This window comes from Rhinatrema bivittatum, chromosome 17, assembly GCF_901001135.1.
Source record: "Rhinatrema bivittatum chromosome 17, aRhiBiv1.1, whole genome shotgun sequence".
In the NCBI taxonomy this organism is placed as follows: domain Eukaryota; kingdom Metazoa; phylum Chordata; class Amphibia; order Gymnophiona; family Rhinatrematidae; genus Rhinatrema; species Rhinatrema bivittatum.
In genome coordinates, this window is record NC_042631.1 from 15,905,973 (window position 1) to 15,964,379 (window position 58,407).

The window sequence follows — 58,407 nt, forward strand, 5'->3', positions numbered from 1 at the left end:
ATATATTTTGTTACTGCTTACATTAAAAGGAATAACCGGTTGCACTTTCTGTAGAACCATAGGGCTAATGTGCTGTATTGGAACATAAGAGACAAGGAAACCTCCTAAGTATTGCCCTGTGCTAACAGCTTGCATGTTTCAGTATTGATTTTAATTAATTTTACAATATTAACGTAAATAATCCAAGTCATTCTAGCACAAAATGTTAAATACTTTGCCCAAATGCACACGATATAGCAGAACTAGAAAAAGTATAGAAAAGGGCAACGTAAATGATAAAGCAGCGGATCGGAGCCCTTATGAAGAAAGGCTAAACAGGTTAGGGCTCTTCAGCTTGGAGAAGAGATGACCTGGAGGGGATTTGATAGAGGTTTATAAAATCAGGAGTGGGGTGTGAATAGGGAATGGTTATTTACCTTCTCAAATGGTACTTGGACTAGGGGACACTCCATGAAGCTAACCTGTAGCAGATTTAAAACAAATTTAAGAAAATACTTTTTCAGTCAAAGCACAATTAAGCAATAGAATTTAGTGCCAGAGAGCAAGGTCAAGGTTAGGTCTGGACAACTTTGTGGAGGATAGGTCCATTAACAATTACTACCAAGATAGACCTGGGTGTCTGTTTCTCTTATTTTGGGGAATGAGTGAAATGGAATGGACCTTCCTAACAGGATCAGCCTGGTTCATCTCATTGATCCAGACTGGCCACAATTGGATGCTGGGCTCGATGGACCTTTGGTTTGACCCAGTACAGCATATTCTTATGTACAGGATGCTGGGCTTGATGGGCCATTGGTCTGACCCAACATGGCACTTATATTCTTAAATACAGGATGGTTCAATGGATCAATGGTTCAATGAATCAATGGTCTGACTCAGTTGGCATGTCTTATGTTCTTATGAGCTCGATAGACCTTTGATTTGGTCTGCCTCAGCAAGGCAATTCTTATGTACAGGATGCTGGTCTTGATGGACCATTGGTCTGTCACAGTGTGGCACTTCTTATGTTCCTATATACAGGATGCTGGATTTGATGGACCATTGCTATGATCTAGTATGGCACTTCTTATATTCTTATGTACGATATGCTGAACTCAATGTACCTTTGGTTTGATCTAACTCAACAAGACACTTCTTATGTTCTTATATATGGGATGCTGGGCTTGATGGACCACTGGTCTGACCCAGTATGGCACTTCCTATTTCTTATATACAGGATGCTGAATTTGATGGACCATTGGTCTGACATAGCATGGTACTTCTTATATTCTTATGTACGGGATTCTGTACTCGATCCTTTGGGTTGGTCTGACCTAGCATGGTCCTTCTTATGTTCTTATAGAGAAGAGCATTTTTCAGCACTGGTTTTGTGAATTGAACACTGTATAATATCTGCTGTTTTATGTGTATTGTCAGAATACAAAGTAGACTCCTGTAGTGTGATATGCCAACATCACCATGACAATTATGATTATTACTATTGTTTACAAGAGAAGGGAGGATTTGTAAGTCTGAGTTTGTATGTGAAATTTTGATATAACTTTGCAGAATTCTCTAGAAGATAAAGGCCTTGATTTAATAAATATGTTTTCCATACAAAACAGAGTAGGAACATAGTGATACTGAGATGTGGCATGAGTAGTTTCTGGAAATATACTTTATTTTTGAAGAGTAAGGAAAAAAGAAATATTGTCACATCTCAAAAAAGTATATTTTCAATTACATTCAAATCAAACATGAGATTTGTAACCTAAATGAGCATGCCAGTAACTCAAGTACTCTGGTGGCACACCGATCAATTAAACAGCTACTTCCCACATGGGACTCCCCTTGGGAAAAGCTGCTTGTGAGGTTGGATGAGGAAGGGAAAATCAGTGAGCCCTGCATGCCAGGAGCTAATTGCACTATAGAAAAAGCCATATACTTCAAGTGTATACAGTAACCAGAGCACAGTCAGTTACCATCCTGTAACCAGAGCACAGTCAGGAACCATCCTGCAACCAGCGCATAATCAGTTACCATCCTGCAACCAGCAAGGGGAGCACAGTCAGGGATCATCCTGCAACCAGAGCACAGACAGTTACCATCCTGAAACCAGCGCATAATCAGGGACCATCCTGCAACCAGAGCACAGTCAGTTACCATCCTGCAACCAGCGCATAATCAGGGACCAACCAACAACTAGAGCACAGTCAGGAACCATCCTGCAACCAGCGCATAATCAGGGACCATCCTGCAACCAGCACATAATCAGGGACCAACCAACAACCAGAGCACAGTCAGGGACCATCCTGCAACCAGCGCATAATCAGGGACCATCCTGCAACCAGCACATAATCAGGGACCAACCAACAACCAGAGCACAGTCAGGGACCATCCTGCAACCAGCGCATAATCAGGGACCAACCAACAACCAGAGCACAGTCAGGAACCATCCTGCAACCAGCGCATAATCAGGGACCATCCTGCAACCAGCACATAATCAGGGACCAACCAACAACCAGAGCACAGTCAGGGACCATCCTGCAACCAGAGCACAGTCAGTTAGCATCCTGAAACCAGCGCATAATCAGGGACCATCCTGCAACCAGAGCACAGTCAGGAACCATCCTGCAACCAGCGCATAATCAGGGACCATCCTGCAACCAGCACATAATCAGGGACCAACCAACAACCAGAGCACAGTCAGGGACCATCCTGCAACCAGCACATAATCAGGGACCAACCAACAACTAGAGCACAGTCAGTTACCATCCTGCAACCAGAGCACAGACAGTTACCATCCTGCAACCAGCAAGCAGAGCACAGTCAGGGATCATCCTGCAACCAGCGCATAATCAGGGACCAACCAACAACTAGAGCACAGTCAGTTACCATCCTGCAACCAGCGCATAATCAGGGACCATCCTGCAACCAGAGCACAGTCAGTTACCATCCTGCAACCAGCGCATAATCAGGGACCAACCAACAACTAGAGCACAGTCAGGAACCATCCTGCAACCAGCGCATAATCAGGGACCATCCTGCAACCAGCACATAATCAGGGACCAACCAACAACCAGAGCACAGTCAGGGATCATCCTGCAACCAGCGCACATTCAGGAACCATCCTGCAACCAGAGCACAGTCAGTTAAGCATCCTGCAACCAGAGCACAGTCAGTTACCATCCTGCAACCAGAGCACAGTCAGTTACCATCCTGCAACCAGAGCACAGTCAGTTACCATCCTGCAACCAGCAAGCGGAGCACAGTCAGGGATCATCCTGCAACCAGCTCACATTCAGGAACTATCCTGCAACCAGCTCACATTCAGGAACCATCCTGCAACCAGAGCACAGTCAGTTACTATCCTGCAACCAGCAAGCAGAGCACAGTCAGGGATCATCCTGCAACCAGCTCACATTCAGGAACCATCCTGCAACCAGCACATAATCAGGGACCAACCAACAACCAGAGCACAGTCAGGGACCATCCTGCAACCAGAGCACAGTCAGTTACCATCCTGCAACCAGAGCACAGTCAGTTACCATCCTGCAACCAGCAAGCAGAGCACAGTCAGGGATCATCCTGCAACCAGAGCACAGTCAGTTACCATCCTGCAACCAGCAAGCAGAGCACAGTCAGGGATCATCCTGCAACCAGCTCACATTCAGGAACCATCCTGCAACCAGCGCATAATCAGGGACCATCCTGCAACCAGCAAGCAGAGCACAGTCAGGGATCATCCTGCAACCAGCGCATAATCAGGGACCAACCAACAACTAGAGCACAGTCAGTTACCATCCTGCAACCAGCGCATAATCAGGGACCATCCTGCAACCAGAGCACAGTCAGTTACCATCCTGCAACCAGCGCATAATCAGGGACCAACCAACAACTAGAGCACAGTCAGGAACCATCCTGCAACCAGCGCATAATCAGGGACCATCCTGCAACCAGCACATAATCAGGGACCAACCAACAACCAGAGCACAGTCAGGGATCATCCTGCAACCAGCGCACATTCAGGAACCATCCTGCAACCAGAGCACAGTCAGTTAAGCATCCTGCAACCAGAGCACAGTCAGTTACCATCCTGCAACCAGAGCACAGTCAGTTACCATCCTGCAACCAGAGCACAGTCAGTTACCATCCTGCAACCAGCAAGCAGAGCACAGTCAGGGATCATCCTGCAACCAGCGCATAATCAGGGACCAACCAACAACTAGAGCACAGTCAGTTACCATCCTGCAACCAGCGCATAATCAGGGACCATCCTGCAACCAGAGCACAGTCAGTTACCATCCTGCAACCAGCGCATAATCAGGGACCAACCAACAACTAGAGCACAGTCAGGAACCATCCTGCAACCAGCGCATAATCAGGGACCATCCTGCAACCAGCACATAATCAGGGACCAACCAACAACCAGAGCACAGTCAGGGATCATCCTGCAACCAGCGCACATTCAGGAACCATCCTGCAACCAGAGCACAGTCAGTTAAGCATCCTGCAACCAGAGCACAGTCAGTTACCATCCTGCAACCAGAGCACAGTCAGTTACCATCCTGCAACCAGAGCACAGTCAGTTACCATCCTGCAACCAGCAAGCGGAGCACAGTCAGGGATCATCCTGCAACCAGCTCACATTCAGGAACTATCCTGCAACCAGCTCACATTCAGGAACCATCCTGCAACCAGAGCACAGTCAGTTACTATCCTGCAACCAGCAAGCAGAGCACAGTCAGGGATCATCCTGCAACCAGCTCACATTCAGGAACCATCCTGCAACCAGCACATAATCAGGGACCAACCAACAACCAGAGCACAGTCAGGGACCATCCTGCAACCAGAGCACAGTCAGTTACCATCCTGCAACCAGAGCACAGTCAGTTACCATCCTGCAACCAGCAAGCAGAGCACAGTCAGGGATCATCCTGCAACCAGAGCACAGTCAGTTACCATCCTGCAACCAGCAAGCAGAGCACAGTCAGGGATCATCCTGCAACCAGCTCACATTCAGGAACCATCCTGCAACCAGCGCATAATCAGGGACCATCCTGCAACCAGCACATAATCAGGGACCAACCAACAACCAGAGCACAGTCAGGGATCATCCTGCAACCAGCACATAATCAGGGACCAACCAACAACCAGAGCACAGTCAGGGATCATCCTGCAACCAGCGCACATTCAGGAACCATCCTGCAACCAGAGCACAGTCAGTTACCATCCTGCAACCAGCAAGCGGAGCACAGTCAGGGATCATCCTGCAACCAGCTCACATTCAGGAACCATCCTGCAACCAGAGCACAGTCAGTTACTATCCTGCAACCAGCAAGCAGAGCACAGTCAGGGATCATCCTGCAACCAGCTCACATTCAGGAACCATCCTGCAACCAGCTCACATTCAGGAACCATCCTGCAACCAGAGCACAGTCAGTTACTATCCTGCAACCAGAGCACAGTCAGGGATCATCCTGCAACCAGCTCACATTCAGGAACCATCCTGCAACCAGAGCACAGTCAGTTACTATCCTGCAACCAGCAAGCAGAGCACAGTCAGGAACCATCCTGCAACCACGCATAGTTAGGAAGCATCCTGGGATTCTATTAAACAGACCTCAACCGCACAAAGAATATATGGCTTTTCCTAACCAAGAATTTACATTTTTCAAATGACTTATCAATGAAACTCACTTCAAGTTTCTATGACAAATTACCAGCCCTAATTACAAAAAGACTATATAACATTATCAATAATTAAGGCTTGAAGCAAAAGTTTAATTTGAAATATCAATTGAAAGAAAAATAGATTTTAGGAAATCAAGGAAATAGCCACAATTGTTTCCAAAGAGAACAGATCATTAGTCATATCTTGTTAGCAGCATTTAACCAGCTAACCCTCTATCGATATAAAGACCTCCAGTAAAAGGCCCAGGAGTTTGCAGAGTCCCAGTAAATCCAGTTTCCAGCTGCATCTTATGGCGATGGTGATGTAACATTTTTCATTGGAACCCATTCTGGAAAAGTATTGAGGTTGAACATTGGGATACCCCAGGTATACAGTCCAAAGAAGAGGCTTACAATGCTAATTAGATTAACTCCAAGTCCAGTCTTTATCTAAGAAAGAAAGAAATGGACACTTTCAGTGGTAATCCTCGTTTGAGCACATTTCTTCACCAGAACGTCAACATAAATTGTAAATGGTCATTATTCAAATTCAGTCAGCAATGGCTGTTCATGTAAAAACTGTCTTTGGTTGATGCCTTCACTTGGATTAACTGTAAATATGTATATTTTAATGTTTTGGTTTTATGTGTAATGATTATGAATATTTCTTATGTACATTGCCTAGGAATCACTTGAGATGATTTACAAATCCAATAAATAAAATGTATGCAAGTTTGTGTGTGTCACATTCTGTTCACTAGAATGGAGATCCTAACTTGTGTTGTAACTTGAAGCGCTAGCACACACTATTAAATGTAAGCCAGTGAGACGCGTATCTCTGCTGACCCTTCTGCTATCCATGCAGTTCACTGCACACAGAAGATTTCCTAGCGGCCATAAGTTAGGGTTTGCACCATGAGTGGACATTTTAAAGAGAAAACTGGAGAATTTCATGATTATAAGGGTTATGTAATGCCTGACCACTGGATAAACAGCCAGCAGACTGACCCCAACAAATAAGCCTTTATACGGTCTGTGTAATATCAGTGACCCTTTCCATTGTAAAGTACCAACCTGTATATTGGAAGAGTTAAAAGAGATCATACCTACTCCCAGATGTCTCAAGAGGTTTCTGATGCCACTAGAGAGTTTTTAGCGGATGGGCATCCTGTCAAGCAAATCTGATAAATATCTTTGACTGTGTGACAAAAGAATTAGATCAAGAATGGATGTGGTATACTTAGATTTCAGTATTTTTTTTCCACACTGTCCCACATAAGAATATAAAAGCCATGCTGGGTCAGACCAAGGTCCATCGAGCCCAGCATCCTTTCTCTGACTGACCAGTCCAGGTCACAAGTACTCATCACTTTTCTAGGCGTAGTGATGGCTTTCCCTAGTCTACCTGGCTAATAATGTATTATGGATTTTTCCTTCAGGACCTCATTAAAACCTCTTTTTAAACCCTGCTGTGTTAGTCATCTTGACACTTTCTCTGGCAACAGATTCCACAGTTTGATTGTGCATTGAGCGGAAAGGTACTTTCTATGATCTGTTTTAAATCGTTGGTTGTTAGTCTTATGGGGTGTTGCCTTGTTTAAGAATTATTTGAAAGGGTAAATACCCATCCTTTATTTACCCGTTCGACCTCACTCATGATTTTATAAACTTCTGTCATGACCCCTCTCAGATGTCTTCTGTTCCAAGCTGAAGAGCCCTAGCCTGCGTAGCCTCCCATCATAGGAGAGCCGTTCAATCTCAAAAACAGGCACGGCTTCATGAAACAAGGGAGAGAACCTTCTCCATTGCTGCTCCTCAGTTCTGGAATTCCTTACCTGCAGAGCTTAGGTTAGAGTCAAACACAAAAACCAATCATTTCTAACATTCTATTTGCTGTTTTGACTGCTGCCACACATGGAATTGAGGATTTCAATGTATTGTCCACAATGACGCCAAAGTCCTTTGGCTGATCAAGCCTAGCAGGTTCCAATGATGTCCACTGTGTGCAAGGAATATGTCTACCACAGACCCCCCCCCCCCCCACCTGCCCCATAATAGGTCTATTCTGTGTTTAGGGGCATTGCATGATGTCCAGGCATGTTGCAAATGTACGACCAAGACCCCGAAAGGACGCCAGTCCCGAATAGAACTCATGGAAAAGCAGTCTGGGCATTGGAAGACTGATACATTGGCATTGGAGACATTGAACTTGAAGGGCCTTGGAGAAGAGAGCAGAATCAGCATCAGGGGGAAGTTGGTTCCTTCGCTGCTGCTGGCCGGTAGGGAACCTGGAGACAGGCCTTTGTCTCACTCTTCCCGAGCAAAGGTGTTGGACTCCACCTCTTTGACACCGGCATCAATTAGATCCCACGCCGAGCATTGAGGGAAGCTGAGGAAGCATCGGCATCAATGGTGCCCCATGCCAGGGGTGGGGATGGTTTGGTGCCTGCCGAGAACCCACTAGGTGGATCTGTGGTGAGGAGAACTTATCCTCAAAACAGGCCATTAGTGCAGATTATTACCTCACAGTCCATCTTGTACCACGCTTTTGAATTTTTGCACCCCAAAGGCAAAACACTATATTAGTTTGCAATAAATCTTAATTTTTTTTTTTTAAAGTTTAGCGTCATTTTATCTTTAAAAAAAATCTCTGCACAGAATAAAAAACATTTGGTTTCTAATTCCTCTATATATATATATTTTTTTTTATCTAAGAGCTTAATGCTGGAAAGACGACCTTCAATAAGATGAATTTTTATAAACATACAAGATCAATCCCTTTGTTTTCTGTGAGCACCCTGTTCATTCAATGGGGACATTATCCATCAGTCGGTGACAAAGTTGAAGGCACTGAGATGAGCAAGCTCTCACCACCTATTACTTCTCTGACTATTTTCCTCCTCAAAGAAAATATTCTAAAAGGAATTTGGTGAGAAAATGTAATCCTTTTGGTCATAAAAGCACAAGCTTCCCTGCAAAATGAGGCAAGCTTTCCTGAGACATGGGAATGAAATTCAGGAACTCTAAATAAAGGGCAACATTCTCGGCATTTTGGTGCATGGGGGAGGGGAGAGGTAGTGCCATGGTAACGGATACAAAAGTAAGAATCTGGGACTTATTCCTGTGGTGCTGCACATCCGTTGCCATAGCACTGCATTTTTTTTCTTTCTAATATTGGGTTCACCTTTTCTAGAAAACGCCGATGAAGGATTTGCACATAAACTTGAATCAGCACTACCTACCATGTCCTGCATCGTGAGGTGCCCATACGTAAAGACGATTGCATTTGGAGGGTTTGCAACCGGTAAGAGATAGGCACACGAGGCACTTATTGTTGCTGGAATGATGATCAGAAGGGGATTTATTCCAATCACTTCTGCCTGTAAGGAAAAGCAAATAAAAGGATCCATTAAACTCCAAATTACAGAATACCTTTACACCCATAGTCCCCATTAAAATGACATTTGCGTTGTATAAACACATTGCTTATTTACCCAGTCTTAGGCATGACTTCATTTTCGATGCGGGAGTTCGACACGACATGAGGGAATGAGCTTCTTTGGCAAACTTTTAAGTACATAAAACTGATTTCAAGAGGATGGTCATAATCAACAAGAAATGTCTAGTTCATTTCAGCCCTTTGCCGCATTGCTACTGATGTTTGCTCACCAACGCTTTACTTACAAGGGAGGAGAGGATTGGCTGAAATATGGTGATGGTTGCTGGATTGCTTGCTACTTCTGTTACAGTAGTTACCATTAGACAGACAAGCAACACAATTATCCACACGGGCAAGCTGCTTAGAACTTCCATCCTTTTCCCCACCCATACTGACAATCCAGAGACCTGCAAATGTCAATAGATTGAAGGTGTTTTATATTTTTCATCCATCACTTATGGTGCCTTACAAGTTTTTCAGCTCTTATTTCATTCCCCTTACTGAACAATGCTAGAAATATTTGTGTGTTTGGAAACCCTAATTGATTGCTGACCTCAGCATGGAAAAGAAACTCGCCAGATAGACAGATAAAAAATGGCGATGTTCAAAACAACGGAAGATTTTGGTTCAGGCTAGCACTCTAAAGTATATCCAGGAGGTAAAAAGCACTGAAAATATAATCATGTGCCACTTCTCAGTTCAAGCATTGTGTCCTGTGTTTGTTTATTTTTCGGTCGATAAGCAGGGCTGAATTAGCTATTACATGTCAGTGAGGTCACCCAGGGGCATTGAACGGACCCCTCTCTCATAGCTAGTAGAGCTATGAGATTTAAATGAAAACGATTCTCACCTGTTGTCAACAAAGTTCCTTGAATCAATTCACATGCAAATCCACAGATTTACTGACCTATTTACTTCCTCTTTCAGCTTCAGAACTTAGCACCTCTTCAGTAAGAGTTCATCTCAGTGCCATAGTGGTTTTCCATGCTTAAGTTGAGGGTAAGCCAATCTCCATTCAAAGTTATGAAAGGTTTATGGTATACTAAACCATCAATTGTGAAACCACCTGTTCCATGGGGTCTAAATGTAGTTCTAGCACAACTGATGAAGCCACTATTTGAACAAGTGGAGCCACTTTTCTCAAGTTTCTAACATGGAAAGTAATATTTCATGTAGCAGAAATAGCAGCCAGAAAAGTCAGCAAGCTTCAGGCTTTAGTTCATTATCCACCTTAAATGCAGTTCTTACACAATAGGGTGGTGTTCTGCACCCACCTGAAGTTTCTACTTAAAGTAGTATCAGCTTTCCATATTAATCAAGACATCATGTTACTTATGTTCTTCCCAAAACCACATTCACATGAAGGTAGGAAACCTTTCACACTTTAGACTGTAAAAGAAGCCTTGGCTTACTACAAAAGAAGAACTCAGCCACATTGTCTGGCTCCATAACTATTCATCTCTTACAATCCTAACAGACTGGGCTTAGCAGTGGCCAAACACACATTGTCCATCTAGCTAGCAGACTGCATCACACAATGCTATACACTAGCAGGCCTACAAATTTCAGACACCATCAAGGCTCATCAATTTAGATCCATGCATACATCAGCGGCTCATCTGCAAGCAGTACCTCTTGAAGACCTCTGCAAAGCTGCAACTTGGTGGTCAATACACTCCTTTGTATTCTATTACTATTGGAAATCTTTCCAAGAGTGACAATAAATTCAGACAAGCAGTTTTGCATATCCTGTTTACCCAGTAGTCTACTCTCCATAGTGGGGGTAGCTTATTCAGTAAATGCTCTGCTGAAACCCTCAGTTTGGGACTCCCTACATATGACTAATTCAGCCCTGCTTATCATAGTTACATAGCATTGATGGCAGAAAAGGACCAGATGATCATCCAGTCTGCCCAGCAAGCTTCTTATCATATTATCTGCCACTCCATGCAGGATACATCCCATGTTTCTCTCAAGGTTAGTAACTGCCGCTCCTTGCAGTTATCCCCAAGCCTTACGATAAGAGTAGTAATATTTACAATCAATCAAAACCAAGCAACCATCAAACCCATAAATTACTGCTAGCAACATTTTTATTGGATGAGGAGCCTTCTTGATAATTCAGACAATGCTGCTTGACATTCTTTGTTTATCAATAGAAAAAGCAAGTTTGCTTACCGTAAATGGTGTTTTCCATAGAAAGCAAGATGAATTAGCCCTACTAAATATCCATCCACCACCTTGGAGAATCAACTACCTAGCTAGAATTTGTTCTCAAATCAACTGAGGTGGCTCACAAGGCAATGCCCAAGTGAGAATTCCCACACATGCTCAGTAAAGCAAAAGCTCTATTATCTAAGAAAGAGATGATATCGATGTGTAATGGCTAATTCATTCTGCTATCTACGGAAAACACTGTTTACAGTATACCCTCCCATCTACTCCGCCAGCCATCCTTTCAAGAAAAAAAATCAAGATTCAGTAAGATGCAATGTTTACCTCACATCCTTTGGCTAAAGCAAACCCACCACCAACCAGGATGACAATGTTCCATGGCATGCATTGCTCAAACTCCTTCCAGATGATCATTGGGCCACATTTTGGCACTGCAGAGATTTCCTCAGATTTATCTTTACATTGATTAATAAAAGACATTGCAGCAAGTCAGCAGATTTCTACCTCCAAGGTAAAAGGAAGTGATATTTAAAGTGTTATATTCAATAATACTTATTTCACGGTGAATACTCTCATAATGTTTTCATCAACATACTATACATATATCATGTATCAAATATGATGAGAGCAATTTTCAAAGCCATATGTGCAAGTGAAGTCATAGTTACTTATTTGTAATGGGTGTTCCCTGAGAAAAACAAGATATTCTGTCCACACATACAGGTGACATCATCAACAGAGTCCAGCACCATAGCTTTCTACATGTTGACTGAGCATGTTCAAGTTGTCCCTGACTTACTAAAGATCTAGAAGACTTAGTTATGTTCTGGACAAGGCCTTGAAACTCTCAGTTGGAGAATATGCTTACTGTAGCTCCAGTTAAAGACGTGAGAGAGAGAGACTATCATTCATAATCAACCCTTGAAATTTGGTGAAGTCCATGGGTAAGAAGTTCATGTGGATTTAGTACTGTAGCGGGCAGTTTGAAACTTGTTCTCATACTGTTGAAATGTCATGTTATAAGCTTAAGAAGATATTTATTATTTTACTCTCCTTTGACTACACTGTGATTGCAGCTGGCAAACTGAAACCAGCTGATTTTCAAAGGGTTTAGGCTCCTAACATTTGGAGTTAGGCTCCTAAACTGTCCCTTTTTTAAATTTACTAAAGCTGAGGAACCAATATTCCTAATCCCTTAAAATGGCCAATTTATCCGGATAAAGTTAGCCAGATAAGTTATCATGGATATTCAGTAGGACAAACATCCCACTGAATATCCCTGAATAAAGTTATCTGGCTACCTTTTGAATCTTCTGAATATCGCAGGATAGTTTTAAAGTTACATGGCTATATTAAACAAAAATAAAATAAAGAAGCATTGCTGTTCTGTCAGCAGTGCTGGTGGCTTACATGACCAGGGTTGCTGTAAACAGCATTGATGGAAGCCGCCAGGATCGTGCTAGGAGCAGCACAATTCCAGCAAAAGAGGGGGATTGGAAGGTTTGGGTGGGTGAGAGGAAGGAGAGGAGGAGCCATTAACTTTAATATTGGCTGAACCAGGGAGGGAGTGGGAGTAGGTCACCCGGCAAAACCATACACAATTACTTATTTAAGTGCTTATGGAGGAGTTTTGGAGGGGATGAGGGGTGTTCGGCCAGGCAGGTCCCATTGGCAGGGGATGGGGGAATCGGGCCATAGGCATGCACTTCACTTTTTTTTTTTTTTAAACATTGTGCCACTTAACCAGCTAAATTATATCTATCTCTCTATCTCTATATCTATCTATCTATCTATATAGATAGATAGATATATAGATATATATAGATAGATAGAGAGAGAGAGATAAGTCTAAAGTTATCCAGCCATCTTAGCTAGATATAGCTGAAAATCACTAAGTTAGCCATATAACTTAGCTCTGCCCCGGAATGCTCCCAAAATACCCCGACATTATCCAGTTGAATTTCAGCCGGATATGAGTTACCTGGCTAAAGTTTAGTCAGATAAGTGCCCCAAAATTCAAAAGTCGGCATTTAGCCAGATAACCCACAAATTATCCATCTAAATGCCTTTGAATACTGAACCCTGAGTTCCAACATTTAGGCATCTAGTTTCACTAGGCCCCTAATTTTAGGAATATGATGGGAAATAAAGATCAGAAGGCCCTTGTTACTTCACTCTGTAGTTGCTATTTGGCTTCTCCTGTGGTAATTAAGCCCCCTGTGTTCCATGCATCTTTTCTTGAAGAAACATGTTCTAATCTTACTTCTGAGTGTATCTGGGAATAATATCCCCCATGGGCAGCTCGCAGCTCCTCATCTGCATATGCCTTCATTGAGGATGCAATTTTCAAATGTCCCTATCACACCGCATCAATGTATTTTAACGTGGGTAGATACTTCCAGAGTGGAGGAGCAGCCTGGTGTGTAGAGCAGTGGGCTGAGAACCAGGGAAGCCCAGGTTCAAATCCCACTACCACTCCTAGTGACCTTGGGCAACTCACTTCACCCTCCATGGCCTCAGCTATAAACTTAGGGCCTGATCTACTCAGCACTTTTCCCCCACAGACACAAAATGGGAGAAAGCCTTTAGTAAATGACCCCCTTAGATTGTACGCCCTCTGTGAACAGGGTAATGCCTACAGTACTTGAATGTAATCTGCTTTGAAGCGAGTCACCGGTCACGAAAGGCAGAATGTAAATTAAATTGCATTTTGAAAATTGCTCCCCCCACCCTGTCATTGAGCTGTAATTTTTTGTATCACTCCCAGATCTTTAAAACCTGAGAAACTGGTAAAATCTACTGAGGAAGCATGTTCATCTAGGGGGAGGGGGAGGTCCATTTGAAAATTCTCCCACTGACTTCCAACATCCCAAAGTTAAAAAAAAAAAAAAAAAATTAGCGGAGGACCCTCCATTGCCTCGAATACAAACTTAGGGGCCGATTCACTGATTCTTCCCCCAGACACAGACTGGAGGAACATCAGCTGAACGTAACTCAGCTTGAGCTACCAAAGAAAAGGCATGAGCTAAACCTAAATAAATACAGCTGGATAGTTTCTAAATATATAGTAGTCACTCTTTTTTTTTTTTTTTCCTTTATCCTGAAAAAATTCCAAATTGGCAACCCAAATCATGAGCTGTATTTTTTTTTTCTAGATTAAATTTGATTGACAAATAAGGCTGGGGATTGCAATGTAACAAGCAGAGCCTGTCAGAAAATGCAGAGATGGACCCTGCCCTCTTTGCCTCTCATCCTTAATATTTGGGTTTATGTCTTCCCGTCGTCTCCCTGATTCACTGGAAGTACATCTCGCCCCGTTGCCACTGTGGGTTGCAGCTGCACAGCTAAGGCACAGGGGGTTGCAATTCTTGGCAGAGAAACAAACCGAAAACAAACACAAGAGTAAATCCTGAGCAGGCTGGTCATTCTGGGAAGGTTTTCATTCTCTGGATTAGTTTCTTAGATTTAAATTGAACGAATTCCATTTCATGTTGCAAGAAACACTAAAGCAAGCCGGTCTGATCTGGTTTCCGTGCACATCAGAGAGGAGAATGCATCAGACCTTGGATTCTGGTAAGCGTATCGTACAAGAAGCAGCCATACCTGAAGATCGGAAAGAGAAGGCTTTGGGTTTCTTCCCAGGAATAATAAATAGCAAAAATCCAAACAGGACTGCAGAGGTAGCATCGGATTTGTAACCTTTCCTGCCAAGAAACAACACACAAATAGATGTTTTGCAACAGTGGCATCAAGGTGGCTCCTTGCTTCAGCATAGCATGAAAAAATAAAAAGCATCTCCTAAAAAATATATTTCTTGCAGTTCGACAGATTTCATCCTAGCAAATGTCAACGATGTATTGTCCTAGACAGCAGGCCTGCACAGGGTGGCGAATTTCCTGTCCCCAGCACCTTTGCAATCCTGCTCCACACCTGGAAAGGTGCCCCCTCGCTGCCTCTTCCTCAAAGCGCAGTGAGCACGGGTGCCAAGCCTGCATTCCCAGGCCCCTCCCAGGCCCCAAGCTCCAACAACAAAATACAACCAAACTGGAAAAAGCAGTGATCAGATCAGATTTACAATATAGAGAAACAATAAAACTTGATAACTAAACAGCACTAAAGAGAAAAGGACTCAATTCTCTTCTTAAATTTAAGAAAACTCTTTACTACTCTAAGATTAGGTAGCAAAACATTCCAGAATAAAGGGGGTCGAACAAGTGAATGCTGAGCACTGCGAGGATTCCTAATTTGATCTTGGAAGGAGGAGGGACGATAAGCAGCTCCAACTGGGACCCTGCAGGATGTTTTTTTTTTGCTTTGCTGGGTTGCATGCTGGTTAAGGCGGAGTCCATCCTGTCAGAAGAGGCTCCCACTTTCCCAAAATGTTCCCAGTTCCTAAGGAATCTAAAGCCCTCCTCCCTGCGCCATCACGTCAGCCACTCATTGAGGCTGGAGCTCAGCCTGCCTCTGGGTTCCTGAGTATGGAACTAGGAGCATTTAGGAGAATGCTGCCCTGCTGGCTCTGGATTTTAAACTCCTATCTAGAACCTCCCAGCTGCACCTTTCTGTGTCATGGGTAGCCACTTGTACCATGACAGCAAGCTCTATCCCAGCCCTCTCTAAATTCCTATCTAGGTGATTTGCGAGATCCACTAACTTCACACCAAGCGGGCAAGTTCCCAGGTGATCCTCCCAGCTACCAGCCCCTGCTACCTCCATTCCCAGTGATGAAATTGCCAATAACAAGCAGTGGTCCCATCCCCGGGGCAGACACCTCTGCAGAGGCATCCTAGCCATGGGATCACTTTCTGTCAGGCCAAGTTGACTCTCTCCTTTCAAGTGGCCTTGTTTCTTCAAAGCAGCACGGGGTAACGTGGGACTGCTCTACAATGTCCCCAAAGATCTCCTCCCTGCCTCTGCTCCATTCAGGTCTGCCACGCTAGCCTCCAGAGACCGTAATTGCTCTCTGAGAGTTAGTAGCTCTTTACACTGGGTGCACGTGTGCAACATCTCCCCAAGAGGAAGATAACTCTCCATGTTGCACCCGGTGCAAAAGGCTGGACAGTCCTCCACCCTGTGCTCGAACTGCAGTCTGCATATTTTCTCACCATATAGTTATTAAAGGGAGTAAAGAATAATTGTAATAAAGTTTACATTTCTTAAAATGCTAAAACTATGTAGCCTTAGAGGTTAGGTATTTATTAATAAGGGTTTCATACATCTAGCGACTCCAGGGTTCAATAATGTTTGAGTTTATTAAGTGGAGGTCCATATTCAAAAGCCATTTAGATAGACAATTCAAAAAGTTCTGTCTAAATAGCAAATGTGATATATTCCACTACTTATCTTGCTAAATTAAGGCTGGATAAGTAGTTATCCGGCTATAACTTAGCCAAATAAAAAAGGGGCATTCCAGGGAGGGGTTGAGTTTTCTGGCCGACTTTGCTGAATATCACACATATCTGGCCATGTGCAACTGGATAACTAGCTACTTAATCAGATATCTTTAAATGATATCCAGCTAAGCAGCACCGTCATAACAACGAAAAGCTATCGAATAAAGGAGCCTCCGGGGCAATCCCCTCCACCCCCCCCCCCCCCCACACACACAATGTCTTATGAAGGCTTCTTCATAAGACATTGTGGGGGGGGGGGGGGTGAGAAGACATCTTCTCACCCCCCTGCCCTGCATTTATTTATTTATTTATTTATTTTAACATTTTCAGGAGCCAGTCTGCCTCCTTCCCTTCTCTCCCACCCTCCCTCAAAGAAGAGAAATGGCGTGGATCCTCCCTTCCCCACAACCCTTCTCATCCCCCCCCCCCCCCAGTACCTTCTTTTTTTTACTGCTGGGAGTAAGAGACCCTCTGCCCTGCTCCCTGGCACCTCCAGCGTTGCTCTAAGATCGGCAGCACTGGAAGCTTAAGCTTGCATTAGGCTTACGCTTCCAGCGCAACCTTTAGTCACAAGAGAAGGAGGTATGTAGCTGAATAACTTTAAGCTAGTATATTCAGCGGGATGTTTATCCTGCTGAATGTATGGGACAAGTTATCCGGCCAACCTTAGCTGGATAACTTATCCACTAACCACCCTACTAAATATGGACCTCCTAGTGCCTTGAGCCTCTTCCCCCTGTAGCCCAGCTCTCAGCAGCTCACACGGGACCTGACGTGATCAGATGTGCTGAACATCAAGTGAACAACTCGGACGCTAAAAACACAGAGTTTTCTCCTGATGCAGTAAGCTAAAGGTATACTAATGCATGGGGAGTTAAAAAAACACGTTAAGCCAAAAATATCTGCACAAAAACATCCTTAGTATGCATAAAGCAGGGGCTATTCGCCTAAAGCATGTTCTGCGAATAAATCACATTTGTGCAAAAATCGTGTCTTGGGAACACAAAACATGTTTTATGTTCAGATGTGCAGAAAGAGAAAAACGAAGCGCTCTTTTGCTTCAGTTTAAAAGCCAGGATTCAGAGCCAGAGGTGACAGATTGCTGGCTTGGCTGAACCTGTCTGGGCTTGTGTGGGGCTGATTAGTTACACAATATACCTCACCTCACCTTTTCAGCTCCTAATTCATGTTTTATGCTCCTAACAGTTAGGAGAAAAGCTTTCTGCTCCTAAACATGTTCCGTGCTCCGCAAGATTTGTGGGTAAAGCTTTTAGAAGCACAGTTTTTCTGTGTACAAATCCTGCTTCATGCTCATGAATACCAAGTATAGGTCCCCTGCACCATGAACTCCAGGGCTCAGTCCCGTACACTAAAACTGGCCCCTGAAACTTTACTCTACCTCTGACCAGCGATAAGAACCCATGAATTAAGCCTACGCACCTTTCTGCATTGAGGAGTAATAACGAATGCCTTGACTAACAGGGGATGTGCATGGAGCAGCGCTGATTTGTGGGCAGAATTTGACTCATGTTTGTGCATACATTTTTTTTGTGGCATAAACTCCTTGTTCCGTCTGAAGTAAAGCTGTACACACAGAAATGTGCACAGAACCGCATGCTGCTGTGTGCATCCCGGAGCGCGCCCGGTTTCATCAGGGCTGATTTCTGGCTTCACTGGGGGCTCTCTCCGCTTGAGTAGGGGAGCCCTTGCAGAGAGATTGCAAGGTATAGAACCACTTTCAACCCATTATTTAACGGAATTAAGGAGCCCCTGAAACCTCCGAGGCATACTGTCTGTCTAATCAGCCCCATACAAGCCCAGGCAAGTTCAGGAAGCTAGAAAGAATTAAAATGAAGAGGTGAAACCTAACTTTTAAATCCAAGCAAAAGAGCTCTCTCCTTTTTTCCTTTCAAAAACATAAAATGGTCAAATGATTACATATAGTAAAAGGGAAATTTGCACAACTTTACCTCTCCGCAGAGCAGCCCAAATCAGCACTGAACTCATCCAGGATCTTACTACACTGGAGGCACTCTCAATCTCAATTGCACAAGCTTGGAAATGCTATAGAAAGAGGATTGACTTCATCCTGTATTTTTGTGATGGTAGCCTCCCCAAATAAGCATCCTGTTTTTAATATGCGTCTCCCATAGTCTCTGTCACCCCCCCCCCCCCTGTAAACCTGTTTCTCCAGTGATATTTAAATATCCTAAGGAGTGTACCCAGAAAGCCGAGCCTTCTCAGATTTAAACATGGTTTGATATCGCAAATAGGATACAGAGAGGTCACACGAAGACCCGAGATTTGAATTTAAAAAATATGTACTTTGTCGAAATGGAGACGTAGCTGGAGGTAGAACTAGAAGACTGGGAGAAAATGGGTGAGGTGGAACAACAGTGGGCCAAACTAAAAGAAGCAATTACAAAGGCAACAAGTCTATGTGTTGTAAAAGAAATAAGAAATTGATCTGGTTCTCAAAGGACATGGCTGATAAAATAAAGGCAAAAAAAAAAAACAGTGTTCAAAAAATATAAATGATCCCAAAAAGAAAAACAGAGGGAAGAATATCTGGTGAAATTGAGAGAGACGAAGAAAGAAATCAAGAAAGCAAAAAGTCAGGTGGCAGAAAAGATCGCCAAAGAGGTAAAGTGAGGTGACAAAACATTTTTCAGATACATCAGAGAAAGGTCCAAAGTGGTATAGTGAAATAGAAAGGTGAAAAGGATCAATTTGTGGAGAGAGATGAAGAAATGGCTGAAACATTAAACAAATACTTCAGTTCGGTATTCACTAAAGAAGACCCTGGAGAAGGACCATCGCTAGTTGACAAGACTGTGGATGGGCATGGAGTAGACAAAACTCTGTTTTCAGAAGAGAATGTATGGGAAAAGCGAGAAAAACTGAAAGTGGACAAAGTCATGAGGCCTGATGAGGTTCATCCCAGGAGCTGTCATGGCGGATCTGCTGAAGGACCTGTTCAATAGATCCCTGGAAACAGGAGTGGAGCCGAGTGACTGGAGAAGAGCAGTGGTGGTCCCACTTCACAAGAGTGGGAGCGAGAGGAGGCTGGAAACTACAGGTCGGTTAGCCTCACCTCGGTGGTGGGAAAATTAATGAAGAATCTGCTGAAGGAGCAGATAGTGAACTGTCTACAATTCAGTGGGTTGCTCGACCCGAGGCATCATAGGATCAGGGGAAGGACCTGTCAGACAAATCTAATTGATTTTTTGATTGGGTGACTAGAGAATTGGATCAGGGAAGAATGCTGGATGTGATTTACTTGGATTATAATAAAACATTTGATACAGTCCCACATAGGAGACTCATGAACAAAATGAGAAGCTTGGGACTGGGTGCCAAGGTAGTCGCATGGAATACAAACTGATTGACTGACAGGAGACAGAGTGTAATGGTAAATGAAACCTATTCTGAAGAAAGAACGTGTAAAGTGGAGTGCCACAGGGATTGGTTTTGGGATCAGTTCTGTTCAATATCTTTGTGAGCGACCTGGCAGAAGGGATAGAAGGTAAAGTTTGTCTATTTGCAGATGATACTAAGATCTGCAACAGAGTGGACATGTCTGAAGGAACAGAAAGAATGAAGAGTGGTGGAAGATTTGGAAGCTGGGATTCAATGCCAAGAAATGCAGAGTCCTGCATCTGGGGTGCAGCAATCCAAAAGAGCTTTATGTGATGGGTGGTGAAAAACTAATATACATGGACTGGGAGAGGGATCTTGGGGTGATAGTGTGTGATTATCTGAAGATGGCAAAGCAATGTGACAAGGCGATAGCTAAAGCCAGAAGAATGCTGGAGAGAGAAATAACTAGTAAGAAAAAAAGAGGTGATAATGCCCTTGTACAAGTCTTTGATGAGGTCACTTGGAGTACTGCGTTCAGTACTAGTGCCCAAAAAGGATAAAGACAGGATGGAAGCAGTTCAAAGAAGAGCGCCAAAATGGTGAGGGATCAGCATTGGAAGACTTATGAAGAGAGGCTGAAGGATCTGAAGATGTATATCCTGGAGGAGAGGAGGTACAGAGGAGATATGATTCAGACTTTCAGATACCTGAAAGGTTTTAATGATGCACAATTGCCAAACCTTTTCTGTTGGAAAGACATCAATAGAACTAGAGGACATGAAATGAAACTCTAAGGAGGATGACTCAGAACCAACGTCAGGAAATATTTCTTCATGGAGAGGGTGGTGGATGCCTGGAATGCCCTTCCATAGGAGGTGGTGAAGATGAAAACAGTGAAGAATTCAAAGGGGCATGGGATAAACACTGTGGATCCCTAAAGGCTAGAGGATGGAAATGAAGAAAAAAAAGAGTGCATGGGGGTAACTAGGGGTAACTTGCTGGTGTGGTAGTTGCTACCCTTAACAAATAAGCCTTGGTACCGTTGTTAATGCAGCTCCATCAATGCTCTCTGCTTCAACATCAGTGGGAAAAGGGGAATTGGATTCAGACAGCAACCACTGAGGGTCCTAACTTTTATGGTTTGGGGAAACAATTAAACATGGGGGTAACTTGCTAATGTGGTTCTTACTACCCTTAAATCACTAGGCCTGATACTTTTAATACAGCTCCATCATTACTCTCTGCTTTCACATCAACGGTTAATGGAAATTGGAGTCAAACAGCATCGGAGGGCCCTGACTTTTATGGTCTGGGAAACTGATAAGCAGGAGGGTGACCTGCTCAGTGCAGCAGATACTGGCATAAGCTTGCTGGGCAGACTGGGTGCATCATTTGGTCCTTTTCTACTATCATTCCTATGTTTCTATGTTAAGATGTACTCTCGCATTTGATGAACTTTTTGTATGAACGTAATAGCACCCTGAATGCTTATGAAAGACATGCAAATGGACAGTAGCAAAAACTGAAGCCTGGAAGACTGGCGCTGCTGCTCACAAGTTTCAGACATCTATTAATGCAAACTCTTTCTGTATTTGGTCAAAGCTAAGGCATTCTGCACATTTAACCAATGCATTATGCTTGTGAACCCTTGGGAAATATCTGCATGTTGTCCATGTTATGGATTAAGGAAGCAATGTGAACAGTCTTCACTTACGGTCCAAAGAGTGAATCCCAGCCTGGGATAAATCCAGGATCCCGAGTAAACCATGACAGTGCCATTAGGAGAAAAACAACAAGTGTTACTACTTCTGGATAGCTGGAATAAAAAAAGGATGAATTACATGCTGTCCCAGAAACCCTGAACAAATCTCAAAGATCTGTCAGGAATGTCCATCTAAAAGTCATCTGGCATTCATTTGCAAGTACTAAAAACACTACATTTGTTTTAAAACTATTTTCCTTCTGTTCACATTCATTTTAGGGTTGTAGTTTTTACTGGTTATTCATACTGTGCATATCATATGCAAAGAAGCTAGTTGCTCCTGTGTTTGGAGGTATCATGAAATATCATAGCTTGGGCTGGCTGTAGTGCTGCATAACATTCAGGTTTAAATTTGTTGTCCCTTGGAGTTAGGCTTGCTGATGGCAAGACATTCACTCCCAGGGAGGAAAGGTAGCTGTTGCTACTGGGCCAACCCTGCCAACCAGCCACAAAGAACGGAACCGAAGGATTGTCTAGGATGCCATGCAAGCTATCCAGGATGGAACAATCAGAAGGAAACAGGGGAAAAAAATAACTACTACATTTACCTTAATGGTCCGAGTTTGGAATATTCTTGTTTAAGAATTTTCCGGGAATCTGTCTCACTCTTTGAGCCTTTTTTATAGCAGCACATATCTTTAAAACTGGAATGAGAAAAGAATTATATTTTATGTAATAGTGAAGCTTCGCAGATCAGGACAGTGATTTTTGTAACACTGCACACACCTCTTTCATACAGATTTTTATCACTAAATTTTCCAAGTGATTTTATGCGCCTAGAACAGCTTGGAAAATGCCGGGGTAATATCCCTGAGAACATGTGCAGTTCAGAACTTCTCTGTGTATGTCCTATCCCAAATTTGGGCCGGCTAACTTAAGATGATTTTCAGCCAGATCTAACCAGCTGAAAGCTAGCCGCCTAGAATTTGAGCACTCTGCTGAAAGTGAGCTGACAAGCACTGAAAATCAGTGCTAACAGGCAGGAGAGAGGAAGGATTGTGAGTTCCACAAGCAGAGACAGCACAGCCAGATATAAGCCTGCTCTCCCTGTGCTAGCATTGAAGATAAGCACTAGACCCCTTACTTGCTCTCTTCTCCCCTTCCCAACCCAACCCTGCCAGCTAAATTTAGTCACTCAGCCCTGGTGAATTTTCAAAACCTCTGATCTAGCTGGCTAAGTCCTTACTTAACCGGCTAGATCTTTTCAAAGATTTACCTAACAGCCTTAATTCCCATCATAGTCTCTGTTTCTATATTGTCCTCAGTAGTTATTTCACATGAAATATGGCAATGAAGGGAATGGGTCGCTCTCTTTCTGTTCCAGCATACTTACCTAAAGCCAAGAAAAAGCCAATTTATCCACATCCAAGACAGAAGAAGAATTATTAAAGCAATAGGAAATGAGAATGCAATCCAGGTCCCAAAGTTAATAATCTGACAATCAGGATAGCGCCTACAAAATTATAATAAAACATAATGCAAAGAAATTAAACATTACACAGGTATAGCAGATCCAATTTTGTCGATTTAACATGGAATCAGAAGTTGAAAGATTGGACTAGTCCAATGACTCGGCAGCAACTTGTAAACCCAAGTTCATTTAAAGATAAAAATCCTATTTCTTAGCACTGACAGCACTCATGTCGCTAAGGAATGAGGAAGGTTTGGCCTTCCCCAATAGCAGCACAGCTATTAATATGCCAAGGGTATCCAACCATCTCTCAACAGCAGTGTCCATCAACACATCCAACAGCACTCTGACCATCCTTTAATCTGTCAGCCGGCTCAAGGTCATTCATGCCCTAGATTCCAAGGGGAGCTATAGACAAGTCCCTTGTAAAGAATTTTCACCACTGTGCCGCCAGGCTAAGGCAAGGTAGATGAAGGCACTGGAAGAAATCCCAACTGCCTCCACTACTGGCTTATGGTGATTCAGCTTCAGACTCCTGTTGCTGAGTGTCAATAGGTTCAGCCCAGGAGTCAGAGAAGATAAGCCAGTCAAATGCTTAAAATGTCTAGGTCCAAATGTAGTCTATGTTTGTAGGTGAAAGAAATGAGGCAGAATTATTTAAAAAAAAAATAGGAGCACTCTTAAAATGCTATGTGAAATGGAGAGAAATGCCCCCCCCACCAAATTAAATCAACAACCTAATAACCAAACTATATTAAATTAGATTCTAAAAGAGTGAAAATAGCACATTCATACAAAAACTACAATCATACTACCAGTGGCAGGTTTACAAAATTTTAATCATAATGTCCTATTAAAAAAATAACTCCAAAGGAAATTTTTCAAGGATTTTTGTCACAATATATTGAATCTTCACCTAGATGTGTGTGGTCCAATTAAATTAGGGGCCAGTCACAGTGCCCAGTTTTCATTGTTATTAAGATGACTCTACTATTGAAAATTCTCCAGAAAATTCTCCAGGATATTCTCACTATATTAGAGGTTCAACTAAGTCCCGACATCAAAATAATTCAACCGAATTCCCCAACAAAGGACCTTTGTTTAGCCAGAATTCAACTTACTCAAGCGGGTCTAAGAAGAAAGAACCAAGCAGGAGACAACCTATTGTTAAAATATTTTCTAAATAAATGTCGGCACTTATCTATAAATAAATGTCCATTAAACATAGCTCCATTAAAAAAGAACATTTTAGCCACTTAGACAAGTTGCATTTTCGTTGAGTATTTCTTGCCAGTTTTGGTTGCCATAGCATCACATTTCAAATCCTAATCAAGTCTCCGCATCTGCCAATCGATATTTTTAGGAAAAAACTACCGGTAAATCATTGAACCCAAGAAAAAGTGCGAAATCAGGGATGGTGCCCTGAGCTCAGCAGCCACCCATCAGCTCAAGCTCTGTGCATCACATCCTTGGTGTGGGCCTAAGAGTGACTGACTGCGTTAGAAAGTGGTTAAGTGGGAAGTGACAATGTTTGTGGTAAATGGAGTTCACGCGGGGGGAGGGCATTATTAGTGGGGTGGCCTCAGGGATAGGTCCTTGGACTGATTCTTTTCAACATTTTCATGAGTAACATTTCATAAGGATTGTCAGAAAAGATTTGTCTTTTTCCCAGATGATACCACAATCTGACAGCCAGGAAGGTGTGGAAAATATGAGGAGGGATCTAGCAAAGCTTGAGGAGTGGTATAGGGTAGCTAAGATTTAATGCTAAAAAATGCAGAGGTATGCATTTTAGGGATGTGAATCGTGTCCTCGATCGTCTTAACGATCGATTTCGGCTGGGAGGGGGAGGGAATCGTATTGTTGCCGTTTGGGGGGGTAAAATATCGTGAAAAATCGTTAAAAATCGTGAAAAATCGAAAAATCGAAAAACCGGCACATTAAAACCCCCTAAAACCCACCCCCGACCCTTTAAATTAAATCCCCCACCCTCCCGAACCCCCCCCCCAAATAACTTAAATAACCTGCGGGTCCAGCGGCGGTCCGGAACGGCAGCGGTCCGGAACGGGCTCCTGCTCTGAATCTTGTCGTCTTCAGCCGGCGCCATTTTCCAAAATGGCGCCGAAAAATGGCGGCGGCCATAGACGAAAAAGATTGGACGGCAGGAGGTCCTTCCGGACCCCCGCTGGACTTTTGGCAAGTCTCGTGGGGGTCAGGAGGCCCCCCACAAGCTGGCCAAAAGTTCCTGGAGGTCCAGCGGGGGTCAGGGAGCGATTTCCCGCCGCGAATCGTTTTCGTACGGAAAATGGCGCCGGCCATACGCGTATGGCCGGCGCCATTTTCCATATGGAAAATGGCGCCGGCAGGAGATCGACTGCAGGAGGTCGTTCAGCGAGGCGCCGGAACCCTCGCTGAACGACCTCCTGCAGTCGATCTCCTGCCGGCGCCATTTTCCATATGGAAAATGGCGCCGGCCGTACGCGTATGGCCGGCGCCATTTTCCGTACGAAAACGATTCGCGGCGGGAAATCGCTCCCTGACCCCCGCTGGACCTCCAGGAACTTTTGGCCAGCTTGTGGGGGGCCTCCTGACCCCCACGAGACTTGCCAAAAGTCCAGCGGGGGTCCGGAAGGACCTCCTGCCGTCCAATCTTTTTCGTCTATGGCCACCGCCATTTTTCGGCGCCATTTTGGAAAATGGCGCCGGCTGAAGACGACAAGATTCAGAGCAGGAGCCCGTTCCGGACCGCTGCCGTTCCGGACCGCCGCTGGACCCGCAGGTTATTTAAGTTATTTGGGGGGGGGTTCGGGAGGGTGGGGGATTTAATTTAAAGGGTCGGGGGTGGGTTTTAGGGGGTTTTAGTGTGCCGGCTCACGATTCTAACGATTTATAACGATAAATCGTTAGAATCTGTATTGTATTGTGTTCCATAACGGTTTAAGACGATATTAAAATTATCGGACGATAATTTTAATCGTCCTAAAACGATTCACATCCCTAATGCATTTAGGATGCAAAATCCCGAACAAGAGGTACAGTATTGGGAATGAAATTCTTCTATGCACATCAGAAGAGCGGAATCTGGGGGAGGTTGATCTGATGATATTAAGGTGAGCATAGAGGTAGATAAAGTGATGACAAAACCCAATAAGATTCTTGGCTGCTTAGGGAAAGGAATGGTCAGCAGTAAAAGGGAGGTAATATTGCCCCTATATAGGTCCCTGGTAGTCTTCATCCTAAAGCATATAGGGACAGATTTGAAGATCCAAACATGTATACCCTAGAGGAAAGGCAAGATAAGGAAGATATGAAATGGACATTTAAATACCTCCAAGGTTTCCATGCACAGGAGGGGAGTCTCTTTCATGAAAAGGAAGTTCTAGTACGAGGAATCATGGGGGTGAGAATGAAAGGAGGTCGACTCAGGAATAATCTTAGGAAATATTTCTTTACAGAGAAGGTGATAGGTGCATGTGGAGATGTTGGAGGTAAAACAGTATCTGATTTCAAGAAAGCATGGGCTAAACTTAAGGGATTTGTGAGGGAGTGATGGGAACTGTAAAGCTGAATTATTTTGGATGGACGAGCAAACTAGATAGGTCATATGGTTTTTTTTTCTGCCATCCTATTTCTCTGTTTCTAATTACAAAACACATTTTAAATGTTAAATATTTTACTATGATTTAAAACAGTCAGGGGATGAGGGCTTATCACCAAACTACCAATGCACCCTGCTGTGTTGTTTTCAAATGAAGTTACAAAACACCAAAACACCTCATCACCCAGTTATATTTTTTTTATATATATTTTTAAGTAGGCATCAGCAAATTTTTATCAAAAGGTTTCTTTGTGGGACCCTCTAGAGTACAGTTTATATCACCCACAAACTGCATTCCCACACAGGTCCAACTTTACTGTATTAACTTATTTTATATTTAATCTTTATAAAGACCCAAGTGCAATCTCTCTGAATGACTATTTCTTTGTAAAATGAGGAAAAATGTCAAAACCAACAACTTAGCTTGCCACTGCACTCAGATTCTCGCCCCGACCTGGATCCACGTTTCGATGTTAAATCTGCTTCAGGGGGCATCCACATGTGTTGCCCAGCCTTTAATGTTTTTGTAGTCAATAGTGCTCCTTGGAAAATGCTTTCCAGCCTTCACAAACCATTTTTACCCTTCTTCAAAAACATGGCACAAAACCGGATCTATTTATATTCGTTAGAGGAAGTGAAGTCTACTTTTTATGTCAAAGAATACCAATTAATCACCTCATTAAGACCCTCGGGTTTAACTGATCGTAGTGCAAAAATCCAGAATTGCTCCCGTCTATTTAAGAGTGATTGAATGTTTCCCCACCTCACCGGGTAGAAGAATCAGTTAAACCCGAGGGTCTTAATGAGGTTACAAGATCCATAAAGCAGGTGTAACTTTATAGGAGTGACGTTTGTGTGCGTAGCAAGGTACTTAGTCAGGAATCTGGAGTAAAGTGGCTCAAAGGGTTTCTCTCGCCCCACACAATTATAAAATAGCCTCTCAAGCCATCTCTTTCTCTGTCAAGGGCTGCCACCTATATTCTACACCCTCTTGGGTCATTTGGACGTCAGCATACAAGTGCAACAAAACCTCTTCCTGCTCACAGATACATACGTTTCAAATTGTTCCAAAAATATGAGGTTTGTGGATGTGCCGGTGAGCGTGGTCATGCCTCCAACTGTTGAGGAATACGCAATGCCCAGAGAAAAGGCTTTGCAGGTCATGTGATCCTGCTCGGTCCTGTACAGTCTTTTGCCCTGCATATAAAATGAAATATAAAGAGTGCATATTTTAGTGGCTGGGTATTCAATAGCCCATATTCTCAAATAATTAGATGAGGCAGCTCTCCAAGTACAGTAGTGTCCAGAGGCCTCCTTGGCTGAGGATCAGAGCTTCTTTTATTGGATCTGTCCAAATCAAGTCACATTTTTATTTATAACCACATCCAAACATTGAAGCAAGCCCAATCCAAATACTGTTTGAATTAAAATGCCTTATGTGTTTAGAGCAATACACACAGAAGAGCAAAACATAAAAAGGATCCTTAACCTGTTTTGAAGGTCTTTGGGTTTGAAAAGTCTGTTCCTCCTGCAAAGAAAAAATCTTCTCAGGAGGGCATTCTTTTAACGTCCAACTGAAAGCCGATGAGCAGACCTGCAGAAATATGAAAGTAAAAAATGTAATCAGAAAAACTGTGTTTACTTCTGTCCACACAGTTTCTGACTTATCCAGCTAGGAAAGACATTCTTTGTTATCTTCTTCCAAGGTTTATTTTCAATACTCTGAACTCAATCTTTCTCCATTTCTAATATTCTGCTTCCAGCTATTTACACATGGAGCTTAGATACTAGAACCACTGTCCGGACTGAGAAAGTCAGCAAACACAATATAACCACTGATTCTCTAAAGACTTAAAAGAATTGCCCACAAGCACTCAAAGATCCTTTTCCTGGTTGGTTACTCTTAATATGGAACCCAGCACTGTGTACCTGTAGTTGGGACTATTTTCCCTAAGTACATCACTTTACATTTGTCCACATGTTAACTGTCTGCAGTGCCTTCTTGCCTTGTTTTGGTGTTTTTTTGTGCAGGTACACTATACCTTAATGATGATGATTTGAGGTTTCTGAGAGCTCTTCAGCCATTTTCAACATGGCTGCCTCAGCTTGTCATTTTCCTATGGGACTGCACTGTGCCTCACAGCCCATGACTTCAAGAGCCAATGGAGAACAGAAATGGATTTGACCAATGAGAATGCTGAGAGGGCAAAGGTTCTGGGAGGGAGTTAGAGAGGGAGACATGGAGTAGGACAGCAGACCATGCTACCTGTGACTCTTTCCTGCAGAGATTTTCACATTGAATATTCCACTGGGCAGTGGAAAGTAAGCAGATGCTTGGGACGTGATCAGCTGCGACTCATTAGGAGTTAAAGGGCTGTTAATCTGCTGAGCGCTTGGAGTTGTGTTTGCTGAGAGCTGCTGTCAGATCCCTGCAAGCTGCGACAGGAAAGTTGCTTGTTGCAGCCAAGGACAGAGAAGGATAGAGACCTCTTGGAGCAGAATTCAAACACTAATGGTCCTTGGAAGTGCGAATATCCCTCTTAGACACACACAGGAGCAGAGGATTATTGAACCAGGCTCTTGTGAAAATGTGTTAGTTTACACATTTTTACTACAATAACATTCATCACCACCTAAAAAAAAAATACTTATTCATCTGCATCATATATAAACCCAAGCTCTGTATTGTCTCCTATGTTAATCTTTGACTCCCCGGTCCCATCACCGTATCCCAGTTACACTCTTTGCATGCTTCACTATTGTTTGTTGCTCTCAGAGGGGCCTGAGGGCACATTATGTGGCTGCTAACCCCTGGGGTTTAAGGGACAATAAGCATCACAGCGACAGCCCGTAGAAGGCCCAGGGGACACTTATACATGTTAATGCATGTGGATTACTGGGCCCAGTGATCAGTATAGCAATATGCTCTCTAAGGTTACATTCAGCTCACTGATAACTTAAAGTTATACCAGGCCTTGGTATCAGTAAATACAAGGTTTCATATTATTCCAGTTTATTACTCTAAGTGGTTGATTTTAAAAGTGTTGCTCGCATAAAAATGCTCTCATATGCCTGTATGTGGGCCACATGCAAGTAACGCAGATTTTAAAATGTTGGGAAGTATGTGCATATATATTTGTGCACACATCAACCCTAAGAGGGTGGAAAAGGGGAAGGGCATGGGCAGAGCATGGGCATTCCAGGGCGGGGCCAAAAGCTACACACACAACTCTGCATCTTAAAACCAGAGTCTGGGGCACGCGGTGCCTTTTTATCCGCATAACTTTACTGCTGCTCCAGATGAGAATCAAAGTCTGTAGATCTCCAGTTTTAGGGCTTACAGGACAGGGTGAGGGGTCTGAGTCAACTGGCGGGCATGCAGGATGAAGCAAAGGGGTCATGAAGACCTCGATATCAACTGGGCAAACTGGTGGAGTAATTGGAAAAACTGGGAATGTCCCTTGCGCAAGCGTGTTTTAAAATCCACCTACATACGCGCCTAAAGGCTGGCAAAGTCCTAGGAAGGGTATGCGAAGTACATTTTCTCGAGCAATCTCTTAAGATTAGGTCCATGCTTACGCGCCTGAGGTGATTTTAAAAAAACATGCGTGCATGTGCACACACGATTTTAAATTGTAGCGTACGTCCGCTCTCAAGCCGATACGCATGTGTATGGGCTCACGAGCGCTCATTTTAAAATCAGCCTGTAAGGACAGATTATTACTAAAAACTATGTGCACTCTTTACAGATGTTTTTATCTGTCTATGTTTAACCTTAATGTGCAGCTCTCTTACCTTAGTCCTGGATTCTGCAATGATAAAAGCAGTGTTGTTTTACTTTGGTGGGTTGAGTGTCCTCAGGGACAGTTCCCCTCAGAAGTCTATTCACGGAAGAGAAATCCACATTATATGGACCACGCCAATGGATGGGGCTACGTGTCATTTAGAGAAGGGCAAAGAAGACAAAGGGGAAGCAATGGCTTCCCTTCTGAAGGGAGACTTAACAGGTTAGGGCTCTTCAGCTTGGACAAGAGGCAACTGAGAGAGGATACGACAGAGGTTTATAAAATCATGCGTGGAGTGAAACAAGTTAATTGGGAGCAGTTATTTACCTTTTCAAATAGTACTAAGACCAGGGGAGCCTCCATGAAACTAACAGATAGCAGATTTAAAATAAGTTTAAGGAGGCATTTTTTTTCAGTACAGTATGCTGTGGAATATTTTCCCAGAGGATGTGATCAAGGCTAGTAGTATAGCTGGATTTACAAAGGGTTTGAACAAATTTCTGGAGAACAGGTTCATTAAAAATTCTTAGCCAGGTAAACTTGGGGATCTCGTATTATTTCTGGAATTAAGCAACATGGAATGGATCTTCCAGATACTTCCAAGTGGCCTGGACTGGCCACTGTTAGAAACAGGATGTTGGGCTCGATGGACCTTTGCTCTGACCCAATATGGAACTTCTTATATTGTTATGTATGGGATGCTAGGTTCAATGGACCATTGGTCTGACCAGCATGGCACTTCTTAGGTTCCTATGTACAAGATGCTGGGCCTGATGGACCTTTGGTCTGACCCAATATGGAACTTCTTATATTGTTATGTATGGGATGCTAGGTTCAATGGACCATTGGTCTGACCAGCATGGCATTTCTTAGGTTCCTATGTACAAGATGCTGGGCTTGATCCACCATTGGTCTGACCCAGTATGGCACTTCTCATGTTCTTATATACAGGTTGCTGGGCTCAATGGGCCAATGGTCTGACAAGCATGCCACTTCTTATGTGCTTGTGTTGACTGTTTTCAGACAGATCGGATCAATGAAAACTTGTGCATACATAAAAGCTAAAATAAGCTATAGCTTCTCTGTTAGCTGATATTTGGTTGGGTGGAGGGGGAGAACTCAAGAGGTGATTCATAAGAGCCTGGGAAATGAGCTTAAGAGTCTCCTGCTAAGGATCTCTGAAACGTCACTTCTTCTCTCTGTGATTCAGTTCTCCCGAAAACTCACTGAAATCAAGCATGGATATACCTGTGACTTTCATGGGTACTGCAGTATCCACATACTAATACAGTAACATAGTAAATGTTGGCAGAAAAAGTCCCAAGTGGTCTATCCAGTCTGTCCAGCAAGTTTTGTAAGCATACTAGTAACTGCCGCTTCGTGCAGGTTACCCCCATGCCTTCTGTTATGCAGGTTAGGTGAACATTCACATGCCACTCTCTCAACTGCAGAAAGATCAGCCCAAACCAGTAAAATTCATATTTTCATTTATGCATTTTAAATCTGTTTTCTAGGAAAGCCAAATGGTTTTTAAGTTATTTTTCAGTTGGTAAATATGCAAAGGGTAAAAGTAAAGGATTAATAAAATAATAAATGTTATGTTCATACAGAGAATATTATAAAAACATTGCTAGAAATCTAGAGCTCAGCGAGAAGAGAACATGAGTTCATTGGTAAGATCCATACCTGATTATTATCTGTACAGTAGTCCAAAATGTTACTGCAGTAACAAAATAAAATAAAAGAAGATACAACATTGTTAGAAAGCTGAATAAAGGAACATCCAGAGTCACAACTGGGCAAGCAGAGACCCTCTTCCAACATCTCCCCCTCTCGTAAAACCTTTCCCATAGACTTGACATGAATGATAAAAAAAATATATTGCAAGTTGCAGGTAGACACCAAAATGTAATTTAGCATTATAAACCTTCTGGCCTTTGCTCACCTCACCTCACATATTTTGTTTGTCTTTTTTAACTTTCTGAATTATTGAAGGGAACCTTGTAAATCTAGGATTAGGCTAGCCTGAGTGGAATAATGCTTACCTCGCTTGTTTTAAACCATGGCCATAGATAATAAAGAACCTCGAGACGCTCTCAGTACACATCCTAGTTTATATCAACTCAGCCTCTCTCAAAGATATCCAGGACCAATCAATGCAGAGTAACAGGTCCTGGATATCTTTGGGAGGAGCCGAGTTGGTATAAACCAGGCCGAGTACTGAGATCGACTCAAGGTTCTTTATTATCTGTGGCCAAGGTTCAAAACATGCGGTGTAAGTCATTCTGCTTGGGCTTTTTCATTTTGTGCTCCGCATCTTTGGAATCTCCTTCCATTGTCCGAGTTAAATTCTTTAAGGTTTCGTAAGCAGGCTAAGCCTTAGCTGTTTCCTAGAGGAGTTTGTTAGTTCTGGCTGCTTTTTCAGTTGATGGTTTTATTCCATGGGTTCTTGGTGGTATGTTGCTATGGTTTAATCTGTGTTCCATGTTTTTATGATTCTGGTTGCATATTGTACTGATTAGGCAGCATATAAAGGTGTTAAATAAAATAAAATAAATGTGATACAGAGGGATGTTGAATACTAATGTTCTGAAGCCCAGTTCTTTAGGTCTTGTGCTCCTCGTGCAATGTATCGGGATACGCAGGAGCTCCCGTTAGCAAAACCGGGGAGAACGGAATTCAGCCGTCATGACAAAGACCTCTCCAGATGAAGCAGCGTCAGATCTGCTTGGTTTCTTGCATGATCTTCATGGTGCTGGGTACAGAATATCTCAGCTCTGGCTCTCTTTCCTTTCTCCTCTCCTCTTTCCTTTTCCCCATCTTACCAGTTTGCACCCCTCAGGGGAGAAATACCAGATTTAGCACATAACTTCAGATTTCACTATGCAGCACAGATAAATTTAATTCTATGTTTTCATACAACTTCCACAAAATAGAAACTCCAGGCTCTGATTTTCAGGGTGTCCTTAAGGATCTAAAACATGAATATTTCTTAAAAGGGATACACAATTCTGGTTAATTTGCAATATTTTCCATGCATTCTAATCTTTATAATCAAACCAGCAATTTATACACACTGTCAGTCATGAATAATTTCTATGACAATGAGAGAAGAAGAATACCTTTCTGGAGAAATGGGTAAATCAATCTTTGATGCATCTATGGAGGAAACATGAAGAACATTGTTTTGCTCACGGCTGTAAAGTGTATGGCTGAGTACTCATGGCATCGCAAGTCTGACACAAAATACAGCAAAACAATATTTTTAAAAAGCACACTTCAAACCCCACTTGAAAATCAAATAAGAAAAGCCAATCTGGCTGAGAAAAATGGTCTGCTGACCCCAGCATTCTGCCTCCAATCGCAGCCAATCTGTGAATCTAGGTCGCTTGGAAATACCTCACAGATCCAAATGCAGAAATCCATTCTATGTTGCTCCAGGGCTTAATTTGTGGGGGAATGGGGTGGAACGCGGGTCTGGCAAATTTCTTTCAGGCTTAAGAGGCAGAGTAGCAGGAGTGTGGGGGGTTCCCCTCCAGGTAGCCTGCATAAAAGAGGAGAGGGGCTGAGCCTCAGACACACAGAGAAGAGAACAGCCCCTCCTCTTTCCTTCACCCCACCATCCCCACCCGCCACCAGGGAACAGAATGGGAAGGGGTGATATTGAAGCAGATGCAAAATAAGGTTTGAATTAGCACAAGTTTGAAAGTTGGGAGCAGTAGTGCCAATTCTTAAGGCTTCAACCCTGGTTTTGATGAATGAAAGCTGTGAGCAGTGGTGCCAAACTTATGCTAATTCAATCCCCTTTAGCGTCCATTACCGAGGGCTTAATTTCTGGCAGAACAACCCAGAACAGCGTTCTGCCATTGTTTTTTCTTGGAGCAGTGTATATTACTTCTGGCTCCCCAGAGGAAACAGAACAGACCCGGTAGTTGCATGGATCATTTATGGACCCTTGACCCTTGGAGGAAGCCCTGAGACAAGGGCAGCCACATGGCGTGTGTGTGCGCGGTGTGAGTCCACACCTAGCTCTGGCCCTGATTCCTGACCACCTCACCCCCTCCACAGTTCCACTTCCTTTCTGTCTACAAATTAAGCCCTTTGTTGCTCACTCCAAGAACTTGGGTGATCCCTACTTTTGCCTGGATAATAATGGTTGATGGACCTATCCTCCAGAAACTTGCCCACACTTTTTTAATCCAGCTGTACTCTTAGCCTTGACCATATCTTTTGACAATGAATTCAATAGCTTAATTGTCATTGAATAAAAAATATACCTTCTTAAATTTCTTTGAAATCTACTACCAGTTAGTTTCATGATGTGTCCCCTGTCTCAGTACTGTTTGAAAGGGTAAATAACTGTTCCCTATTTACTGGTTCCATCTCTCTCATGATTTTACAAATTTCTATCATATCCCCTCTCAGTTATCTCTTCTCCAAGCGGAAGATCTCGCACCTGTTTATTATTTTAACTTTATATTTATTCAATTATTAATATTAATTAAAAGTAATATCCTTATTTCAGAAAAAGAAGCCATGAAACACTGTAAAAATAAAGATATGCAAGAACAATAGAGAAATCTCAGGCATTCTACAAGTCGACAACTAATCTGAAGAGAGACAAGACTCAAAATATTGGAAAATTCAAGCAAGAAGTAGGAAATAACTGACAGCATGGCAACTACTAATTAGCCATGACCAAAAGATCTAGATATCAGCTATCAGTAAGATGGGCTATTCAGGTCTCTTGTTAAAAAAAAAAAAGATGGTTGAATTACAAAGAAAAAATATATATCGGACTCCTTGAAACTTAAACAAACAATTACATGGCTATCTAAGAAGAAAAAGACCACCCAACTGCAAAACAAGAGGAACTGCTTTAGGGAACATCTGAACACAGTAATTCATAAACAAAATGTTTTATCTTGAAGAACATTTTTAATAACCAACTCCTATTGAGATCTAAAGCGCACATAACCACCATGGAAGACCCAGTTCCCTCCAAAACCCCATAAGGTCCAAGCTGTTAGAATAGCTAAGCAGTTTGGCCCTGTCCCACAGCCTCACTTCTTCTGTACTGTGAAAAATAAAAGGCCCTGGAGAGAGGTGGGACTGACTCAAGTGGGATTTCTTAACATGGAAATAGCATAGTTTTTAAACATTTCCAATGTGGACACTTTAGGAAAATTCATAAAATGCAAATTGCACCTTCTTAAGGCATTTTCCAAAGTCTCCAGTTTGTTGTGAGTCACCTGAAAATCCTTAATAAAACCCTCCTGCTTATCCTGAGACTGATTAACTTTATTTCCCACTAGATCCAGATTTAATATTAACGATTTCCAAATCATGAGTTTGCCCCATGCTTTCTTGAATTCAGATACTTTCCTTGTCTCCAGCTCTAACTTTTGGCTGGTCATGAAGAGATCCCACGACTGGCAGCACTCACCTCAAAATGCCACTGGCCCGCTCCAATGCAATGCTTCGTGGCACATGCCACCACTTCTGTGCATGTCTTCACCTGGTGTTTGGCCCTGTGGGAGGAAAACCCCTCTGTGGGCCTCCTGATGACGTCAAGCTCTCTGGGCCATTTAAACCACAGAAGCCCTGGTTCCTTGCCTCGTAACAGATCCTTCTGCTCTGCAGTGTGTGTTGCTATTCCCTTTGCCTTGTATCGCTGTTCCTGAGCCTTATCCTGCTGCCCCGATCTCCTGCTGCCTTGTCTTGCCTTGCCTTTTCCATGCCCTTGCCTTGTCTCCATTGACTTGCCTTGTCTGTTCTGCCCTGCCTAATCTGTTGGTGTCTTGTCTTGTTTGCCTTGGCCTGATTGTCCGGTTCTGATCTCTGCCTTAGATTCTGATTGCTCCTGGATTTCTGCCTGCCCCGACCCTGGCCTGGTCCCAAAATGTCTGCATTTTGTCTGCCCTGATCATTGCCAGTATATGGACCTTTCTCTGACCGCTCCTTAGGGGACGCCCGCCTAAGCCCTGCCAACCCCTGGACCCCAAAGGCTCAATGGAGCTGGTACAGGTGAAGCTCGAGCTCCTGACCCCAAAGGGCATGTCTGCTAGCTGTCGGTGTGGGCCTAGTAGGTTTGCCTATGAGGCAACATAAACCATGTCACAGCGCAAAGGCTCACAACCTCAACACCAGCAACTCCACTAAGAGGCTGTTCCATTTATCCACCACCTTTTCTATAAAAATACACTTTTTTTAGATATTACTCTTCAGTCTACTTCTTTTCACTATCATCATGTGACCCTTCATTGCAGAATCTCCTATCCATTGAATGAGTCCCACCTCCTGAACATTGATACCTCTGATATAAATGTTTCTATCATATCTCCCTATTTTGCTTTTCCTGTAGGATATATATGTTTAGATCTTTAAGTCTGTCTCCGTATGCTTTACGGTGAAGGCTACTGACTATTTTAGTAGACACCCTCTGTCCCGACTCCATCCTTTTGATGGTGCAGTCTCGAGAACTGAACACGATTTTCCAAAGGCGGTCTCACCAAGGACTTATACAGGAGCAATTTCACCTTTTATTCTGCTAGCTGTTCCTCTCTCTGTGCACCCAATCATCTTTCTGGCTTTTACCGTTGCCTTATCCATCTGTTTGAACACTTTGAGATCATCAGATATGATCAACTCCAGATCTCACTCTTGATTTGTGTATAGACTATTTCATCCCTTCGACTGTACTGCTCCCTTGGGTTTTTGCAGCCCATTTGCATGACCCCTCATTTTGTAGCATTAAATCTTATCTGCCAGATTCTAGACCATTACTTCTCATGTTTTCCACACCTTCCTGGCTGTCTACCCTGTTGCAGATTTTGGTATCATCTGCAAAAAAGATAAACCTTTTGTGATAGCCCTGCAGTAATTTTACTTAAGAAAACGTTGAAAAGAACTGATCCAAGGACTGATCCCTGTGGCACACCAACGTATTATTCTAGTTGTGCTATATCTTTCTAGAGATAGGGCAACCAGAACTACACGCATAAGCACAAGTGTGAAAAGCTGGATCCTTGTGCTATCAGGACACGTGACACGACTGTCTGTTCTGCATTAGATTTCAGACTGAACTAATACCATCAGTGTACAGCACTTAGTTTTTTTGAGGGGGAGGAGCGGCACTTAGTGCTGCAGTTCCATTACTATTTTCAACATTAAAATGGGATTTTTTAAAACCATGTTGGGGGGTAAGCAACCCAAAAAAATACATTCTGAGAAAAAGCGCGCAGAATTCTCCTGTGAAAGGTGCGTGCCCCTCTCACAAGGCAGAGAAGGTCCTGCTTCACATACCAAGGTCTTTTGCAGCCAGCTCTGAGAGGGCTCTTTCTTCAGGCTTGGCACCACTAAGCTGGCAAAGCACTGCATCCACGATTGGCATCACCATGGCAGCGGTAGAGGTATTACTCAGCCACATGGAGAGCAGGGCAGTGCAGCTCATAAACCCCAGCAGCAGCCTGGAAGCAAAGCAAAAGAATGCAGAGGATGAATGCTGACAGGGAAGCAAGCCAAAAATAAAAAAAAATCTGTCCAAGCAGTAAAACACATTTTTATTATATAGCTCAACTTAGTTTCATTTGCTCTGGCACAACAGACAAACTGGAGGAGTTTATCCTATGGTTAAACTATTGTGATCCTAACCTCAAATTCTCGGTTAATCATAATAGTGAACAAATTCTGTTTCTGGACCTGTTAGTCAAGTTTGAAAGTGAGACAGTGGTCACCACCCTTTACAGGAAACCCACAGATAAGAACATGCTTCTCTATCAGTCTAGTTTCTACCCTAGAAACCTCAAACAAAATATTCCAATGGGACAGTTCCTGCATTTAAGAAGGATTTGTTATTCGGCTCAGGAATATAAATGACAAGCTCAGAAATTATATGAATGATTCTTGGAGTGGGGCTATACACATAAATGTATTCGGAGAGCTTATAAAACAGCTCTTTATGCAAACTAAGAGAATCTATTGGAAAACACTGAACAAAGCCCATTAGAGCGTATAGTATGCACTATCCCCTTTTTCAAACAGGGCCATCAGGATTAAATCTATTATTTACAAATATTGGCACATACTAGCTGGCAAGGGTCCCTTTAATGAGCCTCCCATCTTTGCTTTTAGAAAAAATAAAAATCTACACAACTTCTTAGTGTCCTGTGTTCTATCATCTGATAATGGACAATGTCCATTATCATCTGATAATGGACATTCTCAGAATGGCAGCCACTCTGCATGTGGACACTGTTCAGTTTGTGCCCACTCCTTCAATATTTCAATTTTCAAACACCCTAATCTATCAAAACCTTATATTATCCCTGAAAATGTTGACTGCCAAACAAGTTCAGGTTATTTATGCTATAATCTGCCCATGCCAACTAATTTACACTGACCACTGACCACAAAAGCTTATCTACACATCCAAATTACAGGCACCCCTAGTAGAACACTGGCAGGCATTGAGTCATTTCATCAAGGATTTACATTTTTTTGTTATCTACAAAGTGAGATCACATAGGGAAGTCAACATATCTAGAATTCTCAAACAGAGGGAACAATGTTTTATTGTCCAATGGCAAACTCTGCATCCGAGGGGACTCAATCAAGAGATAGAATGGGCTGTACTCCTATAGTGCAGTCAGAGCACTATAGGAGTGCTCTGACTGCACAGCATTTTGCTTCTAATACTGGTCGGTAGCATGATTGGCACTCAAAGTAAGAATTTTTTTTCAAGTCATTATTACAGCTATGCCAGATAATTTTTATTTAACATACTTTACTACTGGGGTTTTTGACATATTGAAACATTGAGTCTGAATTCTAAAGGAGAAATGTTTTTAATTACTTGCAGATTTTCCTTAAGGATCAAGAAATGGTTTCTCAATTTTTCCATTTAAAGAACTGGGCTCTGTGGCTGTCACTTTTCAAAAGGATTAGATATGCTCGGCGCTTTTTTGTCAATACTTGCCGGTAGAACTGCTGATTTGAGATTCTCATTGAAGTTTAATTACATCTGTATCAGGTAACCTTTTTTTTTTACATTGGTGATTGGGTTTGTGATAATGAAACATCATTTGGTAAATCTAGAGGTTTAACATTTAATGACAAACATTTTCAATCATCCACAGATTTTTCAAGGATTGAGAAACGGTTCTACCTGTGTGCTCAAAGAATTGTTTTCTGTGGCTGTCATATGATTAGAACCCTTCCGGGTAAGCTTAAAAAGATAGCGAGGAAAAGAACCTGCTCAAAAACATGTTTGCCTGCAATTCAACAGTTTAAGGCACATGGATAAGATCTTTCAGATAATAAATTGCTGGCAGCATATTTGTAAATATCTTTACCACCCTTAAGTATTGCAATTTTGGAAGTATTTTTGGTCAGATTAATCTATTATTTCTTATTATTTTTCATCATTCAGTTTTTTTGGGCTTTGTTATTCATTTTTTATTTAATTTCTATTTTTATTTTTCAGTTATAGCGGAATTCCAGTACGGCATTTCGATAAACCTCTTCTTTATCCTGAGAGACTATCTGCAAACAGCATTCATAAGAATATACAATCAGCTTCAACCCGTTGTTAAATGAACAATGTTTTGAAAGCAACATAGATGTATGTTATTGACCAACAAATTCCCCTGACAAAGCTAATTGAGAGAAGCAGTGGCTTCTGTTGGAGTACACTTCAGAAAAAGTTTGTATACATCAGTTGATACATTTCAAATCAATTTTGTACACATTGTATCTAGTTTGAGAGGGTTGTGGTTAAGAGTGATACAAACTGAGAAGCAACATGTATGATATGTTTGGGTTCTCTTCTGTAAGAGATACTATCCATAAAAAGGTTTTATTTTTGGAGTGAATGTGGTGAAGAATTTTGTAAGATTGGGTTCGATGTGTGGTACTGATTCATATTTTTAATTCCATAGGGATTCTGAGGGTTTGGGGATTATGTGTATTGTTTGATATGGAAAGTTTTTGTGCAAAATTCTAGTGACAAGTGGTTAAAAAACTAAGTTGAGATATATAATAAAAATGTGTTTTACTGCTTAGACAGGTTGATTCCCTTTGATTTTTGGTTTGTTTCACAACTGTTAGGGAACTGTTTTCCTTCATTCTTCTATTGCCTTTGCTGATAGGGAAGAACATTTGTGCAGCCTGGGACACAGTAAGGTGAAGCTGCTGCTCGGGCAGAGCGCCCCCCATAAACAGTATAATACCAGCACGGAAAAGGTTATTGCCCCTATTATTTAACCAAATGATTCATTTTTGGCAGTTGAAGCAACAACAAAAGTGGCAAAGATAAAACTTCCAAAGATATCTATATTGAAATTCCAGTACAACTTTAGGGAGGCTGTTTTCAAAGGCATAAGCATGAAAGCTGGCTCCGTCAGGACGGGTAAAAATATGCACACAATGCCCAGGCAAGGAAAAGGGGATGGAGCTTCATTTAGGGAGGAAAAGGACATATGGCTTCCAGTGCAAGGTCTGCAGGTGCAAAGTACAAAGTGCCCGCCGTGGACCTGCAAATTGCACACTGAGGCTGAAAGTAACCACCTGTTTGTGCCTAGGCTCCAAGGTTGATATCAAAATACAGATGGAGTGAGAATGTAGTTTTAGCCCTGTGAGGTACCGTTTTGCTAAGTGAGAATGGTTACAGAGGTGCACATTATGCACCAGATACAATTGTGATAGAATATATAATTCCCCCCCAGGAGAGACGCGGGAAGGCAGAATGCTAGTATAAAACAAAAGGAAGACCTACAGCTGGGCAGGGAGGGCACAATGACAACTCCAGAAAGACATAAACAAGAACCTCTCTCCCAAGAGGCTGCAAGGGATTCTGAGGTCGCGCTCCAAGCCACTCTCACTGCAACTGGTTTGAAAGGGATGGGGGATTTCCTGCATGGAAAGGAGAACCAGGCCAGCATTCCAACAGCAGAGAATTCTGTGCTACAGATTCCTGACGCGGAGAAGGTCTCATGTGAGCGACTCACAGCTACCTGATCCAGCCACAGTATGTCTGCAAGAGTGGCGAAGCTTAACCATGTTACAGAAACAGATCACAGAGAGCCAGGCATATTATACTCAAGAGTGCGAGGAGATAACCCAGACACAAGAAGCTATTGGTACTATTCAGAAGCTTAGAGTAGCTAAGGAGATTCTTAATTTTGGGCTGGGCCTGCCCAGGACTGCATTTAGAGTCTTTAAGAGATCATACCTGGACTTTAGATTTAGATTCACCAGTGATGAATCCAGAAAATTGTACATCTAACAGTGGCAGACAATCAAGATTGATATAACTGAATGTACTGAATCGGACTGGATCTTCGACTGTTTGCATTATCCCTATGCTGTATAGGACAAACTCTGGACCTTAAGGGCTGATTCTCAGGATATCCATAATGAATATGCATGAGATACATTTGCATGCACACTGCCTCAACTATATGCAAATCTATTTCAGTCATATTCAATAGGGTTATCCTGAAAACCTTATTGATATATGATGCAGACAGCTTAGGCTGAATAAAGTTAATATGATCAGCTGTAAGAAAAAGCAAAACCTCAGTACAGCATGGATTCACAATAAGAAAGCTTTCAAGAGCATTCCACACTCCTTGATACTGCATTGCCTTGAAATTTACAGAGTGAATCCTGAATTGATTGAGTTCTTAAAGTTCAGCATGAAAATGTGGCAGTCTACACTCCATCTGAATTATGAAGGTGGACAATTGTCATTGCTAACATCAAAAACCAGTGAGGAATATTTCAAGAATATTCTCATTTTGTCTGGCAATAAATCCACCAATTATGCTTATTACCTCCTTTGGCTAAGCATTTAGCCTTAATCCTAGAGATGTTAATCATCCACAGCTAACACCTCACCAAACCTTCCTAGCTCCTGTGATACTTATTTAGCAAAACAACTCCGAGTAGTGAAGAGCTTCTCAGATGACATTAGATGACATTTGGCCTTGAGAAATGAGCTAAGGCAACTTTCTGCAGTGGATAATTAAATAAGACCGAACATAAGATATGTCATACTGAATCAGACCAAAGGTCCACTGAGCCCAGAATCTGGTCTCCCACAGTGGCCAATCCAGGTCACAAGTACCTGGCAGATCCCAAAATGTTTATCTGTTCCTTGTTGCTCACTACCAGGAATAAGCAGTGGCTTGATCTTACCCCTAGAATCCATGTATCAGTCATAGGATGAGAAGAACACTGCAGCTAGGATTCTGCTAAATCTGAAATTACATAATCATTTTACACCAATGCCGGATGGTCTGCACTGGTTATCTGCGGTTTTCAGGGCCAAATTTAAGATTATATGTTTGGTACTTAAAATCTTGAATTTGACCGGTCCACAGTATTTGAGTTGGGGTCTAGAGTGGTATATCCCTAAGAGGCAACTGCTTAGTTGAAAATTTCTGCTCAACTTCAGATTAAATTGTTCGATGCTGAAAAGAAGGCATCTTTGTTCTTACCTATAGAACTGCATCAGATGGATGTTTATTTTATTTTATTTATTTATCACATTTCTCAATTGTAATCCTGGGAGGTCACCCAAAGCAGTGTACAGAGTAATATTAAACTTCATAAAAACAGAGTTAAAACCACAAACTAGCAAATAAAAGAGTCAAACCTGAAATACACCCATCATACCACAAACCAACAACAGCCCACTAACTGTCTTTTTCTCAACCCATCAAGGATCATATTATACTCCACTCACTCCCTGGAAACCAACTACTCGGCCCTTTACCAAGGGAAGATCCATACCTTGACCTTTTTTCAGAAGGTTAAGCTTGTTTTGTTAATCTTGCTCTTACCTAGTTAATCTATTATATTTTTTTTCTGAATTTGCTGATTTTGTAACTGCTATGTTGCTATGATTTGGGGAAATAATTACATTTTCTGCTGGTTTTTTTATTTTTGAAATTTATAGTAGTATGGTCTTAACTGTAGTAATGTTCCTTTTTTCTCTTACGGTTTTTTGTTTGTTGTATGTCTTTTGTTGGTTTGTGGCTTTGCATGTATTTGTTTGGAGTTGTTATTTATTGATTTGTATCTCTTTTGTTGGTTTGTTGCCATGCATATATATTTGTTTGGCTTTGTTGTTTATTGGTTTATCATCTGCCTATGCTTTCTTTTTGTTTGGTGTACTTGTAATTTGGATTGTTGTTTTTTGTGTATTCCTGTGGGGTTTTTTTAGCTTTATAATCAGCCCTGAGCCTTTAAAAAGGCACTAAATTAAACCAATAAATAAATAAATAGAGATTTACCTAGGGTATAATTTTGTTGCATGCCTCTGAATTTTGCAGAATGGAGGTCCAACTGTAGGAACACTGACTTTGCTTGCTAGCAGAAGTATGGTAGCTGTATGGCTTCCCTAAGTGTACCAGTTTTATTTGGGATTTGGATTAGAAATTAAAATATGAATCAACCACACACAGAGCATCATATGTGCCACACTCCTGGCTGTACTAAAGCTTAGCACTTGTGCATCTTGATTCACACTACTTCACAAATCCATTATTTGTACGAGAAGAAACAGTACGGCTCAAGACAGGCCCATTAATTAAAAAAGGTCCTTCTAAAAAGGAGAAAAGGTTTTACCAGCTAGGATGACCTCCCACCGACAGAACCATCCAAAGGGCTATTCGTCTGTGCAAATTCCACTTCTGAATGGATGCTGCCAAGCACACTACTCCAAATAAAAGTAAGTGAATGTCCTTCAAATATTCAGCTGCCACCTGTAGCAGAGAGAGAAAATGATTCTGTTTCATGCTGTAATTTTGCTAATTAATGATAGAATGGCTTCAAGACTGTAAAAGACATTCTAGAGGATTACTGCCAAGTTCCAATCAATTTAACTTAAAAAAACAACATCCTGTGTTCACAGGGACCATGGCACAATACTCATGTCTAAAATGCCCAGTTTATTGGACTGAAGAAAAAAGGGAGGGTCCAAATGTTATTTTTGTGGTCCTATTTAATAACATTTGAACTAATATTTTTTTTACATACAAATGGCGAGAGGACTATTTGAGAATAAATGGGGGCCCTGTTTTTCTCCTCCCTTATTGCAAAAAGGACTGCCCTGCTGCTCAGACATTACTCAGGGGGGAAGGGGCCCTGCTGCTCAGACATTACTCAGGGGGGAAGGGGCCCTGCTGCTCAGACATTACTCAGGAGGGAAGGGGCCCGGATGCTCAGACATTATTCAGGAAGTAAGAGGCCCTGCTGCTCAGACATTACTCAGGGGGGAAGGGGCCCTGCTGCTCAGACATTACTCAGGAAGTAAGAGGCCCTGCTGCTCAGACATTACTCAGGGGGGGAAGGGGCCCTGCTGCTCAGACATTACTCAGGAGGGAAGGGGCCCTGCTGCTCAGACATTACTCAGGAGGGAAGGGGCCCTGCTGCTCAGACATTACTCAGGAAGTAAGGGGCCCTGCTGCTCAGACATTACTCAGGAGGGAAGGGGCCCGGATGCTCAGACATTACTCAGGGGGGAAGGGGCCCTGCTGCTCAGACATTATTCAGGAAGTAAGAGGCCCTGCTGCTCAGACATTACTCAGGGGGGAAGGGGCCCTGCTGCTCAGACATTACTCAGGAAGTAAGAGGCCCTGCTGCTCAGACATTACTCAGGGGGGAAGGGCCCTGCTGCTCAGACATTATTCAGGAAGTAAGAGGCCCTGCTGCTCAGACATTACTCAGGGGGGAAGGGGCCCTGCTGCTCAGACATTACTCAGGAAGTAAGAGGCCCTGCTGCTCAGACATTACTCAGGGGGGAAGGGGCCCTGCTGCTCAGACATTATTCAGGAAGTAAGAGGCCCTGCTGCTCAGACATTACTCAGGGGGGAAGGGGCCCTGCTGCTCAGACATTACTCAGGAGGGAAGGGGCCCTGCTGCTCAGACATTACTCAGGAGGGAAGGGGCCCTGCTGCTCAGACATTACTCAGGAAGTAAGGGGCCCTGCTGCTCAGACATTACTCAGGAGGGAAGGGGCCCGGATGCTCAGACATTATTCAGGAAGTAAGGGGCCCTGCTGCTCAGACATTACTCAGGGGGGAAGGGGCCCTGCTGCTCGGACATTACTCAGGAAGTAAGGGGCCCTGCTGCTCGGACATTACTCAGGAGGGAAGGGGCCCTGCTGCTCGGACATTACTCAGGAGGGAAGGGGCCCTGCTGCTCAGACATTACTCAGGAGGGAAGGGGCCCTGCTGCTCAGACATTACTCAGGAGGGTAGGGACCCTGCTGCTCAGACATTACTCAGGAGGGAAGGGGCCCTGCTGCTCAGACATTACTCAGGAAGTAAGGGGCCCTGCTGCTCGGAGATTACTCAGGAGGGAAGGGGCCCGGATGCTCAGACATTACTCAGGAGGGAAGGGGCCCGGATGCTCAGACATTACTCAGGAGGGAAGGGGCCCTGCTGCTCGGACATTACTCAGGAGGGAAGGGGCCCTGCTGCTCGGACATTACTCAGGAGGGAAGGGGCCCTGCTGCTCAGACATTACTCAGGAAGTAAGGGGCCCTGCTGCTCAGACATTACTCAGGAGGGAAGGGGCCCTGCTGCTCGGACATTACTCAGGAGGGAAGGGGCCCTGCTGCTCAGACATTACTCAGGAGGGAAGGGGCCCTGCTGCTCGGACATTACTCAGGAGGGAAGGGGCCCGGATGCTCAGACATTACTCAGGAAGTAAGGGGCCTTGCAGGTCTAATGTTACTCAGCCATGCTGAGATATGCACCAAAGATTTTGATTCAGGTACAGTGGCCTTCAGTGCTAAACCTGAGATGTGCTCTCTTACTCTCCACCTCTCATCAAATGCACCAGACGTGGTAATGCCATTACCTCACTAGATTTCATGATGCCAAACAGAGGGAAGAGAAAAGCTGGAACCATGGCTGCAGCACCAAGCGGTATAGCCTCAGATATCCAGTAGGCTGCCGTGACCAGCAGGATGTAAGCGCATGCTGCCTCCTGAAACAAAACATCAAGAGCGGGGCAGTATCCGAGAGCACAGTGCCGAAGCTGGGTCAGGACAGGTCTTTCGCACAGCACTTGTTCTGGTATCAGTACAGTATTGCTTCCATGGGCTCTAGACAGAGAAACCAGGAACGCTACATCGGTGCACAGAGTACTGCCTGCAGTGTCCACGCTGCCTTGCCTCTCAACAGAAGGGAGTTTAAGATTAGAAAGATTTTTTCTCTTTAAAGTGTTACAGTTAGGAGGGTAGGAAGTATAGGATCAGAAAACTTATGAACTGCCCCCTTTCTCAATTCTTTTCCTCTAGTATTTCTCCCCGTTAAATTAAAGAGATTTCAGAACTTCTTGCTAAATTGAGTCATTTGCTTGGTTTCCAAAATCCTAAAATGTTTGCAATGACCTGCTGGGTTCTTGAAAATACTGTAAAATTAATTTTATTTTTTTTAAAGGCTGACAGTGACCATTCCAAGCTGTGCGATTCCTGACCTACAACTTTTAACTGAGAATGTCCATTATCTCGGCATTTCCCAGCTGGTGTACGCCTTCAGACCCGATCAGGAGTGCTATGGAAAAATCACCACTGCCCGATGCTCCGATCCAGGCTCAGCACTTCACCAACACAAGAGACGCCAGCAGAGGCTCTTAAACGTGTAGGGAGCTCCTCTTCCTGGCTACAGCACGAGCCCTGGAGCGTGGCAAGTGATGGGCAGAGCGGGGCAGAGATAGCTGGGACCTGCTTTATGCGGTGCATGCAGCGACCCTCCCGAGCCGAGCCTCCTTCCAGCCTCCGTCTTATCCCTAGGCTGAGTGACACAGAGAGAGCAGGCACTGAGCACTGGATGCCACTGACTGAGATGGCTGCCCATACCACAGAATCCCCTCCCTTACACAGTTAGAGGGAACTGCCCATCGTCAGGCATTCATGTGTGGCTTTGTCCCATCTCTCCTTTAGTTTTAGAATTTGGAAGAGAGACTCGTGGCCTTCAGTGCTTTCCTAGTTATTTTCACCATACGAGTCCTCTGCATGTCCATGGAGTTGGGTGTACCACACAACATTTGTATAAATGTAAATGTGCCTTGGGCTTGAAAAGCTGGGAAACACTGCAATAGCGGTCAGATGTAGGAACAGGGGACTGTAAATAAGCCACCTTTCAGTCCCTCAAAAGCAGAGGCAAGGGGAGAGATGATTAAAAAAAAAACAAAAAAAAGCAAAGGACAGTTAAAGGAAGCCCAGTCAGCCATATTGTAAGCCCAACCAGCCATATTGTAAGCCAATGGATGGCCAGGTCGGAACCAGCAAGCTACAAAAATCATCTGGTTTGATGCCAGACAGCTGATGGTGGCCAGATTTGCCCAGGAATTAAACGGGCTTGCCGCTGCTTTTAGGCACTGATTCCGTGCCTTGCCATGCCCACCCCCTGTGACAATCCTCGCATGCTCTGGGCAGTGCACACCGGCTCCAGCAGTGATCCTTGCTGCACAGTGAGTGTGGGGACTGAGCCAATACGGAAGCCCGGAGGAGTGGGGACTGTGACCACTAGCTTAAGTCCCCAGACTCCCTGCGCTGCCTGGATCGCCAGTGGAGCCAAGGTCCAAGGTGCCCTGTGCAAAAACTGGATTGGTGGTCTCCCCCTCCCCACCCCAGTGAAAAATATCACTTTCACTTACACCACCACCTGCAGCCTCCTCATTACCTTCCATCCTCCACTCCTCCCTCTTAACATCCACCATGCTCCCTCTTTCCAACCCTACCTTCTATTCCTGTCCTGATCCAACTCCGCTGACAGGAGGGGGGCCCTGGGAGCCCACTGCTTGTAAATGCAGCTTCCTGCCACCGGGTCCTGCATGGTTCATACAGTGCACCGCACTGGAGAGAGAGGTACCAGTGGCAGGAAGAAGCTTTGCCCCCCCCCCCCCCCCCCAGCACTCCTCTCTCCTGTTGACAGGGGTGACAAGGGGAAGGGGCAGCATTCAACACTGGAAGGGAACTGCAATTCTTCTTCGGGCCAAAAGCCTCACTGGGAGGGGGCACTGGTGCCCAGTATTGCTTGGTGCCCTGTTCAACTACACAGGTCACAGACCCCAAGAGCCAGCCCTAGATGAAGACCAAGTCAAGCAAACAAGGAGGCAAACGGGGATTAAAAGACTAAAACCATCAGGTATTGCAGTTCTAGACAGTCCAAAACTGATCAGTTTTAGATTTCTAAACTAAAATACTAATAAAATGTAAACCTACTTCTAAACACTCAAACACAAGCTTAGGACCGCAAGTGTTTGCATCCTGATGCACAAAGCAACTGCTAATACCGACAGAGGCAGTGGAGATAATTGCTAAACTCGGCGTTTTCTGAAGAGATCGTGTGCATCCTGCACTTGTTATAAATATGTATTGTGTCTCTCCCTTCAAACATCTACCAAGCATCTCTTTTCTTAGCTGGCCAGGAATTAATGCCTTTAGCAGAACAAAGATGGCAGAAGAGTCCTTTTCCTTTGCAAAGGCTCCAGCTGTGCATAGAATTCAGGGGCATGCAGAGAACCCCCTTCAGGAGAAGGGGAGATGACTTGAATAGCAAATAATGGGGGACATTTCGGGATTTAGTGCGTCCTCCGGCTCCTTTACAGTTTCAATGCAAAACACATCACAGCTAACCTATTTTTCGCTAAGTCTATCTCAAATGCCTTGAAAACGAGAAGCGTTACCTGGGTCTGCACCAGCAAGGGGAAAGGAAGCAGCAGCAGAGGGAAGAGGAAAATGATGACGGCATCTTTCTGCTGCCAGAGATGCTGGAATAAAGAGTTTGCCATGTGCACGCAAGTCACCGCGGGCAGGGCTCCTGCAGAGGCAGCAGACTGGCGCGCGCGAGGAGGCAGCTCCCATTCTACGGCCCCGCGGCTGGGCCCAGGAGGAGGCGCGAGCCGCTGCTCTCTGGGCTTTCAGCAGCTCTGGGCTGCGCTGCTCCTGCAGAGCCTGGGGGAGCGGGTCCCGGCATCCTCTCCGCTCGCCCTCATCTGCATAAAGCTGCCGGCTCCCCTGATAGGCTGCCCTGGCTGGGCTCACCTCCCGAAGTTCCTGACATGGCCCAAGGGGGGGCCCAAGGCATCTCCTTGCAGACCCTTCCGAGGGGAGAGATGCAGCGATCCCAGGTTGAAATCAGGACTGTTCCTCCATAGGGCTGCTCAGTCACTTTGTGAACCCAGTTATATCATTTGCCTCCAAAATGTCTGGGGTCCATAAGTTCCAAAAGTTAATGACACTGTGAATTTTTCCAATAGACACAAAAGGGAAGAAAAGCTTTAATGAATCTGGCTCTAAGTCAAATATTCAGAGTTATCCGGATGACTTAGCCAGCTAAGGACCAAATTCATTAAGGCTTTTCTCCCATTGTGTCTATGGAAAAAAAGCCCTTAGAGAATCAGGTACCAAGTCCAGTTGGGGCAAAAAGCTGCCCTAAAGTTAGTCGGTTATATTCAATAATGCAATTGCACTTTTATAGGTGTATCTAGCTAACTTTGCTATCCGGAGTGTGTCTGAATATGGACCAAACATCATAGCATCAATTAATCTAATATTTTATATACCTATCAATTTAACCTAACCATACAAATAAAATAAGAACATAATGTCATAGCAAATGTCAAATAGTGAATAAAAGCTGCCTAATGTACTTTTTCCACATCTTGCATGATTTCATATATCAGTCTTCTTTTGGGTTAGAAACTGTTGCGTTACCATTCACGAGAGGGCCCGCAAGCAGCTTTACTCACCCAACGCCACTTCAGCTTTGCTGCCGCGCCCCGTGGTGGGAGAGTCACCGCCAACCTTCTGCGCAGCCTCTCTTCCCGGACGCCGCCGACACCTGATGTGGCAGAGAGATGCCACCGTTGCTTCTGCCAGTGTCTCCCCAGGCGCGCACGCATGAGACAGTTCTGGCTTTGAGGAGCCTGTGGTGAGAAAAGCCCGCGGTGCCCTTGACTGATGTCATCCCCGGCTGCTCTATATTAGGACTCTTCAGTCTTGCCTTTGGGGTCTTCACAAGGTCTTTTGTTTGTCAGTTCCTGCTCTTCTGTGGTTCTGTTCCATGTCTCCTGTGGTCTTCTCTGTCCTGGATCCGGCTTCGCTGGATTAAGTCTTTGGAGTTTTTTTGGTTTTAGAGTCTTGTTCTGAGCTCCAGAGTTCTGAGTTCCTTGTTTGAGAGCCCTGTTCCTGGCCTTCAGAAAGCCTATACCAGCCTGTGTTCCATCCTGGTCTTCTCATCCTTGCCTGGATCCTTGTCTTCAGTCTTTTCCTGGTTCCTCATCTTCGCCTGAACCTCTGTTTTCAGCCTGATACGGTCTTCAGCCTTGATCCTGGTCCTGCATCCCCAGTTTGGGCTCCACTTAAATTTTTAGTTCCAGCTTGGTACTGCTGCAGCAGTCTTGGTTCCAGCTTCAGTGGATCCTTTTCATCACCTAGCCCATGCCTGGATGCGTTTACTCACCAGCGGCATGGACAACGGCCTGCCCTGGGGTTGTGTCGGTCGCATTTTATCACAGGGGCTCACATATACCTGCATTCCAAAAGGGCCTTTGGAGTGGCCAGAGGGCTTACCCCAGAGCCCAGCCCTGGTTGCTGCTTCTCCAATAAAAACTAGTTGAGTGATAGACAACAGAGAGTGATGGTAAATAGAAACATGAGGGCAGAAAAAGGCTGTATGGCCATCTAGTCTGCCCATCCCCCAACTAACTGAGCTTTATAAATGAAGGTTACTCCAAGGAAAGGGGTTACCAGTGGAGTGCCTCATGGAATCAGCCCTGCCAGTTCTGTTCTGTGTTTTCATTCATGATATTGCAGAAGGGTTAATTGAAAAGATTGTCTCTCTTGCAGATGTTATTAATAGTAGACAGAAGGAGAAGTGGTCAAAAAAAATCGTGAGAAGTGGTCAAGTGCTTGGTAGATAAGATTCAGTGCAAAAAAATGTAGAGTCATGCATCTGGAATGCAGAAATCCAAAGGAACAATACATGATGGAGGGTGATATAATGATGTGCATGAAGCACAAGAAAGCTGTCAGGGTGATCTTATCTGATGATCTTAATGTTTATTGTTTATGTTAGTTGTCACTTCTGTTACTTTTATTATGTATATTTTACCTCAGATATGTTGTGCTTATTTATTTATTTGATTTATATTCCGCTTTTCGGCACTTCAAAGCAGATTGCATTCAGGTATTGTAGGTATTTCCCTATCCCCAGAGGGCTCACAATCTAAGCTTTATTTGCTTGATTTGTTGCACCATGCTAAGAGCATTCTGATGGTCTAGCATCATAACACTGTAATGAATAAATGTTAAAGCAGCTAAAGAGTACGGCCAGAGCCAGATGAATGCTGGGGTGCAAGAGGTATTACCAGTATAAAAAAAGGAACTGATGATGCTTCTGTGCAGGTCATTAGTAAGACCTCATGGGAGAATTGTGTCCAATCCTGGAGGAGAAAAATTCAGGTAATTACAAATGACAGCTCATGCTGCTATAGCCCAGTAGAAATCAGATTCAGTTGAGCTGCAGGAGAAAATGATTAGACCAAAAAAAAAAAAAAACCCTGCCCAAACTAGGCTACACTTAAATGCACCAAACTAGACTTGTATTTTCATGATAATGTTTTTCAGAGCTAGCTTGTTTTTAATATCTAAAAATATCTCTTTCAGTGTGGACCTACTCCATTGCTTTTTAAACATTACAGCAGACACAGGGAGGATAACTTTCAAACAACTGCTATACAGCATGATATATATGCATACATAGGGCCATGAGCAGATATATGCAAGTATTTTATAACCTGCACGTGTGTTTTATAAGATACGAGTATCTCTACCCCACCTCATACATGGGTATGTAGGCTTTCACACAAATGCATGCAATTCATTAAAACCACTCATTTCAGTTCATTGAACGCGCATGTTTTCCTATTTTAAAAATATATGCACGCATATTTTACACACAATAAAACAGTTTACCAATAGTCCACCAGTTTGCCCAGTCCTTCTCCAGGTCATCGAGACCTTCAGCCTGAGCTCCCCCTCCCCCCCCCCCATTCACCCAGACTTCCCATCTACTCAGTACTACGCAATGAAACAGTTTAATATCGCTTACAACAAATTATCCTGCACCTCTCCAGCAGCTTGCCCGAAAGAAAAACAGAAGCAATATTCCAATTTGCTAAGTTAATTCATAAGAAGGGTCCATCAAGCCCAGTATCTTGTGTCCAACGGTGGCCACCCAAGCACGAGTACCTGGCAACTACCCAAACATTAAGGGGTAGAGTTTCAAAAAAATACGCGCACGCTACCCGGCGCACACACATGGATGCGCGATTTTATAACACGCGTGCGCGTGTTATAAAATTCCAGGTCGGCGAGCGCAAGGGGGGGGGGTATAATTTTGCAAATACGCACAGCGACGCATCAGGGCCTTCCCCAGTTCCCTCCCAGTCCGCTCCAATTAAAAAGCGGACTGGGAGGGCACTTCCCAACCCCCTACCCTAACCTCCCTTCCCCTTCCCCTATCCTGCCCTCCCCCTATCCCTATCCTAGCTACCCCTATTTTTTTTATTTTACCTTTTGCTCCTGCCTGCTCCTTTCAGGAAGGCCCGCACTTATGCCCGTCCCAGCCTTTTCGCACGTGGCCGGGCCTTTTTGAAAATAGGCTCAGCGCGCGCTAGGCCTGGCCACTCGCTCAAAGGTCGGATTTTACGCGCATGGCCTTTTTTTAAATCTGCCCTTAAATGAATAGATCCCAAGCTACTAAGCCTTATTGATTAATAGCAATTTATGGACTTCTGCTCCAGGAACTTATCCAAACCTTTTTTTTAACTGCCGTAACCACATCCTCTGGCAGTGAATCCCAGAGTTTAATTATGCGTTGAGTGAGAAAGAATTTTCTCCAATTTGTTTAAAATGAGGTACTTACTAACTTCATGGAGTACCTTCTAGTCCTTGCATTATCCAAAATAGTAAATAACCAATTCCCATTTACCTGTTCAAGTCCTTTCATATCCCCCCCTCAGCCATCTCTTCTCCAAGCTGAACAGCCCTAACCTCTTCAGCCTTTCCTCACAGGGCAGCTGTTCCATCCCCTTTATCATTTTGGTCGCCCTTCTCTGTACCTTCTCCAGTGCAACTATATATTTTTTGAGATGCGGCGACCAGAACTGCACACAGTATGCAAGGTGATGTCTTTCCATGGAGCAATAGAGGCATTTTGACATCCACCATTTTATTCACCATTCCCTTCCTAATAATTCCTAACATTCTGTTTGCTTTTTTGACTGCCACAGCACACTGAGCTGACAGTTTCAATGTATTATCCACTATGATGCCTAGATCTCTTTCCTGGGTGGTAACGTCTAATGTGGAACCTAACATCGTGTAACTACAGCAAGGGTTATTTTCCCCTATATGCAACAACTTGCACTTGTCCACATTAAATTTCATCTGCCATTTGGACTCGCAGTTTTACAAGGTCCTCTTTAGTTTATTTCTAATTTCCAACTGGCTTCTATCTGCCACGGCTCCTCTAGTATAAATACCTATCAATGTATGATCTGAACTTTTCACTTAGATTCATTTTTCTTGCTGCAGAAAGATATAGGTCATTCTTACAGTATAGCCTTTTATTGTTCCACTCTTTGCACGCATGTTATAAAATCAGCGCATCCATATGTGTGCATTGGCAAGTACGCGCAACTCTTAAAATCTACCGTTAATGTTTGTTCTATTGGGAACAAGCCTGATTTGTTGTTAACAGTCATGGCATACAGATGCAGATATTGCGACTTTGAATCAGCTTTGTCCCCCTGGTTACACTTTTTACCATCATGTAAGGGTATCATGAGTACCCAAAATAAAACCATGGATGTCAGGTGAGGACCTGAGTTTGATTTCCAATGGTTCTTTCGTTAAAATGTATAGGAGAAGAGAAAATGGACATCTTTGTTTAATAAAACGTAATAAATTAATAAGGGAGGAAATCTTATCACTGATCACTGGGGGAACACACTTGTTTTTGACTAACTTTTGACATCTGAATCCAAAAATGACCCCAGTTTTTCTCTATCACGTCAACTTTTTAAGGTACAGGATATCCTCCCTTTGTCTCAAAAATCATACAAAATGTATATACAAAGGAAATAAAAGAAAACATTACCTGAATATACTGTTTATTTAGAGTTATTTTATTCATACAAAGGCTATATATTGTTACTGTAAGTCAAATTGTGTACAAGTAGTAAGGTTCTGCTACCAAACATACATATTAAGGTAAAAATTTACACTTATAGCTTTTCCGGCAGTGTTCAATATGTGGACAATCTCACCTGATGCTCCAACAATAGTCAGCCATCATATGTACATCCCATCTACCCTGATACCATGCCTCCCTGACCTTCAAATCTTGGTGGAATCGTTCACCTTGCTCATCAGTGACTGCACCAAGGTTTTTCGGGAAGTCAGCAAGATGGCTTTGCAGAAAATGCGCCTTGATGCTCATGTTGCAACGAAGCATTTTGAAGCTCTTCAAGAGTTTCTGGACAATTTTGGAGTAATTCTTTGCTTGTGTATTTCCAAGAAAGTCCTTCACAAGGTTTTTGAATGACAACCGTGGTAGAGGAAGAAAGAGGCCAGAGGCGACTCCACACCACTGAAGAGGAGCCACGCTGGGGCTGGGGTGCAGCCCCCGACGAAGAGGAAGAGGCAGTGGCTCCCTGCCGCTCAAGAGGACTCCGGCGGTGCTCGGGCCACAGAGGCGGGAAGAATCCCCGCCAGGGGACTCCCCCGACGGAGGAGTCGGTGACACGACTCCTGCTGCGTAGGAGACGAGCGGCAGCAATCTGCGAAAACAGAGAGAAGCGCAGCTGAGCGGCGTTCTGGCCATGGAGGAGAGCGGCAGCGTCGGGCCAGCTGAAGAAAAGGTGAGGGCCTGTCCGCGGGATGGGGTCCACAGGCAGGATCGTAACAGTAGGTAGGAATTCCAACAATTCTGGCACTTACCGCAAAGTGCAAAAAAGTTATCGCTAAGATAGGCTGTTTATCGCAAAGTGCGCTATTACCATAAAACACATCCCTTTTCCTATCGCATGCGATATTTAGTGCATTTTGATAAATCCAGGCCTAAGGTAGGCTGTAGAGAAAAAGACTTGACGTGACAGAAGAAAACTAACTGCAGTTTTGAAATCAGAATGCCTATTTCAGTCTAAAACAGCTGAAAAATCGAACTCAACAGGAATTATGTTAAAAATTGTTCCCCAGTGATTTTATCCAGTGTAGAAATAGATTATTTAGATTATATCACTCCAATACTCAAAACAAATATGGCCATTGGACCTTATCAAAGGCCTTTTCAGCACCAAGACTAATAATTACACCATTTTGATTTTGTGTGTGTATCAACCCGAGGGCCTTCACAAACTTACAGATATTCCATACATTGTGTCTTGAGTGTACAAACCCTTTCTGATCAGCTCCCACCAAAGTTGGGATAATAATCATTTACCTATGATAGAGGTCAAGATTTGTATATCATTATCTATATTAATTAAAGATATTGGATGGTACAAGGATTCTTACCCTTTTTAGACAATACAGTGATTAACGCTTGATTATCCTTGGATAAGAAGATACCTTCTAAAAATAAACAATGTTTTAATTTCAACATAAAGTCTGTAATAGACGTATGCAAAAATGTATAAAACTCAGCTCCTGGAACATATAACCCTGTCACCTTTCCCAGTTTCCAACCCTAACTATCAGAATCAATTTCAGACAAGGTGACGGGTGAGTGTAAAATGTCTTTATGTGGATCCAATGCCTGGGTAGTTGAATATCCTCAAAAAAACAATCACAAACTACTGTGGGAGTTTCAAAGGTAGAATAGAGATGAGAATAATACTTTAGAAAACACATTTGTTATTTCTTGTACCCCCGTTTGTTCATTGCCAGACTGATCACATGCAGATGTAATATATTGCCTAGGTTTGGCACTCCTAACTGTCCTTGCCAGACGTTTACTAGCTTTATTACCATGGTGAAATAATGTATTTTTTTAAATTTTGTATTGACCTAAGGGTTCTGAAATGCAGCAGCTGATTCGAGTTCTTCTTTATGGCATGTAGCTTGACTTTAACGTCAGTGGGGATAAATTTAATATGCTGTCACTTCAGCTTTTCCAGTTCTTTATGTGATCTTAAAATTTCACTGTCTTGAGTTTTATTCTTTTGTGTAACATAAGCAATTATCTCTCCTCGCATAACTGCTTTACCAGCAGCCCATAAAATAGCAGCTGACATGCCAGGAGTGTCACTGTTACTCGTGTAGTCTTCCCATTTCAGACATAAATAATCTTTGAATTGTTGATCAAAAAATAAAGAGGGACCAAGACGTCATTTAAATGCTCTCAAAAACACAGTCATGGAGATTGCAGCATGATCTGATGGAAGAGGGGTATGAATATCAACACACTGCACACCAATAAAAGCAGAAGAAGAAATCAACAAATAATCTATGTATGAATAACTGTTAGGTGACTTTGAGTAGAACATAAAATTAAGTCTATTAGGCTGTAAGATACACCATCCATCCAGCAGTTGTAATTCTTTTATTAGAAAAACTGAGTGCAGAGTATGTAACAGCACCCTCCAAGGGACTGCACCAAACTAGGTCTGTTCTTCGTATCTTCTGTCTTCTTACAGCCTAACTAATGCATCCTGGAGGATCGCCAGAAAGTGAATGTCCAAGCAAGAGAATCGAGCGCAAACAAGTAGACTGGTCATTGCTGTTTTAGTGACAAAAAAGCAAAAAGAAAAAAAAGTTATGTGGTCAACTGGATCTTCAGTATATCGAAAAACAAGAATATATCTCCATTCAATATGAAGGCATAAATACATAGCAGGAGAAAGACAATGTTCAACTCACATAGTCACCCAAACCACTTAATGTAAGCACTGTGAAGTAACGAAGACACAAGGTCAGTATATACCATTAAGAAAGTTATATTGGCTATGTAGAGTCAGTCTCGAGCCAAAGCAGCCTCGTTGGCCACATTTGCCAAGGAGAAAAGAGAAAGGGCGACATTTACATTTCAAACAAAATCATGCAGTTGTGTGTAAAGAGACGCTACTCCAAGAGATACTGCATTGCCCTCAAAAATGAGGAGAGAGGGAGAAGAAAAAAATGTTTTTGAGGTGTGAGTTTAGAAATGGTAGAACATGAAAGTCCCAACAGCATTCCATCGTAAAATCATATGCATGTTCATTGCGCTTCACCTAGCTGCTCTCATTAAGTACATACATTCACCATAAATTTCTTAATTTTACCTTGAGATTGCAAGATTACCACCTTTCCATCTTCAGCCACTAAGACATGCAGGGAATAACAGAGAAAATGTGACTCCTTTACGAAAAGGTACTGATAAAATTGGCCCTAGAACCTTGTGACTCGCTAAGACTGACGCTGAATAAATTATTCATTAAAGGGTAGCATTTTATTGCCTTGATAATACAAATTTCCATCGGTGCCCTAGACTTCTTCAAAGCTGCTTTCTGTCTACCCCATAGCACCAAAAGCAAAAAGCATACTAAAACGTTTGATGAGTTCCATCTCCACCTAGACCATGGTCAGTCAGTACTGATAATATTCCTTGATCTCTCAGCAGCCTTCGATATCATTGACCACAACCTCCTCCAGACAAAGTGATGCGGAACTGACAGGACCGATCTTGGCCTGGTTCATTTCCTTTCTATTCAAGCGCACCCAATCAATAGCCTTGGAACCACCAGGTTCCATCCTCCCACCCATGCT

General features: G+C 43.3%; 1 protein-coding gene and 1 long non-coding RNA gene across 4 annotated transcripts; one reads left to right on the plus strand and one right to left on the minus strand.

Moving 5' to 3' along the window:
* Positions 1-5,742: 5,742 nt before the first annotated feature.
* On the minus strand, positions 5,743-49,553 carry LOC115079305 (solute carrier family 13 member 1-like). Of its 3 annotated transcripts, XM_029582731.1 has the most exons (16): positions 49,281-49,553; positions 46,446-46,574; positions 44,208-44,344; positions 37,881-38,044; positions 33,698-33,734; positions 32,262-32,295; positions 28,280-28,384; positions 27,845-27,987; positions 23,115-23,234; positions 22,330-22,425; positions 21,734-21,835; positions 14,870-14,970; positions 11,591-11,721; positions 9,337-9,498; positions 8,895-9,032; positions 5,743-6,102 (listed from the first exon to the last, which is right to left on the minus strand). In XM_029582731.1, exons 1-16 carry the CDS (start codon positions 49,383-49,385, stop codon positions 5,962-5,964), a joined length of 1,845 nt encoding a protein of 614 aa, XP_029438591.1. In that variant the 5' UTR covers positions 49,386-49,553; the 3' UTR covers positions 5,743-5,961. The 3 variants fall into 3 exon arrangements, with proteins under 3 accessions (XP_029438591.1, XP_029438592.1, XP_029438593.1); XM_029582732.1 differs by lacking the exon at positions 11,591-11,721; XM_029582733.1 differs by lacking the exons at positions 11,591-11,721; positions 14,870-14,970 and having other exon boundaries at positions 21,734-21,755.
* LOC115079306 lies at positions 39,461-40,468 on the plus strand. Its single transcript, XR_003853251.1, has 3 exons — positions 39,461-39,606; positions 39,713-39,796; positions 40,060-40,468. It is a non-coding gene; the product is annotated as an uncharacterized LOC115079306 (long non-coding RNA).
* Positions 49,554-58,407: the final 8,854 nt, after the last annotated feature.

Bases quoted from the DNA above. Each gene is read 5' to 3' on its own strand.
- LOC115079305 (XM_029582731.1), bottom strand. From the start codon at position 49,385: ATGGCAAACTCTTTATTCCAGCATCTCTGGCAGCAGAAAGATGCCGTC. The intron at 23,235-27,844 runs GTATGTATCTGT...ATAATTTTGTAG, and splicing joins TTTTTGGAACAATTTGAAAC to GCGCTATCCTGATTGTCAGA. The intron at 22,426-23,114 runs GTAAGTATGCTG...TTCTCATTCCAG, and splicing joins TGGCTTTTTCTTGGCTTTAG to TTTTAAAGATATGTGCTGCT.